The sequence below is a fragment of the Oncorhynchus tshawytscha genome, linkage group LG21, assembly GCF_018296145.1.
Source record: "Oncorhynchus tshawytscha isolate Ot180627B linkage group LG21, Otsh_v2.0, whole genome shotgun sequence".
In the NCBI taxonomy this organism is placed as follows: domain Eukaryota; kingdom Metazoa; phylum Chordata; class Actinopteri; order Salmoniformes; family Salmonidae; genus Oncorhynchus; species Oncorhynchus tshawytscha.
Genome location: NC_056449.1, coordinates 20,933,537 through 21,005,625, shown reverse-complemented (window position 1 = coordinate 21,005,625; position 72,089 = coordinate 20,933,537).

Below are 72,089 nucleotides of genomic sequence, written 5' to 3'. Positions count from 1 at the left end.
GTTCCCAATCAGAGACAGCTGTTTATCGTTGTCTCTGATTGGGGATCCTATTTAGGTTGCCATTTTCCCTTTTGGTTTTGTGGGTTATTGTCTATGAGTAGTTGTGTACTTCACGTTAGTTTTGTTATTTTGTTTGTTTAGTGTCCTTCGTTTAAATAAAAAAGAATGTATTCATCTCACGCTGCGCCTTGGTCTCTTCGTTATGACGAACGTGACAGAATAACCCACCAAACAAGGACCAAGCAGCGTGAAAAGGAGGAACAGCGCTTAATGGGGAGATGGACCTGGGAGGAAATATTAGATGGAGCAGGACCCTTGGCACAGCCGGGGGAGTATCGCCGTCCTAAGGAGGGGTTAGAGGCATCGAAAGCGGAAGGGCGATGCTACGAGGAGAAATACAGGAGAATAGAGGAAGAGCGAGAGGCAGCCCCAAGATTTTTTTTTGGGGGGGGTACACAAGGAGATTGGCTGAGTCAGGTAGGAGACCTGAGCCAACTCCTTGTGCTTACCGTGGGGAGCTTGTAACTGGTCAGGCACCGTGTTATGCAGAGATGTGCACGGTGTCTCCAGTGCGCTATTCTAGCCCGGTGCGCTCTATTCCAGCTCCTTGCATTTGCCGGGCTAGAATGGGCATCCAGCCAGGACGTATTGAGCCAGCTCTATGTTCTGGATCTCCAATGCGTCTCCACGATCCAGTGTATCCTGTGCCTCCTCCCCACACTCGCCCTGAGGTGCGTGTCACCAGCCCAGTACCACCAGTGCCAACACCACGCACCAGGCTTCCTGTGTGCCTTCAGAGCCCGGTACGCCCTGTTCCTCCTCCCCGCACTCGCCCTGAGGTGTGTGTCCCCAGCCCGGTACCACCAGTTCCGGCACCATGCACCAGGCCTACAGTGCGCCTTCAGGGTCCAGTACGCCCTGTTCCTGCTCCTCGCACTGAGGTGCGTGTCCCCAGCCTGGTACCACCAGTGCTGGCACCACGCACCAGGCCTACAGTGCGCTTCGGCAGTCCAGAGCGTCCCCGGCGACAGTACCCAGTCCAGAGCGAACCTCAGTCCAGAGCGAAGGTTCCAGAGGAACCTCCAACGACGGGCCACAGTCCGGGGCCTCCAACGACGGGCCACGGTCCGGGAACTCCAACGACAGTCCCCGGTCCGGTGTCTCCAGCGACGGTCCCCAGTCCAGTCCGGCAATGCTCCACACAGCGAGGGTCCCCAGCCTGGGGCCTACGGCGAGGATCCGCAGTCCAGAGCCTCTGACGATGATCCAAGGGTCAGTAATGCAAGAGCGGACTCAGTGTAAAGAAGGGGGGGCGGCGGTCCAGAACCAGAGCCGCCACCCAGGTTAGATGCCCACCCAGACCCTCCCTTATAGGCTTAGGTTTGCGGCTGGGAGTCCGCACCTTTGGGGTGGGGGGGTACTGTCACGCCCTGACCTTAGTTATCTTTGTTTTCTTTATTATTTTGGTTAGGTCAGGGTGTGACAAGGGTGGTTGGTTTCGTTTTTGTATTGTCTAGGTGTTTTTGACCTGTCTAGGGTTTTTTGTATATCTATGGGGTTTTAGTATGTCTAGGTATATGTAGGTCTATGGTGGCTGGAATTGGTTCCCAATCAGAGACAGCTGTTTATCGTTGTTTCTGATTGGGGATCCTATTTAGGTTGCCATTTTCCCTTTTGGTTTTGTGGGTTATTGTCTATGTGTAGTTGCATGTCAGCACTCGTGTTTATAGCTTCACGTTCGTTTTGTTATTTTGTTAGTTTGTTTAGTGTTCTTCGTTTAAATAAAGAAGAATGTATTAATCTCATGCTGCGCCTTGGTCTCCTCGTTATGATGAACGTGACAGTACATTAGGTCTACTTACCACTATATGTTTAGCTAACTGTACAAAGTTTCTACCGGTAGCTTGCAAGTAAACATTATCAGCTAACAGAAAATCGGCAAATGTGCCCTTCTGCTACTTGACAGGCAGAGCCCCCAAAAGATGGGAAATTTACCTAAACCACTCATACATGTCAGGTATAGTTCACTTTAATTTTATATCACTAAAAAATCAAATTAATGGTGGCCAATATTAAGAGATAGTGGCTATTCTCACGTTACAATTACATGAACAAGTGATGTTTACTGATCATGAAAAGCATGCAAATGCGTGTGTTTTTTTTGTAGCCTAATAGAGTTTACCCAGGATCGGATCCACTCTTTGCGTCAGTGGACTACACCTCTCAGTTCTTCGTGGCCTTTCTCCGCTGGAGATCTATTGGCGGATTGGATTGTCTGACTGACCGACTGACTACCACCTTTTTGTATACGGTATTTCATTTGTTTTGATGTGATGTATACTGTGATTTATGTAGTTAGTTGTAGTTGAGGACTTAGTAAGAGTTGATACGCTTTAAAGTTCTGTGGTAAAATAATTGTTATATTGATTGTAAGTTTAATACTGGGTTTACGCTACACGGAATGAACGGACAAACATTGCGTGACAAAAGTCACTTGAGTTCACTGAACTCCTTTACCGGGCTGGACTCTTTTTAGGCCCGAGGTACAGGACATTTCTGGAGGAACCAGAACTCATTGTGATATTATTATATATGTGTGTGTGTGTGTGTAATCATTGTTGTTGCTAATACAACCCACGCAAAAGAATATAGTTGTTTTTGAAGTTCTTTCCAATGTTTTAAGGGTTTATGAAAAGTTTATTTCCATCCTGACTTTTACATAAGTCCTTTGTATTGGTGTAGACTTGACGGACCAGATGGGACTCATTCCCACCCAAACTAAAAGGAGAAACCAATGTTTTCTCTGGTAGGCACAACCTACCTGGCACCCCTATAAATAATAACCTCAAGTCAAAACCGTTACATAAAAAATGGCACCCCAGATGGGACAGCTCAACATTGAGAACTAACCAAAGCAAATCTTTTGTGTGGAATTAAAACAATGGATTCACCCCAAGATAATGTGCTCATCCATGTCATACCTGTCAATGGGAATACACAGGGCCATTCTGACCATCAAGCTGACAATACAAATCTTAAGGTGAATGGAGATAATGGAGTTGATTTGGGCCAGAGCCCTGGGAATCTGAATGCTTGGTCTGGACCACCGGCCACAGGAGGTCTAACCAGTTACTCACTTATTGACATGGATCTGTGTGGAAGTACTGAGCTAGCCCTCCCTCTGACACCCAACCTTCCTCCATTGTCTGGTTTATCTCCAGAGGTTGTAGTCCTACAACTTCAAGGTGACATCCTTGATATTCGTCGGACTCAACAACATCTCCAAACTCTTATCCACCATAATTTCAAATGTCTGAGGGAAGAGCAACAACAGAGTGCCATGGAATTCAGAAACTCACTGAGCACTCTAACCCACACGCTGACAGAGCTCAGTGAGAGTGGAAGACGGGAAATTACTGGTGCCATGGACAGGCAGTTTGACTACCAACGAAACCAACTCACTGCCACTCTCCAATGGCGCCTGCAACATCACCACACTGAGGTCCTCAAGGACGTTAATTCTGTTTTTCTCCCATGGTTGACACTGTAGACCACTTGCAGACAGAACTCTCTAATTGTGTTAAAATGTTGGATGACGTGTCTGTGGACATGGCCTCCATTAGGCACAACTCCTTACACAGAGTTTCCCTGGTGTCCACTTCTGTTCAGACCACTGAGGGCCAAGCTGGCACCTCTGAACAGCCAAGACAAGGCCATGCTGCAGCCACCCCTTGCAGGATGCAATCTACCATGCATCCTGGTGTTCATTTTCATTGTCCGATAACACCCTCCCCCTCTACTTCCTCAATCCCTCCTAGCTCGTTTGTTCATGGTGATTTGAGTAGACGTCATGTGGGGGCGATGCCCATTAAATTGCAATTTCCCACCTTTGGGAAAAAAGATGACAGTCCTGATCCGCTAATGTATCTAGAAAGATGTTGTGACTTTCTTGCCCTCAATCCCCTGGCTGACGAAGAACTCCTTGCCACATTGAGGAATGTGTTGCATGGGACAGCTCGAGACTGGTGGGATGTTGCACGTCTCACCACTACCTCCTGGGCTGACTTTGAGGCCAAGTTTTCCTCTGCATTTCTGTCTGAGGACTACACAGATGAATTGGCAGACAGAGTCAGAAATCGAGTACAAAGAGAGAAAGAGAGTATCCGTGAGTTTGCATACGGTTACCCCTCCCTGTGCAGAAGGTGGAAACCTGGCATTGAGGAGGAAGAGGTCATTAAATTGATCTTGAAGAACATCAACCCACTACTAGCCAGTCAACTCCGAGAACGAGTCACCACTGTCGATGGACTGGTTCGCTTGGGACCGCAGTTTGAGAAGGACAGAGAATGCCAACAGCAATATGACCAGAGAAAGAAACATGCCATGACCCCTCTCATGTTCTGTTGGAGATGTAGCCAAAAGGGACATTCTTCAGCTACCTGTCCAAGACCGTATCAAGTAAACCCTTCCAGAAACCACAAATCACAACAGGCCAACACACCTAACTCTCTTCGCAGGAATGACCATCCTACTCTGGGTGCTTTAACCAGAGCGGAAACTCCAAGAGTCACTGCCTACGCCCCCCCATCGACATCCCCTTCCTTTCAGTTAATACCGCACCAACTGGTGTTACCCCTGTCCATAGGCCCATGGACAGGAAGAGCCATCTTGGATACCGGGTCATCCTACACACTGCTCAATGAGAAACTGTGGAAGGAGGTTAAAGGTCCACAATACAACTTGAAGCCGTGGACAGAAGGTCCACTCTATCTGGCTGATGGTGAGGCTAGACGACCACTTGGATGGAGTGAGGTAGAGTTACGCCTGTGTAACCGCTCCTATATGATTTCTTCTGTTATCCTGCAAACCAAGAACCTTGCTTTTCCTGTAGTGTTGGGAATTGATTTCATGTACTTCAGTGGTGTCCAGATTGATATCGCACACAATTGCTACTGGTTTCCATACAATCTGAGCAAGAAGCATTTCTTCCAATCAGAAGCTATGAAGTTACATGATTGGGGTTCAAATGTGGCACTCTTCTCTGCCGTTGCTCCGGTACCACTAACCCTTGATAATCCTTCTGACGATCTCCTTTTACAGGCTGTGAGAAGAGCTCAGCTGGAACAGCCAGAGGAGTTAAGGCTGTTGGAACAGCTGCAGAATAATGCTGATGTATGTACTTCAAAGCTAGGACGCACCGGGCTCCTGAAGCACAACATATTCCTTACACAGGAAATGCCGATCAAGCAAAAGCCATATCGTTTGTCCCCAGCGAAGCTAATCATCCAAAAGGGACCCATTAATGATATGTTAACACAAGATATAATAGAACGTTCCTCCTCTCCCTGGGCTGCTCCTGTTGTCCTCATCCCAAGAAAGACTGGTGGTCTTAGATTTTGTGTGGACTATAGGAAGACCAACAATGTTTCCCAGACTGATGCCTATCCTCTTCCTACCATCCACGAGATCCTGGAGTCATTGTCTGGCGCTGTTGTGTTCACTACCCTTGACCTCAATAGTGGTTATTGGCAGGTTGAGATGGACCAGGAAAGCAAGGACAAGACTGCTTTTGTCTGTGCTGAGGGCTTGTTTTCCTTTAAGGTGATGCCCTTTGGATTAAAGAATGCCCCTGCCACTTTCCAAAGACTCATGGAGATTGCGTTAGGTGAGCTCAAAGGGAAGATCTGTTTCGTCTACCTGGACGATATAATTATCTACTCTCAGAACAGAGAAAGACACTTTCAAGATCTTCAAGCAGTGTTGGACAAGCTAAGAGAAGCTGGTCTGACCTTGAATATGAAGAAGAGCAACTTCTGCCAAACCTCCCTGAAGTTTCTTGGCCATATTGTGTCTTTTGACGGCATTCATGTGGATCCTGAAAAGACGAAGGCTGTACAAGACTTCCCTGTGCCAACCACACTCAAGGCCCTTCAACGGTTCCTTGGTATGGCTGGATGGTACCATCGGTTTGTGTCGAACTTCTCCCAGGTGGCAGAACCCCTCAACGCGTTGAAGCGAAAAGGAGTGAAATTCCAATGGACGGCAGAGTGCCAGCCCTCCTTTGAAACCCTGAAACGACACCTCGTCACACCTCCCATTTTAGGTCATCCCAACTTTGATTGCCCTTTTGTTGTTTACACTGATGCAAGTGATGTTGGACTTGGTGCTGTCCTAGTCCAACAGACTGGACTTGGCACTGAAGAAGTGCTAGCGTTCGCCAGTCGGACATTGAATGGAGCAGAACGGAACTACTCCACAACCGAGCAAGAGTGCCTTGCAGTTGTCTGGGCTTTGGAAAAGTGGAGGTACTACCTGGAGGGAAGACACTTCACTGTGGTCACTGACCATTCCTCCCTTGTGTGGGTGTTCAAGACCAACAAACCAAGTACCAGACTCATAAGATGGGCTCTACGGTTGCAAGAGTTCACCTTTGCAGTAGAATACAGGAAAGGAAAATACAACACTGTTCCAGATGCCTTGTCCAGAGCTCCTGCTTGTGATAACGGTGGCCCTCATCGTACATGTGCTACTGTCCTGTCAAGCAGTCGAGACTCGCCCAAAACGGACTTTCCCATCTCTGATGAGGCCATATGGAAAGCCCAACAGGATGATCCAGAAGTACAGGCTTTGTACCAGACTATCCTGGAAGATGGAGAAAAGATGGTCAATCCTACCACAAAGCTGACCATCATTGAAGACAAAGTCTACCGTGTTGTACAACTACCTCACAGAACACTCTACCAAATGTACATACCTGAAACTCTACGCCTTCAACTGCTTCAACATTTCCATGAAGACCCATTAGCTGGTCATTTGGGCAGGTTCAAAACCTACAAGTGGTTGCAAGCGTTACTGTACTGGCCAAATCTGGGCATGGATGTGAAGTCGCACATCCGAAACTGTCAGGTTTGTCAAATGTACAAACCAGAAGGTAGAAAGCCTGCTGGCAAGTTGCAGCAAACGGTGGTTACCCGACCTTGGGAAATGTTAAGAGTGGATTTGATGGGTCCATTTCCTAGAAGCTCCAATCAGAATGTGTACATGCTTGTTTTTGTTGATTATTATTCAAAGTGGGTGGAGCTATTTTCCCTGCGTCAGGCCACAGCAAGGACCGTCTCTAACATCCTTACGAAAGAGATCCTGACTCGCTGGGGAGTGCCTGGTTACATCCTGTCTGATCGAGGTTCCCAATTTGTCTCTGATCTCTTTGAGGAGACCTGCCAAAGATGGAACCTGAGACAGAAGTTGACCACGGCCTATCACCCACAGACCAATCTCACTGAGAGAGTAAATCGAACCTTGAAGACGGTGATTGCTTCCTATGTAGGGACCCAGCACAAACACTGGGACAAGCACCTTCACGAGTTTCGATTTGCCCTGAATTCTGCTGTGCAAGAGTCCACTGGAGTCACACCTGCAGAGCTGAACCTAAGTCGTCCTCCGAGGATATGGTGCTACAGCCCCAGCAGCTTACTCCAGACGCTGCTTGCTATGACCAGGTAGTCCATCTCCATGACTTGAGAGCTCTTGTCTCAAAGAACACGATCCAGGCTCGACTCAAGCAGAAGAGAAATTATGATAAGAACAGACGAGACATGCAGTTCCAGCTTCGTGATCGGGTGTGGCTTCGCTCTCATCCTTACTCGAAAGCTGAACAATTCTTCTCTGCCAAGCTCGCTCCTAAATGGCAAGGACCATATAGGATTGTGAAGCAGATGGGCCCTTTGAACTACCGAGTGGTGAAAGAGGACACAGGTGAAGATATGCGCGTTGTCCATGTCTCACGCCTTAAGGCCTGTTACCCCTCGGCTGAGGAATTGGAGGCGATTGAGCGCCGCAAGGTCCTGGATATCTTTGAAGAGGAAAGTGAGGAGACTTTTCTTGGATTCCCAGACCCAGAAGTCTCACACCTTAAGGCCTGTGACCCCTCAGCTGAGGAGCGTGAGCTCCAAAAAGTCATGAATATTTTTGTAGAGGAAAGAGATGAGGAGACCTTTCTCGGTTTCCCCGACCAAGATGTGCCTTCCAGGGCAATGGTCGGCTTTTTCCAGGGGAGGGGGTGTGTGACGGCCCTGAATTATTCTGAACTGTCTCAGTGCAGCTCCTTCCAATAGGGCGCTTTCCCTTTAATTCCCAATTAAATAGCCAGTATCAGCTGCGCAAAAGTGGGGTTGTGATGGAGACGTGAATGAGGACGTGTTCAACCCTCAGTTCTGTAGCTTCTCTATTCCGTTTGTTTTGTTGCCGTTAAACGTGTGTTTTGTAGCCTAATAGAGTTTACCCAGGATCGGATCCACTCTTTGCGTCCGTGGACTACACCTCTCCGTTCTTCGTGGCCTTTCTCCGCTGGAGATCTATTGGCGGATTGGATTGTCTGACTGACCGACTGACTACCACCTTTTTGTATACGGTATTTCATTTGTTTTGATGTGATGTATAATGTGATTTATGTAGTTAGTTGTAGTTGAGGACTTAGTAAGAGTTGATACGCTTTAAAGTTCTGTGGTAAAATAATTGTTATATTGATTGTATGTTTAATACTGGGTTTACGCTACACGGAATGAACGGACAAACATTGCGTGACAAAAGTCACTTGAGTTCACTGAACTCCTTTACCAGGCTGGACTCTTTTTAGGCCCGAGGTACAGGACATTTCTGGAGGAACCAGAACTCATTGTGATATTATTATATATGTGTGTGTGTGTGTGTGTGTGTGTGTAATCATTGTTGTTGCTAATACAACCCACGCAAAAAGAATATAGTTGTTTTTGAAGTTCTTTCCAATGTTTTAAGGGTTTATGAAAAGTTTATTTCCATCCTGACTTTTACATAAGTCCTTTGTATTGGTGTAGACTTGACGGACCAGATGGGACTCATTCCCACCCAAACTAAAAGGAGAAACCAATGTTTTCTCTGGTAGGCACAACCTACCTGGCACCCCTATAAATAATAACCTCAAGTCAAAACCGTTACAATATTACCTCAAATACCTTAACTAACCGGTGCCCCGCACATTGATTCTGTATCGGTACTTCCTGTATAGTCACCCTATTGTTATTTTACTGCTGCTCTTTAATTATTTGTTACTTTAATCTCTCACTTTTTTAATGTATTTTCTTAAAACTGCATTGTTGGTTAAGGGCTTGTAAGTAAGCACTTCACTGTAAGGTTGTTGTATTCGGCGCATGTGACTAATACAATTTGATTTGATGATAGAGCTAAATATGTGCAATTGTTTTGCATGGAATAATTTGACATTTGTAGTTCTGACTATGCTTTAAATAGGTGATATTACAACCAAATAGTTCATATTTATTTATGCTGTTATAGCCACTGCATGTATGTTATAGCCACTGCACCAATGTTGTTATAGCCACTGCATGTATGCTGTTATAGCTACTGCATGTTTGTTGTTATAGCCACTGCATGTGAGGACAGACGATGAAGACAAGAAGCAAGGGAGTGAACATTTAATGAAACAGGAACAGAATACAGACAGCGTCTGGACAGGGGGAAACAAAAACGACATTAATGCTGACGCAGGGACCTAACCGAAGAACAGACAGATACAGGAAGGGCAATCAACAAGGCAATGGAGTCCATTGGAGTCCAACGAGCGCTGATGCGCGTAATGATGGTGACAGGTGTGCACAATGATGGAGAGCCAGGCGCTCGAGGAGGAGCAGGAGCAGGGTCTAGGGTGAGCCTGATGGGCCGGCCGAGGTATGGGCGCTGGACAAACAGGCTGAGGCATAGAAGCCCGACGAGCCAGCTGGCGTGGGAGCCTGACGAGCTGGCTGAGGCATGACGTGGGATGTGAGCCTGCTGATTTGCCAACTGAGGCGTGGGAGCCCGACAAGCCGGCTGAGGCATGACGTGGGATGAGTGCCTGCCGAGGAAACCAAGGCAAGGTAACCTCTCAAGCCAGCTAAGGCGTGGAAGCCCGGCGAGCCAGCTGAGGCACCCCCGGTTCCTATAGCACCCGGACCCGACGTTACCAACAAAACATGATGCTGATGATGCTTCAAATATTTGTGTCAGCATTCTGTGAGGACAGACGCTGGAGACAAGAAGCAAGTACAGGGAGTGAACATGTAATGAAACAAGGACAGGAACAGAATACAGACAGCATCTGGACAGGGGAAAACAAAACCGACAATAACGATGACACAGGGATCTAACTGAGGAACAGACAGATATAGGAGGTGCAATTAACAAGGTACCCGCAAAACACCAGTCTCAGCGTCAACAGTGAAGAGGCGACTACGGGATGCTAGCCTTCTAGGCAGAGTTGCAAAGAAAAAGCCATATCTCTGACTGGCCAACAACAATAAAAGATTAAAATGGGCGAAAGAACACAGACACTAGACAGAGGAACTTTGCCTAGAAGGCCAGCATCCCGGAGTCACCTCTTCATTGTTAACGTTGAGACTGGTGTTTTGCGGGTGCTATTTAATGAAGCTGCCAGTTGAGGACTTGTGGGGCGTCTGTTTCTCAAACTAGACACACTAGACACCAGGGCCTCCCACTCCTCTTTCTATTCTGGTTAGGGCCAGTTTGTGCTGTTCTGTGAAGGGAGTAGTACACAGCGGTGTACAAGATCTTCAGTTTCTTGGCAGTTTCTTGGCAATTCCTCGCATGGAATAGCCTTCATTTCTCGGGACAAGAATAGACTGATGAAAGTGCTTTGTTTCTGGCCATTTTGAGCCAGTAATCGAACCCACAGATGCTGATGCTCCGGATATTCAACTAGTCAAAAAAAGGCCAGTTTTATTGCTTCTTTAATCAGTACAGCAGTTTTCAGCTGTGCTAACATAATTGCAAAAGGGTTTTCTAATGATTAGCCTTCTAAAATTATAACTTGGATTAGCTAACACAATGTCTACACTGTATTTCTGATCCATTTGATGTTATTTTAATGGACAAAAAAACCTACATTTTTAAGTGACCCCAACATTTTGAATGGTAGTGTATGTTTTTCGCCAAGTGTGTTCGTAACCCCAGTACCAAAAACAAGAACAGTAGGCCTATACAGCTCAGTCAGTTGTGTGTGGTTAGTTACAGTTGAAGTCGAAAGTTTACATACACTTAAACGCATCTACTTTGTGCAGGACGCAAGTCATTTTTCCAACAATTGTTTACAGACAGATTATTTCACTTATAATTCACTGTATCACAATTCAAGTTGGTCAGAAGTTTACATACAATAAGATGACTGTGCCTTTTAAACAGCTTGGAAAATTCCAGAAAATGATGGCATGACTTTCAAAGCTTCTGATAGGCAAATGGACACCATTTGAGTCAATTGGAGGTGTTCCTGTGGATGTATTTCAAGGCCTACCTTCACACTCAGTGCCTCTTTGCCTGACATCATGGGAAATTCAAAAGAAATCAGCCATGACCTCAGAAAGAAAATTATAGACCTCCACAAGTCTGGTTCATACTTGGGAGCAATTTCCTAATGCCTGAAGGTATCACGTTCATCTGTATAAACAATAGTATGCAAGTATAAACACCATGGGACCACTTAGCCGTCATCAAGCTCAGGAAGGAGACGCGTTCTGTCTCCTAGAGATGAACGTACTTTGGTGTGAAATGTGCAAATCAATCCCAGAACAACAGTAATAGACTTTGTGAAGATGCTGATGGAAGCAGGTACAAAAGTATCTGTATCCACAGTAAAACAAGTCCTATATCGACATAACCTGAAAGGCCTTTCAGCAAGGAAGAAGCCACTGCTCCAAAACCTCCATTAAAAAAGCCAGAATACGGTTTGCAACTACACATGGGGACAAAGATCACATTTTTTGGAGAAATGTCCTCTGGTCTGATGAAACAAAAATAGAACTGTTTGGCCATAATGACCATTGTTATGTTTGAAGGAAAAAGGTTGCTATTATCAGCCAAAGAACACCATCCCAACCGTGAAGCATGGCGGTGGCAGCATCATGTTGTGGGGGTGCTTTTCTGCAGGAGGGACTGGTGCACTTCACAAAATAGATGGCATCATGAGGCAGGAGAATTATGTGGATGTATTGGAGCAACATCTCAAGACATCATTCTGGAAGTTAAAGCTTGGTCGCAAATGGACAATGACCCCAAGGATACTTCCAAAGTTGTGGCAAAATGGTTTAAGGACAACGAAGTCAAGGTATTGGAGTGGCTATCACAAAGCTCTGACCTCAATCCTATAGAAAATGTATGGGCAGAACTGAAAAAGTGTGTGCAAGCAAGGAGGCCTACAAACCTGACTTAGTTACACCAGCTCTGTCAGGAGGAATGGGCCAAAATTCACCCAACTTATTGTGGGAAACTTGTGGAAGACTCCCCGAAATGTTTGATCCAAGTGAAACAATTTAAAGGCAATGCTACCAAATACTAATTGAGTGTATGTAAACTTCTGACCCATTGGGAATGTGATGAAAGAAATAAAATCTGAAAGAAATAATTCTCTCTACTATTATTCTGACATTTCAAATTCTTAAAATAAAGGGGTAATCCTAACTGACCCAAGACAGGAAATATTTAATAGGATGAATTGTCAGGAATCGTGATGAACTGAGTTTAAATGTATTTGGCTAAGGTGTATGTAAACTTCCGACTTCAACTGTATATATTCAGACCATCGACAGTGAGAATCACTGAGAATAGCGTATTAGCATTGCATATGGGGGAACGCTAGCAAACAATATCATTATACATACTCAACACTTCCCTTCATCTCAAAGGCCATGATAGCTTATCAAACAGGCAAGGTGCAAGGGCAACTATATGCATTTGCCAGCACCCCACACACAAAGAGGCAAGCTCAGTGGATTATAAATAACACCAGAGGCGAATTTACGATGATCAAAGGTTTGGAGGAGCTTTTTTACTGAGCACAATTTCATTTCCTTCCAATCTGTCGGCAAGATTAAGTGCACACATCACAAATGAGTGTCATTCGTTTTGATGTCAGAGAGACTGCAGGTAAAATGGACGCTATAGTGCACATACAGTAGACACAGCTGTTCCCTATAGTCTGCCAAATGAAAATCACTAATCCCAATTATCCCATTCTGACTGATATTTATACGAATGAGGATTGGTCAAAACCATAGTCTACTCAATGGGGATTGGTCAAAGGCATACCCCACCTAATGATGGTTGGTCAAAGCAAGGCCCCCACCTGCTCCATATTATTAGAAAAATAATGATCATGCCTTATCACAGATACTGTATCAAGTTTAAATGTAAAATGATTAACTCAACAATAGAGGTTAACAGGAACCAACTGGCAACCTATGTTGATAGTCAGAGATATGTTGATATTATTAAAGTCTATTGATTCATGTTTTTCTACCAAATTCAAATGAGAATGTAGCGCCAATTGATCCATCAATCTCTCATTTCAAATCAAATCAAATGTTTATTTTCACTTGCACGTATTTAGCAGATGTTTTGTGGGTGTAGCGAAATGCTTGTCATTTGTTGTATACTAAGCAACAAATGCTGTAAGGATGCCTGCAATGGAAGCGAAGGGACACAGTGTCGCCAGGCAAAGCCCCAGCAAAGTCTTCTTGGCTTGCAGGGAGATGGAGTTGGAATCAGCCTCCATAGAGTGTTTGCCTGAGACTCAATGGCAAATGACTGTGTCAACATGGCTTTTAAAGGACTAGTGGGCACTGGGTCACTAGAACCCTCTGAGAAGTAGGCTTCTGTAGGTGTTCCACTGCTGAACCATGTCTGACTTGTGGCTTAGTGTAAGACCTTATAAAAGCTCATACATGCTTATCTCGGGCCGACTCTTTTCTCTGTATATATCAATGACGTTGCTCTTGCTGCGGGCGATTCCCTGATCCACCTCTACGCAGACGACACCATTCTATATACTTTCGGCCCGTCATTGGACACTGTGCTATCTAACCTCCAAACAAGCTTCAATGCCATACAACACTCCTTCCGTGGCCTCCAACTGCTCTTAAACGCTAGTAAAACCAAATGCATGCTTTTCAACCGATCGCTGCCTGCACCCGCATGCCCGACTAGCATCACCACCCTGGATGGTTCCGACCTTGAATATGTGGACATCTATAAGTACCTAGGTGTCTGGCTAGACTGCAAACTCTCCTTCCAGACTCATATCAAACATCTCCAATCGAAAATCAAATCAAGAGTCGGCTTTCTATTCCGCAACAAAGCCTCCTTCACTCACGCCGCCAAGCTTACCCTAGTAAAACTGACTATCCTTCCGATCCTCGACTTCGGCGATGTCATCTACAAAATGGCTTCCAACACTCTACTCAGCAAACTGGATGCAGTCTATCACAGTGCCATCCGTTTTGTCACTAAAGCACCTTATACCACCCACCACTGCGACCTGTATGCTCTGGTCGGCTGGCCCTCGTTACATATTCGTCGCCAGACCCACTGGCTCCAGGTCATCTACAAGTCCATGCTAGGTAAAGCTCCGCCTTATCTCAGCTCACTGGTCACGATGGCAACACCCATCCGTAGCACGCGCTCCAGCAGGTGCATCTCACTGATCATCCCTAAAGCCAACACCTCATTTGGCCGCCTTTCGTTCCAGTACTCTGCTGCCTGTGACTGGAACGAATTGCAAAAATCGCTGAAGTTGGAGACTTTTATCTCCCTCACCAACTTCATACATCAGCTATCTGAGCAGCTAACCGATCGCTGCTGCTGTACATAGTCTATTGGTAAATAGCCCACCCATTTTCACCTACCTCATCCCCATACTGTTTTTATTTATTTACTTGCTCTTTTGCACACCAATATCTCTACCTGTACATGACCATCTGATCATTTATCACTCCAGTGTTAATCTGTAAAATTGTAATTATTCGCCTACCTCCTCATGCCTTTTGCACACATTGTATATAGACTCCCCCCTTTGTTTTCTACTGTGTTATTGACTTGTTAATTGTTTATTCCATGTGTAACTCTGTGTTGTCTGCTCACACTGCTATGCTTTATCTTGGCCAGGTCGCAGTTGCAAATGAGAACTTGTTCTCAACTGGCCTACCTGGTTAAATAAAGGTGAAATAAAAATTTTTAAAAAAAAATGAGAATAACACGCTATACTGGCAGACTTTAAGTAAAGGAACACATTTTATTAACAAATGATCAGCAGCAGGCATCGCAGATTCATCTGAGATTACCTTCACGTTTTCTGTAGAAAGTATTTGTATCTTCTTTCTATAAACATGCACAGATATTTAGTATGAATTAGGATCCCCATTACCTGCTGCTAAGGCCAAACAGGGTTAAAACAGTTACAGCACAAAAAAAAACATAACAGCCTATTTCATAAATAACACAATACATCATACAATACATTATTACTCTAATATTACACATATAAAATATAAACTCCACTATCCCACTACATTACAATGAGTGTATATGTGTGTGGAGAGTGTGTGTGCCTATGTGTGTCACGGCCGTCGAATGAAGAGGACCAAAGCGCAGCGTGGTGAGCGTACATTTATCTTTATTATGGAATGACGCCAACAAAACAAGAAACAAATTAAACAACCGCTTACAGGGCTAAGTGCCACTAACAAACATAACTTCCCCCACTGAAAGGAGGGAAAAGGGCTACCTAAGTATGGTTCCCATTCAGAGACAACAATAGGCAGCTGTCCCTGATTGAGAACCATACCCGTCCAAAACATAGAAATAAAAAATCATAGAATGCCCACCCCAAATCACACCCTGACCAAACCAAATAGAGACATAAAAAGGCTCTCTAAGGTCAGGGCGTGACAATGTGTGTGTGTGTGTGTGTGTATTTGTGTTTGTATGTGTGTGTGTGTGTCTCTTCATAGTCTGCGTTGTGCTGTAAGGTGCTTCTACACCTGCATTGCCTGCTGTTTGGGGTTTTAGGCTGGGTTTCTGTACAGCACTTTGAGATATCAGCTGATGTAAGAAGGGCCATATAAATACCTTTGATTTGATTTGTTTTGTTTTATCTGTTTTTTAAAATCTGATTTTGCTGCTCGCTTGAGTTACTTGATGTGTTGTCATGGCTCTATGTAGTACTGTGTGTACTGTGTGAGTCTCTTCTGGACTTGTGGACTGACTATGAAGGCATGTCGCGTCTGGTATGTATGGGTGTCTGAGCTGTGTGCTAGCTCTTTGAAGTTTGGTGCTGGACAGATATGCTTCCACTTGTATCTAAGTAAGCCTGTTGAATAATGAATACATTGTTAAATAATGTTCATTCATTTTAACATTTTATTAGATTAAATCTCTATGGTCTGGATAATGGATACTTCCTTTCTAATAATATTGCAACAAATAAAATAACAAAAAATTGGAAAGGACATGAAAATGTAAAGCACATGTCATAACACTACATTGGTGTGATTCTAACTGGGCCTGAATCAAGGTCTGTTGGGCTATCTATCACATCAAGGATCTCAGTAAACACTCCCCCATGCTCCTCTCCACACACACACACACACCACACACATGGACGCACACACACACACATACACACACACACACACACTAACTTTGAACCATAGACAGGCTACCAGCTGGAGACGCACAGGGTGTTGTGTGACGGTCCAGACACTGAGCTGCCCCTCAGATCAAGCCATCACCATTTGAAAATCAACATGGCCCGCTAGAGCTCAACGCTCCCCCAGGGAGAGGGAGAGATGTATGAAAGCAGGTTGTGTGTGTGTGGGTGTCTATCTGTGTGTGTGCACATACGCACACTGGAGTGTCTCTGTGTGTGTATGTGAAGTTAGGGGGGTCCTGAAGAGAGAGAGTGTGATTAGCCTATTAAGCATGCATCAGAGTGCCTCCAAGCTGCCTCTGCATTGGTGGAGCGTCAAGATAAATAGCTTTAATATCCCAGCGCATTGCGACGCTAACATAGCAACAGTTGCTTTTCTCTCCTTAGCTGGGAGTGTGGGGGTGGTGACAGACGGAGACGCCGGCCTTTAGAAAGTAGTCTGACCCCCCCACCCCACCCAGTTCCCCCAAAAGCCACAACGAGTTAGGAGGCCCAGTGGGAGTGGGACGTTCAAACAATGGGAGAAAGGTGGGCTAATGCACTGTTTTCCCTTTCCAATTCCCGATGGTGACGGCGTGACCTTGTGGTCTTGGGTAAATAAAGAGTGAAATACCCCAACAGCTAGCCTGCTGACCTCTGAACCCCCCTTCCCCTCCCAATCCCACACACATCACCATCCCCGAACCCATCCCCCCTCAGACATGCACTTTGGAACCTTTGGAGATGCTTTCCTTTGTGTCTGTCACCCTTGGAGAAAGTTGGACAGAGGAGAGCAGTTGTTTGCTCGTGACAGTAAGATTGTACTTCAAGTTTTAAATTAGAACTACAAAGTGAATTAGTTTCTGCATTGAGATTGTGCTTGATTGGAAAGTCTTCTAATTATTCTTGTGTTCATAACAAGTTGAGTCTCTTTTTCATGCTCACGTTTACTCTCCATTGTAAAAATACATACTGTTGCAGTTGTGAAAGAGAGGTGAGCGAAATACCAAATGCAGCAATTACAGAACTAGTGTTGAGGCATGATGTTGATGATTAGAGTCCTTTATAGTGACGCAGTTTCCATTTAGCTACTAGACTGTCTAGAGCTTTACTGCAAGGATATATGTTTGTGAAATTGAAAAGCACAGAAAACAGCATAGTAATAATTGATGTCAGAAAACCACTTACAGCGAAATATTACAAATGAACTGTGTGCACAGATAGTGCCTAAAAGATATAATAGTATTTCAAGATTCACTCAACACTCCCTTTGTGTTGATGTTTGTGTGAAAATGTGATTGCTCTTCTAAGGGAAAGCGAAACATATAAAGAGTCCCATCTCCAGTTTCAATCTTCAGACAGAAATTGACACTTACAAAAAGGCACAAAGCAATCTGGAGTCATCATCCTCCCACTTTTTTTTATTCTATCGCTCTTTTCTTTCTTTCTTCCTCACCACAGACAGCGGTATAACTTGACTGATGGCCATCTTGGGAAATTAATATTTGCTGAAACGCTGTCCTTGAAAATGAATTTAGGAGAACACAGCAGGTTCGGTGTGAACTGTGAGGGGAAGCATTAAAGGGATTTACTGTGTAGTCTGACTTCTGTTGACCATCTTCCTTTTGCTCCTTTAACTTTGGACTGTCTTTCAAATGACTATGGAATGACTAAGGTATGACTACAGTATGATTATGATGTAAATGCGGTATGACTACAGTATGATTACGATGTAAATGCGGTATGACTACAGTATGATTATGATGTAAATGCGGTATGACTACAGTATGATTATGATGTAAATGCGGTATGACTACAGTATGATTATGATGTAAATGCGGTATGACTACAGTATGATTACGGTGTAAATGCGGTATGACTACAGTATGATTTGATTTGCGGTATGACTTTGATTATGATGTAAATGCACCTTTATTAACCAGCTGATGTAAATGCCATGACTTGAGAACAAGTTCTCATTTATGATTATGATGTAAATGCATGACTTATGATTATGATGTAAATGCGGTATGACTACTATGATTATGATGTAAATGCCTACAGATATTAATGTAAATGCATGATACAGTATGATTACGATGTAAATGCGGTATGACTACAGTATGATTATGTAAATGCGGTATGACTACAGTATGATTATGATGTAAATGCGGTATGACTACAGTATGATTATGATGTAAATGCGGTATGACTACAGTATGATTACGATGTAAATGCGGTATGACTACAGTATGATTATGACTACAGTATGATTATGATGTAAATGCGGTATGACTACAGTATGATTATGATGTAAATGCGGTATGACTACAGTATGATTACGATAAATGCGGTATGACTACAGTATGATTATGATGTATAACTACAGTATGATTACGATGTAAATGCGGTATGACTACAGTATGATTATGATGTAAATGACTATGACTAGTATGACTGATGTAAATGCAGTATGACTACAGTATGACTGCTGTATGACTACAGTATGACTACGGTGTAAATGCGGTATGACTACAGTATGATTATGATGTAAATGCGTATGACTACAGTATGATTATGATGTAAATGCGGTATGACTACAGTATGATTATGATGTAAATGCGGTATGACTACAGTATGATTACTGTAAATGTATGACTACAGTATGATTATGATGTAAATGGGTATGACTACAGTATGATTATGATGTAAATGCTATGACTACAGTATGATGTAAATGCGGTATGACTACAGTATGATTACGATGTAAATGCGGTATGACTACAGTATGACTACGGAGTATTTTTTTTATTTTCACCTTTATTAACCAGCTAGGCCAGTTGAGAACAAGTTCTCATTTACAATTGCGACCTGGCCAAGATAAAGTATGAATGCAATATGACTACGGTATGCCTACAGTATTAATGTTATGACTACAGTATGACTACATTATGTCTATGGTATGACTACAGTATGACTATGGTATAACTACAGGGTGACTACAGTATGACTACAGTATGACTACGGTATGACTGCTGTATGACTACAGTATGACTACGGTGTAACTGCAGTATGACTACAGTATGAATAAGGTATGACTACAGTGTAACTGCAGTATAACTACAGTATGACTACGGTATGAATATGTATTGACTAAGGTATGACTACAGTATGTCTACGGTATGACTACATTATGTCTATGGTATGACTACAGTATGACTATGGTATAAATACAGTGTGATTATAGTATGACTACGGTATGAATACGGTATGCTTACGGTATGACTACGGTATGACTACGGTATGACTACAGTATCACTATGGTATGATTACGGTATGACTATGGTTTGACTACGGTATGACTACTGTATAACTATGCAGTAAAGTAAACTAGCAGTAAAGGTTTGAAGTGTGATGATTTAGGTTAAAGCATTCCTTTTCTTGTGCTGTTTGACCACAAACTATTTCTGACAGGCTCTTAGCAACAAAAAATACCTAGAGAATTCAAAGGAATAAGTGTGCACATCATCTTTGACCATTTGACCCTTTCATACAAATGTTTTTGCAGATCAGTCAAATCCATTAGGCTCTGTGAGTCTGACTGAGGGATTTTGAAGGCATGGCATGGCATAGAAGATCAAAATTATGTGTTTTTCCAGCTACTGTAGATCTAGACCTTCAAGTGTTATTTTGACCAGTTTAATATGACCTTGATGTCCTGCTATTCTACGTTCCTTGATGTCCAGGTATTCCACATTCCTCTGCTGATGCTTTATTTCCAGGGACAGTCAGACACACTGTTAGGCTATGACATTGTGTCATCTGCACTGGATATTCACTTTGATCCAATTGCAGCGGTGTGAGGTGTTAAGCCAACCTGTGGCAATAATGAAATCATCCCGGCCTTAGCCCGCTCCCTTTCCTCCACAAAGCCAATATTATCTGTCTTTCGCCTTAGATTGTTATAGAACTGATGGAAAAAGTGTAAAAAGTGAGAGAAAGAAGTGAGAAGCTGCCTTGGTGAAGTCATGTGGACCAGTGACCTCATGTTAGGTCGACAATGGTTAATTTGGAGCCAACACAGAGGAAAATAATCGATATGGTTGTAAATAAAAATTACTTCACCCCTTTTTATAACACCCTCCACACCTGTCATTGTAACAAAGTGTGGTAAGGACCCACCGGTATGCAGACAATCAATGTCCCCAATAAGAATCACTTTCCTCTAAATGTGTTTATCTCAGGAGAATTGATGGGTAGACAGTCTGAGGATTGGATCTGGCTGCACTTTAATGATGTTTCACTTTCAAGACCTTAGACGTGTATTCGACTCTCCAGATGGCCAATTGCAGAACACAGATGGGAGTAATTGGCCAAAGGTGTCAATATTATGTCTCAACCACCACTCTGTTTACACATCTTCCCCCCTCTCAAGGAGCGATAGACGCTACAACCATGAAGTCTTCTCCACAGTAATTGCCAGACCTTAGGGCGAGGGCAATGCTCTCTTTGAGGCACATGGGCGACGGCGAGGCGACCGCTTTCTCTGCAGCTTGATGTGTGCTACATTTCTCCATTTGAAATTTCTACCTGGAAATGGCAGGAGCCTCCCCTCGCCTTGTGGGAAGCAGTCAGGGGGCAAAAGAGTAGCTCTGTCTGACCAGACATTACCTCTCCAACTTAACGGTAAATTGTCCCTATGGAACACACCTCCATAGGGAGATGGCTTGAGGACGACGGGGAGAATTACCTTAGTGAGTTTGAAGACCCACTGCCAAGGGACATACAGTATACTGTAAAGACACTACAGAGCCAAGTTCACTGCTAACATCCTAGAACAACCAGGCCATGGATTGAAGATGGATTGTAACACCTAATATATGGCTGGGAGGTGATATAGACCAAAGACCTATAGACTCAGCACCCTGAACCTATGATTAAACAGTTAACCATAGAAAGGACAGAAAACAATGAAAAAGTAGTAGCTTACCTGCACCTTTCAACTGAACATAATAGTCAGGCATCAAAGACTATAATATGATTAGGATCTCACAAATGCATCTCTTGGTCTTTGTCCATTGAATAAACCGAAGAGAAGCTCAATAGGTTAGGCATAGGTATCATTGATAGCATCGTGTCCACTGAGAGACACAGAGAGCTGTGTTGTTTTTGCTGTTACTGTAGCTATCCTATAGTTTATGTAATGGTCATTAAAATCCTTTAAGGGCTAATTAATGTGCAGACATTTTTACCCTTCCAATGTCTGGACCAAAACAGTGACTCACTTCCTATATCAGTGACTGATAAAATGTTGGAGCTGGGTTTTTTTTTTCACACTGTACACTACTCACCTTGAACATCATGTCAGCGGTGTCAGAATTAGAAATGTGAGTGAAATGCTGATGTATCCGCATCACGGTCCAGGGTAGCCCACTCTACTACACCAAGCGAGGTAATCACAATCTCACCTCAGCAGCACCTTTCATGCTATGTGTCTCTGATCAGACGTACTGTGCCCTGAATGCAAAGTATTATCCCGGCGAGGCCCAACACCCAGCCGTTCCCAGGTGGCACTACTTACTATGTAGTTAGGGCCCATTGCATGTGGCGGCTCTCATTTCTTGGAAAGCGCATTGGTTTAATTGTAGCATAATCCCTACTGATGGGAATGTCTGGTCTTAATGCTAGTCAGCTGAAAGAATTTGCTAATTTGTGCTGTAAATTTTAGCATATATCGATGAAACGGTTTGTATCTAACTTAAAGGTGTCATTAGAGTAAGATCTATATAAGGTCAGCCTGATCGCTAGGGAAAGTGCAATTAAACGAGACAGCAGATTTAAAAGTAGGATTTACAAAGGTTTAATTTTCCCTCCAGGTATTTTTTGAAGCAATGTGCATCAAAACATGCGAAGGCCCTATCGTAGTGCAATGTGTAAATGTGTTGTTTTGCAATTACCGCCATTCAACTCCTGTAGCTAACCTTTCCTCCAAAACTAATAAAGCACTTCACATGATAGTGAGCATAGATATGAACACGCAGAAATGAAAGTGAAGCGTCAGCGACACGTAGCTTGCCTTTCTCATTATACACGCACTACTCTTGTGATTAAAGCTCGCTCAACTCATTTGCTGGTCGGTTGGTCACTAAAGAGCTCAAGATAATCTATCAATAGGCTTATACATTTTTAAAATTATTTTATTGACCAAAGGGCCAAAGGATTCTGAATCAAACCCAATTCAATGAATACCATTGCTATGGTGTGTAGCCGTGCTCTATAAGGTCTAGTGACCCTGTGAGCTCTGAATGCAGTAAAGCACAGTGACTTGATTGAGTCAGGGAGGGAGGCCACTCGCACACACTGAGGGTAGGGAGCATTGACTAACATCCTTGTTGAGTAAGCCGCACTTGGTCGGCAAGCACCTGACAAGCCTCTCACTGGAGAGGATTTCATTACTCTAAGGTTCGTAAACACTTTCATCCGAGAGCTGCCCAGCCACCACAGACACTCTGGAGAATCATCTGTCTCTTTAAATTGTTTGAAGCTTTTAGTTCCCTGTCTACACATACTGGCACTCACTCACTCACTCACTCACTCACTCACTCACTCACTCACTCACTCACTCACTCACTCACTTCTACACCCACAAACTCTTTCACTGATTCCCCAGCAGCAACCCTTCCTAATCTCACTCTTCCTCAGCATGTGTTCATCTCATTTCACTCTTAATTTCATTTTCAAAACCTCTCATTTGAGAGATATTCAACCTCATATTCATATTGATAAACCTCTCGTTAGTTCATTAACATCTTTTTTTTCTATATAATCTAGTCTACAGATGGGCAACTTTGATGGGGGTGGGGTACACAAAACATCTGAACCCATCATGAGGGGCTGCAGTGGCTTGTGGGTATCCCCACACATGCAGTCAGACCCGGTCCTAGCCTTTTGGGGTCCATAAGCTCAATTTGGTTAGCAAATTGCAGCAATTCTACAAATTCTTCCATGTGGCAGAGAGAATAATTTACCATTTTATAACACATTTCCTGCAGTTCTACATATTTTGTCCTGATGTATGCCATGTTAATATATCTGAGTGAGAGTGAAAACAAAATCAATGGGGGCTCCTCGGTCGACAATTTGACCATGATTACTACAAGTTTAGGTAACTGGCTAGAATAGCTTACCAATGTAATGTTGATTGACTGTCAGTGACTGACGTAAAAAGAGAAACTGCTGCTCGCGGGCCTCCGGGTTGCCATCCCTAGTCTACTTAATGATTGGAATACTTTTTTCTCACTGTGACTGCAAAGTGTTAGAAATATACTGTAGTTCCATAATGTGTGAGTAGTTATCATATTTTGCTGGTAGTCTGTTGGATTGACAGTAGTAGGAAAGTTATTTTCAAATTCTAACACACACTACCAGTTCTGTCAGGTCTTTCCTTATTTAGCTCCTTGATACCTGGATCAGTGAAAGTGTGGTTCTGTGTGGGGCTTCTCAAAGTGCTGCAAGGTAACTCCGTCATTAGCATCTCCTTGGCACAACAAGTGACCTAGGATACTGTGCTTTGAACGGAGCACTTACTAATACATTCCCCTATTTGATTCTCGGCAGTAACCTTGGCAATCTGCTCAATCACAGACAATTAATTCCATTCAGGGCCCCGTTGTATCGGCTCATGCATTGCCCCTGATGCACCCTGAATACCAGCCAAGCTACAACCATTCCCAGGTCCTCAGAACCCCATCGGTAACTGCCTGCCTGCTCTCTCTCTCAAACTGGGCCACTCCTTTGTCTGCCCACTGGTTTTAGCTGCCAGATTACGAAACTACCAGACTCTTTATTTCCACCCATCCGCCGATCATGCCGAGAAAATCGGATGGGTGAGATTCCGAGATAGCACTGTCAGTCAGTCAGTCAGTTCCTTTGCATGAGGGTGTGATCATGCATACGCCCTAGTGATTGTGTATGCTTGTCTGTCTGCATGCATATATGCATGAGCGGGTGCACACTTGTGCGTCTGTGGCTCGCTGTCGAACGACCAATAACGGTCGACTCTGAGGGATCTCAGGGACAGGGTTCGATGGTCACTACCCCAGAGGCTCATTGTACATTCAGGCCACAGCGGGCCAACAAAGACGGCCCTCTCAGAGTTTATTGAATACAGCCTCATCACTAAGAGCAAGCCTCCCCATTCAAAGGCCCTGTTTTCAGGACCTTCAATAAAGTAGCTGCTTTAATGCCAGGCTGTGTCTTTGTAATGGACAATTAATGAGCTATCGCATACATCGGCCAGGCTAGGCATTCTGAATACTGCGGCTGCTTTTAGTAGTCCCGAGATGTCGGAGACAGAGGGATGGACTGGGTAGTGGTTGGATAGGGGGAGATGTGACTGTCCTTAAAGGAAAGGGTTATTCTTGTCTTCTTATCCAACTCTCTCTAATGGTCTCTCTCTAATCTAATGGTCCACTGGATTTTTGTACGTCCATAATAATATATTTTGATTGCTCTGCCTCCTACTCTAATTTTGGAGCACTGACATTTATTACCTGTGTTCTTCACTTTGTTGTCTGAGTGATTCATTTGGCTGTGTATCACCAGACATTGTACGATTTGAAGATAAGAAATTCTATTTACAGGAATATTCTCGGAAGGCAACACGGGGTAAGAAAAGGCCATGTCTTTCACATACATCTTTAAATACATTCTGACTGGTTAGTTAACTCACATTGCATGACACATGACTTACATGTTGTATTCCAAATGGCACAAGAGGAGCATGTGGAAAGTGGTTGATCTCTATCGTTTATCTCTATATTTGATCATTCTCCTGCAAGAATCCATGTGGAACATTATGAAGCCTTTGTGTCTCAGACATGACTCAGTCAGTCATTAAAACTGTAATTTTCTGTTGGTTTACGCGTCCCTTTCCTCAAGGTCTCCTGTCGTTGAGCTCCACATTGTCTGAGCTAGAACAGCAGGTGGCCCCCAACTTCATTCACAATTACCACAATACAACTGGATGGCGTCAGGCAAATTCCCCTCGGAAAACGGGCATGACATTCCACTGTTGTTATAAACTGTAGAGGCCATTCGCAGCAAAATACTGTTGTCCATCCAAGTGAAGGGCACTGCACTGGGCATTAAATTCACACATGGTATCATTTCAAATGCAAGTAAAGAGCACTAAAATGGGTGACACATTAGAAAAGTCCCTCTACTCCCTCCCATTTCATTGGGTTGTATTTAGAAAAAAATGCATTTGGACACTGCAGACTGGTTAATTTGCAACCTTTAGTGGCAATAAGCTGGCCCCCTTGAGGCTGATTGCTGATGCATTAGACACTCTCTTTAGGGATCTATCATTCCATGTTTAGTGTAGACCACTGATCCAACCTCTTTAGAAAGTAGCCCTGACCCGAACACGCCAGGTTTCTGTTAGCCAATTGATAGTGGCTGAAAATAAATGAGCCAGGCAATAAAAGAGAGACCTGGAATTGCATTGGTTAGTTGTGGTGGACAAACAGTTTGAAATTGCAGCACTCAAGGGGGGCAGGCAACTATAGCAATTTGTTGGGTGTACAGCCGACATGCATTAGCCTTCCCACTTCTGAGAGGGTCTATCTATGTCTATTACATAATGGTTATATTTGGATATATACACACACATGCATACAGCATGTTTAGAGTATAGATGTTTTCTTCAGGAAGTTATGTGTGGATACTGGTTGAGGAGGGATGCTGATTAGGATGGAAGCCACTCCTCAGTAAAAGACACATGACAGCCCGCTTGGAGTTTTCCAAAAGGCACCTGAAGGACTCTCAGACCATGAGAAACAAGATTCTCTGGTCTGATGAAACCAAGAGTGGCTTCGAGACAAGACTCTGAATGTCGTTGAGTGGCCCGCCCAGAGTCCGGACTTCAATCCAATTGAACATCTCTGGAGAGTCCTGAAAATAGCTGAACAGCGACAATCCCCATCCAACCTGACAGAGCTTGAGATGATCTGGAGAGAAGAATGGAAGAAACTCCACAAATCAAATCAAATGTTATTTGTCACATGTACAGAATACACCAGGTGTAGACCTTACCGTGAAATGCTTACTTACAAGCCCTTAACCAACAATGCAGTTCAAGGAATAGAGTTAATAAAATATTTACTAACTAAACTAAAGTTTAAAAAAATCTAATCAATCAAAAAGTAACACAAGAAATGTATATAACAATAACGAGGCTATGTACAGGGGGTACCGGTACCGAGTCAATGTGCGGGGGTACAGGTTAGTCGAGGTTTGTAAAGTGACTATACATAGATAATAAACATTAGTTTAGTTATTCAGCAGTCTTGTGGCTTGGGGGTAGAAGCTGTTAATGAGCCTTTTGGTCCCAGACTTCGTGCTCCGGTACTGCTTGCCGTGTGGTAGCAGAGAGAACAGTCAATGACTTGGGTGACTGGAGTCTTTGACAATTTTCTTGGCCTTCCTCTGACACCGCCTACTATATAGGTCCTGGATGTCAGGAAGCTTGGCCCCAGTGATGTACTGGGCGGTACGCACTACACTCTGTAGAGCCTTACGGTCAGATACCAAGCAGTTGCCATACCAGGCAGTGATGCAACTGGTCAGTATGCTCTCGATTGTGTAGCTGTAGAACTTTTTGTGGATCTGGGGACCCATGCCAAATCTTTTCAGTCTCCTTAAGGGGAAAAGGTGTTGTCATGCCCTCTTCACAACTGTCTTGGTGTGTTTGGACCATGGTAGTTTGTTGGTGATGTGGACGCCAAGGAACATGAAACTCTCGACCCACTCCACTTCAGTCCCATCGATGTTAATGGGGGCTTGTTCGACCCTAATTTTCCTATAGACCAAAATCAGCTCCTTTGTCTTGCTCACATCGAGGGAGAGGTTGTTGTCCTGGCACCATACTGCCAGGTCTCTGACCTCCTCCCTATAGGCTGTCTCATCGTTGTCGGTGATCAGCCTACCACTGTTGTGTCGTCAGCAAACTTAATGATGGTTTTGGAATCATGCTTAACTACGCAGTCGTGAGTGAACAGGGAGAACAGCAGGGGACTAAGCATGCACCCCTGAGGGGTCCCAGTGTTGAGGATCAGCGTGGCAGATGTGTTGTCGCCTACCCTTACCACCTGCAGAGGGAGGTGTTAGTCCCAGGGTCCTTAGCTTAGTGCTGAGCTTTGTGGGCACTATGGTGTATATACAGGTGTGCCAAGCTTGTCGAGTCATACCAAAGAAGACTTGAGGCTGTAATCACTGAGTAAAGTGTCTGAATACTTATGTAAATGTGATATTTCATTTTTAAAATTATTTTATGTCTACAAACTTGTTTTTGCTTTGTCATTATGGGGTACTGTGAGTATATTGATGAGGGGAAAAAAACGAATTCATTTTAAAAATAAGGCTGTATGTGGAATAATGTGGAAAAAGTAAAGGGGTCTGAATACTTTCAGAATAAACTGTATAAATGATTACAGTCCCACAGTCACACCAGACATGGGTCAAAGGGTATTTGAGTTTTCACTTTTGGGATTATTCTATTGGTTACCTTGGCTACGTAAGTGTAGCTCAATTATTTTACATAATTTGACCCAAGCCTACATGTGCCCTCCTGCTAGAGGGCACATCCTCATCACTCATTGTCTATCAGATCTGCACTAGGACCATACAAGGGAAAGGAACGGGAAAGGGGATACCTAGTACAACTGAATGCATTCAACCAAAATGTGTCTTCCTCATTTAACCCAACTCCTCTGAATCAGAGAAAGCTCAATCAGCAAGCTCTTTTCAGTAGCCATTATCATTACTCTAACTTTACTTTACTGGTTTTGTTGTCCCCGTAATGAAAATTAGTTTTACAAGGGCTTGCAAATCAGGCAAATCATTCCTCCATTATACTACATACTGTAATTTAGATTGGACTTCTTACAAACTTAAGTTTAATCAAGAACTTGCAATATCTACAATCCTCAGTCCCTTGGATAGAAGGAGTAGTTTTGATTAGTCTTGTACAGGATTATTATTTTAGTGCATGACTAAAATAATCCTGTACAAGATTTATCAAAACGACTTCTTCTATCCAAGGGACTGAGGATTGTAGATATTGCAAGTTCTTGATCAACATACAAGAAAAAGTCATTATAACTTTGGAAATATATGAATGTTTTCATAGAGCAAGGCATTGTTTTCTTTATCTTTCTGGGCAGTTAGAATGAAGTATACATAACTTTACATGAGGAGACAATAAGCAGAGTAATTCTATCTTTGACTGACTCATGCTTTATAAGACATTATAAACTGGGTGTTTTTTTTGCCCTGAATGCTAATTGGCTGAAAGCCGTGGTATACGATGGGTATGATAAAACATGTATTTTTACTGCTCTAATTACGTTGGTAAACAATTTATAATAGCAATAAGGCACCTCAGGGGTTTGTGATATATAGCCAACATCCAAGACTATGGGCTGTGTCCAGGAACTACGCGATGCATTGTGCATAAGAACAGCCCTTAGCCATGGTATATTGGCCATATACCACACATCCTCGTGCCTTATTGCTTAATTCTCTGTCTAGCAATTAATAATGAAAATCTTTAAATGTAATGTTGGATTTTTCTTTCTCCTGGATAATGGTGAAGAGGATTGAAACTATAATCAATATCAGAGTGCCCGAATACAATGCTGTCATGTTGATAATGAAGAATTTATGTGAGTAACCGTCAAGCTCAATTAAAGATTGTGGCGATAAATGTACATACAGTGAGTCAGAGCTTTCTGCCCATATCAGATATGTCTATGTCCTGGGAAATGTTCTTGTTACTTACAACCTCATGCTAATCACATTAGCCTACGTTAGCGCAACTGTCCCATGAGGGACAAACCACAAGACACTGTTCCTATTTCTGCATGTGTAAAAACAAACACATCTCCATTAATTTGTTACAGCATGTTAATACAATGTTATTACCAGGGTAATTAAAGTGTTACAAACATAAAGAGCCAAAGTGTTACTAAATGATTACTTACTGTAAATGATCCAGCCTTGACTTTTGACATTATTGTTTCCCATGGTAAACGCTACTCTACACTCTCTCCCCATCCCTGAAATTCCCCCCCAGTTAACTCCCTAAGTGGCTGGTAGAAACTCTATAAACAGCCACCACAATGGAGACCTGATGATGTCACCTTGGTTAATGGGACCTGACCCCAGATGTTTAAATTATTCAATCCCTTTTAAAGGAGAAACCCGACAAGCTATTTAATTGATACAAAACCCTGAGTGAAAGGGAGCTGTGGCTGCCTGGGCTTTGTGAGCCTTGGTGATGATGTTTGGGCACAATGCCCATTGTTCTCTTCCTGCAAATTGGAGCTTTTAATGAGCGACCACCATGACTCCCACTATTGCCTTCGTCATCTACAGCTGGACTGAAGGCCCTGAAATATGTTTTTTCGACTTAAATGAGATGAGCCGTTTTTCTTTACAGCCATTTTGGTCAAAAACAACACTTTGGAAACTGTCTTTAGTCTCTAACTCTTCTCCTGTCTTTAGTTGCTGTAACTCTTCTCCTCTTTAGTCGCTGGAACTCTTCTCCTGTCTTTAGTCGCTAGAACTCTTCTCCTGTCTTTAGTCGCTGTAACCCTTTTCCTGTCCTTAGTCGCTGTAACACTTCTCCTGTCTTTAGACGCTGTAACTCTTCTCCTGTCTTTAGACGCTGTAACTCTTCTCCTCTTTAGACGCTGTAACTCTTCTCCTGTCCTTAGACGCTGTAACTCTTCTCCTGTCTTTAGTCGCTGTAACTCTTCTCCTGTCCTTAGTCGCTGTAACTCTTCTCCTCTTTAGTCGCTGGAACTCTTCTCCTGTCCTTAGTCGCTGTAACCCTTTTCCTGTCCTTAGTCGCTGTAACCCTTTTCCTGTCCTTAGTCGCTGTAACACTTCTCCTGTCCTTAGTCGCTGTAACTCTTCTCCTGTCTTTAGATGCTGTAACTCTTCTCCTGTCTTTAGACGCTGTAACTCTTCTCCTGTCTTTAGTCGCTGTAACTCTTCTCCTGTCTTTAGACGCTGTTACTCTTCTCCTGCCTTTAGTTTCTGTAACTCTTTTCCTGTCTTTAGACGCTGTAACTCTTCTCCTGTCTTTAGACGCTGTAACTCTTCTCCTGTCTTTAGATGCTGTAACTCTTCTCCTGTCTTTAGACGCTGTAACTCTTCTCCTGTCTTTAGTCGCTGTAACTCTTCTCCTGTCTTTAGACGCTGTAACTCTTCTCCTGCCTTTAGTTTCTGTCACTCTTTCCCTGTCTTTAGACGCTGTAACTCTTCTCCTGTCTTTAGACGCTGTAACTCTTTCTCCTGTCTTTAGACGCTGTAACTCTTCTCCTGCCTTTAGTTTCTGTCACTCTTTCCTGTCTTTAGACGCTGTAACTCTTCTCCTGTCTTTAGACGCTGTAACTCTTCTCCTGCCTTTAGTTTCTGTCACTCTTTCCCTGTCTTTAGACGCTGTAACTCTTCTCCTGTCTTTAGACGCTGTAACTCTTCTCCTGTCTTTAGACGCTGTAACACTTTCTCTGCCTTTAAACGCTGTAACTCTTCTCCTGTCTTTAGACGCTGTAACTCTTCTCCTGTCTTTAGACGCTGTAACTCTTCTCCTGTCTTTAGACGCTGTAACTCTTCTCCTGTCCTTAGACGCTGTAACTCTTCTCCTGTCTTTAGATGCTGTAACTCTTCTCCTCTTTAGATGCTGTAACTCTTCTCCTGTCTTTAGATGCTGTAACTCTTCTCCTCTTTAGATGCTGTAACTCTTCTCCTGTCTTTAGACGCTGTAACTCTTTCTCTGCCTTTAAACGCTGTAACTCTTCTCCTGTCTTTAGACGCTGTAACTCTTCTCCTGTCTTTAGATGCTGTAACTCTTCTCCTGTCTTTAGACGCTGTAACTCTTCTCCTGTCTTTAGACGCTGTAACTCTTCTCCTGTCTTTAGACGCTGTAACTCTTCTCCTGTCTTTAGACGCTGTAACTCTTCTCCTGTCTTTAGACGCTGTAACTCTTCTCCTGTCTTTAGACGCTGTAACTCTTCTCCTGCCTTTAGACGCTGTAACTCTTCTCCTGCCTTTAGATGCTGTAACTCTTCTCCTGTCTTTAGACGCTGTAACTCTTCTCCTGTCTTTAGACGCTGTAACTCTTCTCCTGTCTTTAGACGCTGTAACTCTTCTCCTGTCTTTAGACGCTGTAACTCTTCTCCTGTCTTTAGACGCTGTAACTCTTCTCCTGTCTTTAGACGCTGTAACTCTTCTCCTGTCTTTAGACGCTGTAACTCTTCTCCTGCCTTTAGACGCTGTAACTCTTCTCCTGCCTTTAGACGCTGTAACTCTTCTCCTGTCTTTAGACGCTGTAACTCTTCTCCTGTCTTTAGACGCTGTAACTCTTCTCCTGTCTTTAGACGCTGTAACTCTTCTCCTGCCTTTAGATGCTGTAACTCTTCTCCTGTCTTTAGATGCTGTAACTCTTCTCCTGTCTTTAGGCTGTAACTCTTCTCCTGTCTTTAGACGCTGTAACTCTTCTCCTGTCTTTAGACGCTGTAACTCTTCTCCTGTCTTTAGACGCTGTAACTCTTCTCCTGCCTTTAGACGCTGTAACTCTTCTCCTGTCTTTAGACGCTGTAACTCTTCTCCTGTCTTTAGACGCTGTAACTCTTCTCCTGTCTTTAGATGCTGTAACTCTTCTCCTGTCTTTAGACGCTGTAACTCTTCTCCTGTCTTTAGACGCTGTAACTCTTCTCCTGCCTTTAGACGCTGTAACTCTTCTCCTGCCTTTAGACGCTGTAACTCTTCTCCTGCCTTTAGATGCTGTAACTCTTCTCCTGTCTTTAGATGCTGTAACTCTTCTCCTGTCTTGAGACGCTGTAACTCTTCTCCTGTCTTTAGACGCTTTAACCCTTCTTCCGTCTTTAGTTGCTGGAACTCTTCTCGTGTCTTCAGTCACTGGAACTTCTTCACCGGTTTCTTTTTTAATCATGCTGTGTTTCTTTTTTTTAACATTCTGTTCTTTTTTAGATCCTTTCGGTCTTTGTCTTTTTTGTTTAAAAACTCTGTATTTTTAATGTAACTACTACAATTGAGCCTGAGATCAATACTTTTTTGTGCATATTTTGGAGACATTTAGGGTCTGTATTTATTTCAGCAAGGACAGGCACATACAGGGCAGTTTCTCTGCTTGGGAAATTGGTACAATCATCAAGTCCACACTGCAGTAGCAACCTGAAAGCAATGAGGGACATTTTTTTTATCCAGAAGATATTAATTTAGTTTTCCTCAAACTTGATACTATTAATTAAACTCCCCCTCTCCCTCAGGGGCTTTGGAGGTATCTGATCTTTTCACGTGGAGGACTATTTTTTGTTCCAGTGATGTTGCACTGTGAAGAGGGGCACACCACGATCTGAGTACAACGTAATTGATCAACTCCATGGTGCATTTGAAACAACATAATAGCATCATTGCAAAAATCTTTATTGGCCCAATTGCTATGATACCATACCTCAAAACACAGCATAGACTGAAAGGTTTGTAAATTGATTTGGTTGTCACAGCATGGACTGAAAGGTGTATAAATTGACTTGGTTGTCACAGCATGGACTGAAAGGTTTGTAAATTGAGTTGGCTGTCAGGTCTTCTGAATTGTTTTGCTGGTTCGATGGGGAGAAGATTCAAGCAGAGGCGTAAAACCTACATCCAATGTTTATGTTAGCAGTAGCTGTAGGTAGATATTAGAAAATCCTGGAGAAAACCCTATTGGTTATAACATAATGTCTATCAACACTTATGAAGACTGATCCTCAATGTGGTAGCCCATGGGGTTAGAACATTTTAAAGGAATTTAAAGAGCTTTAGCACTTACACATTTGTAACATATCTTCCAAATGGAATTACAGGATTTTTTGTTTTTAAAAAATTGGTAGACGTAACATATCATACAAAATGGATGACATTGTACACAATTTTGCACACGTTTGGGGAACTGGTTTTAGCTCATGAGTGCTACTTTCAAAACGACTTGTTGCAATTATACAAAACATGTATAATGCATCTTTAATAACACACTTGTTCTACTTATAAAGTTGGATGAAGGCCTCACGGGCCCAAAGCCTGGGCAGCGCAATTGACGACTTTCACCGTTTTAAAGTAGTCAGCTGGGTGGGACTTTGGATGCTAGTACATCTCAATGGTTCTACTAGTATGTTCTGATTTGTGCATAGCAGATATGTTCAAGAGTACAGTACTTTGTTACTGCAGTCTGATTGGCTATGTTAATTATGAATGCTACAGTATGTAATCACTCTGACAGACATAATTCACGGATAAGTCAACATCTAAACCCCAGAGGTTATATCAAGTCATTACATCTCTTTCATGTTCCTTTATCTCAATAATCTGTTCTAAAAGTAGGCATGGTCATAAACCAATGGTAATGCTATTTTTATGTGAAGTGTGTGGTACTTTGTAATAGTGCAGTTATAGTAGGAACAAGGCAGTTAACCCACTGTTCCTAAGCCGTCATTGAAAATAAGAATTTGTTTTTAAAAACTTCTTCTGGCTGCAGGGGCAGTATTGAGTAGCTTGGATGAAAAGGTGCCAAGAAGTGATAAGAGTAAACTACCTGCTCCTCAGTCCCAGTTGAGAATATATGCATATTATTATTAGTATTGGATAGAAAACACTCTGAAGTTTCTTAAACGGTTTGAATGATGTCAGTGAGTATAATATGGCAGGCAAAAACCTGAGAAGAAATCCAAACAGGAAGTGGGAAATCTGAGGTTGGTCGATTTTCAACCCGGCCCCTATTGAATACACAGTGGGATATTGGTTATGTTGCACTTCCTAAGGCTTCCACTAGATGTCAACCGTCTTTAGAAACGTGTATGAGGATTCTACTGTGAAGTGGGACCGAATGAGAGAGGAATGAGTCAGAGGTCTGGCAGATTGCCACAGGCGGTCACGCGCCTCAGAGTATCTATTGCTTTTCTACAGACATAGGAATTTTCCGGTTGGGATATTATTGAAGTTTTATGTTAAAAACATCCTAAAGATTGATTGCGTACATCGTTTCACATGTTTCTACGGACAGTAACGGAACTTTTTGACATTTTGTCTGCAACTAGGGAACGCGCTTCATGACTTTGGATTTGTTTACCAAAAGTGCTAACAAAAGTAGCTCTTTGGACATAAATGATGGACATTATCGAACAAATCAAACATTTAATGTGGAACTGGGATTCCTGGGAGTGCATTCTTTAGAAGATCATCAAAGGTAAGTGAATATTTATAATGTTATTTGTGATTTCTGTTGACTCCAACATGGCGAATATGAGCGCCTTTCTCAGATTATTGCATGGTTTGCTTTTTCCGTAAAGCTTTTTTGAAATCTGACACAGCGGTTGCATTAAGGCGAAGTGTATCTATATTTCCATGTCTAACACTTGTATTTTCATCTACATTTATAATGAGTATTTCTGTAAAATGATGTGGCTCTCTGCAATATCACCAGATGTTTTTGGAACTAGTGAACATAATGCGCCAAGTATACTGAGATTTTTTTATATAAATATGCACCTTATCGAACAAAACATACATGTATTGTGTAACATGAAGTACTATGAGTGTCATCTGATCATCAAAGGTTAGTGATTAATTTTATCTCTATTTGTGCTTTTTGTGACTCCTCTCTTTGGCTGGAAAAATGGCAAATTTTTCTGTGACTTGGCGGTGACCTAACATAATCGTTTGCGGTGCTTTCGCTGTAAAGCCTATTTGAAATCGGACACTTTGGTGGGATTAACAACAAGATTACCTTTTAAAATGGTATAAAATACATGTATGTTTGAGGAATTTTAATTATGAGATTTCTGTTTGAATTTGGCGCTCTGCACTTTCACTGGCTGTTGTCATATTAATCCCGTTAACGGGATTGCAGCCCTAAGAAGTTTTAACTTATTTACCTAGTTAAATAAAGGTAAAATAAAAATATATATAAAAAACTTCAAGGTTTAGGTATGAAAAGAAGGGAAACGTATTTTGACCCTGAGTAAAGTCACAGTGAACTAATCAAGATCAAACCAGCAGTGTTTATGAATACCGATGGAGAGTCTTTCGCCCGGCACGAACACAAAAGACCTGACATCCTCCACAGAGCCAAATACTTTCACGCTATGAATGTGGCGGTGATAAACTGAAGCTATCAGAAAACTTTGATCAAATCTGGCCGCTGACCTGTGTGCCACCAATGAAAGCACCCTGCTCTGAATGGCATTATTAATCTCCAGAGTCCTGCAGGAGCTCTGCTGTCTGAGAAAAAATGGACGTCGCAAACATTAATTTAGGCTGAATTGTAAATTTGCACCTATTCATTCATAAAAAATGTGAATACAAATATTGTGTGCGCGTGCGATCGGTCAATAAAGCCCTCAAAATAGATAACATAACATAGCTTTGATTGACAAGATGGTGATTGTGTAATGTTTTTAAACACAGGGTTCAGTATAATGAAACTGATCTGGTTGAATAGGAGAGAGGTGTGAGTCACACACATCAAATAAAGGAAATGTCAAAGATGATACCCTGCACAAATGAAATGTCAAGGACAATACCTCAGTCTGTGGCCCCTCTCACTGTGGCCCCTCTCACCTGTCCTCATCATCCCCAGCCAGTCATATTTTTTGTTAGGCAATGTGAGGGTACAGCAATAGGTGCTCTCCCAGGCACAGAAATTGGTATCCAATTGACCCGTTAGGACCCCATTATTTGAACTGCTGAATGGAAAGTGCCAGGGCCTGCTCCAATCTCCAACCCACCAGAGAGAGTTAAGGTCACAAAGTACATTTCCCCAACACTTTTCTCCATCCCTCGCCCCCAGGCACTTCTCCACTCTGTTTCTGCCTTCTTGTCCCTGTCTGGGACTCTGCCTCAGTTTCTCCCATTGCAGGCAACCTATCCTCCCCTTCACCAACTCTGACTAACGAAACAACAGTCGTTAGGCACATTTGCTTTGGTGCAGGATTACGTTAATTATGATGGAATTATCACTTCATTAAAGCGGGTAGAGAAATAATTTGAGCGGTTACTCGACGAAGGAAATAAAAAAAGAACTCCTCATCTCGTTCCCAAAGAGCAGGCCCAAACCCTAAGAGACATTGTGGCACAATGCGACATGAGAGAGCAAACGTGTTTAAACCACCCATGCTCGAACACGACTCATGAGGCACAAGCTTCTTCCGGGGATTTCTTTACAGAGCACGGCGGGTAACTTTTTTCCTATTGCGTGTTGCATGTATCCATTAATCACACCAAATACCAACTATAATGAAGGCTCGCATCCGCCTGGTGAAGCTCCTCTTTGTTTGCCTAACAAAGTATGGAGCTCTGCGGCAAGACTGGTGAGTGTAATTTGGTGGATTGATGCCTCTATAATAATAATTATAATAATGACCATTATTATTATTGTTGGGATTATCACTGTGACAGCCTTTGTTCTAGTTTCTTTTCAGTGTAACACAATTACGCTGAGTTGAATGTCAAATATGGTACATTATGAGAATGTACCGTCGTAGTGTGAGGGAAGGTTTGTTATGGAGGAAGCCAGGGCTGTCTTATCTAAATGTGTATCGTATTTGTCACCCGGGTGATACACAGCATGGTGACCAGAGGGATGCAGTGTACTGGCTGATCTACCGTTATTAAAGGGGTCATATTACTATGTCAACTTCTGCAGGACTCCTGTCTCCCCGTTGCTCGGTGATAGAGTGACTTAGGGAGTGAGTCAGGCATCAGACAGCAACCAGGCAGAGGATAGGAGGGATCACTGAAGCCGTGGCAGCCTGGTCTCTCTATCTGCAAATCCAAAGAGGCATGGGTAGGATCCACGATGTATAGACACGAATAGTCCTGTTTTCACTTCTTAATACTTCAGAATCTATTGACTAAATACGGTCCAAAGTTTGATGTGTTTTTTTGGATGCTATTTATAATCCAATCAGCGGAATACACATTCATAGAGAAGTGCTGTACAGATATTGAATAGACAGGGCAGGGTATGGTTGTGTGGTTCAGCGGTTACAAAAGCTTGTGAATAAAAGTGTCCTTGGTCTTGTTCCATGCGTTACAAAGATTCAGCTGATGTTCTGCAGTTTCGATGAATACAACGGATTTAAATTAGCATAATATTTGCCTTGCAGAGTTAGTGAGTAGGTTTAGGTAGACTTATTCAGACCACAGCCCACACCAGATCTATCATTTCTAAAATTATATTACACTGTACAAGAAGGAGCCCAACAAAAGTATTATTTTTTGTTGCTTACTCATTCCCCAAGTTCCCAGTCTCCTCTCTCTCTGGGATAGTACCTTGGCATCATTTATCTGTGTTTGAGGTGACTTGAATGAACACTTTTCATGCATGTGACCAAGCATCAGTAACACAGCATTCACCTTATTTATAAAAAGTACCAGGGTTATTTTAAGTCTAACCTCAGTAGGTGGAATAACTAAAGGTAAAGGCTGCTTGATCTTATATTCCTTTCACATTCCTTTCTGCATTTGTTTAGACTTTTTTGTGTGTGTAGATTTACATACTTTTCTATTGTCAGAGGTGGCACAATAGGTTAAAAAGTGGTGTGGCAAAATGTGTATGTGTCTTTTTCTGGGGAACTTTTTTTTCGGATCTCATGACCTTGTCAGGTAAAACTCTGGTTCCTCTTCGTAGGCAATGTCAAAATATTGTTATTATAGATAACTTATCTTTTCATCTGTCGTATGACTATAGGGCTGAGGGTTTTCTTGTCGGGTTATGTGAATTGGAAACACTCCTAGCCTAAGGTGGATAAAACCCTTTCAAACTACCACAAACCTTGTTATTATTCATTCTGAGTCTGATATCAAAAGAGCCAGAGACAACAACTTCCATGGACACCACACTGTAGTTTAGTGAACAACTATAGCATGGCTGAGCGTTATGTGAATGGTTACAATGCCTTTAAATATTCATGTCACTCTTTACACACAATGCTAAGCAAAGACAGACAGGTTTCAATTTAGAAAAGTATTTTAATTTGATGTCATAAAACCTAGTAGTATTAATATTATTATCACCTGATAACAGTGCTATTCTGCAATTATTCATTATGTTAGCTTTATTTAAGTGTTCCATTCACCACTATACACAGTAGACTTTGTAACAATGTTTTTTTATGTGTCATAAAACCTATTTTAAACTGGGTGGTTTGAGCCCTAAATGCTGATTGGCTGACAGTCGTGGTATATCAGACCGCGTAACGTCGTTTGTAAGAATAGCCCTTAGCCATGGTATATTGGCCATATACCACACCCCCTCAGGCCTTATTGCTTAATTATACCACAGCATTGTTGAATGATCGTTTCTGATTTTCTACAAGGGCTTTCTAGAATGGACATTAAAACCAGATAACGGGACAGTTGGAACATACAGTGGGGAGAACAAGCATTTGATACACTGCCGATTTTGCAGCTTTTCCTACTTACAAAGCATGTAGAGGTCTGTAATTTTAATCATAGGTACACTTCAACTGTGAGAGATGGAATCTAAAACAAAAATCCAGAAAATCACATTGTATGATTTTTAAGTAATTAATTTGCATTTTATTGCATGACATAAGTATTTGATACATCAGAAAAGCAGAACTTAATATTTGGTACAGAAAACTTTGTTTGCAATTACAGTTCTCCCCACTGTATATATTTACGCTCAGTGTGACGTCTTGATCACTGTTGAAAAGTTAGTTTCTGTTGGAGAGTTTCGTCTCTCTCTCTCTCTCTCTGTTTTGGTTAACGGGGATAGTTCAGAGTGACATTCATTCATTTGTTATAGAAAGAATTTTGGCAGTTGTCGTTCTTCGCGTTCAATGATGACGAATTCCTAGCTGCATACTAGTAATTAATATCAAAGACTTGTTCTTATTTTGTCGGTATCGATAGTCTAAGAGTTTAACCACATGGTATGGTTAAAAGATTCAGCAATGGTCTGCAACCTTCGTCCCCTCCTAATTGAGAAAAACATGGTCTGGAGATAATTTCTCAAAGTTGGGTTTTATTTGGAATTGCAGAAAAGGGCTGTCCCAGGATGCCTGACTCTAACTGGGCTCAGGGGCGGTCCTCTGATTTAGTTAAACTCAAAAGGGAATTGGAGTTTCCTTCATTAAACAGTCCAAAATCACATCACACAATTTTACACACAGTATCATACTCACTCATTCATCTTATACAACAATTAGATGTAACCTCATATCTGAGGCTGTTAAATAAACAGCGTTATGGCAATGTGGCCACACCGTCTCCCATGAGCTTCCCCAAAATGTAACAAACGGACCAGTTTGTAGCTGGATTCTTCACCGATCTTTTATACCTTGTCCGGAACATGACATTTGTTCGGACCTCAAGTTCTGTGAGGTGGAAGAAATTCCTTTGTTCTCTATGAAAATTCACTCTGTCTCTTATACTGTGTGGCCATGAGGCAGGGTATTACCTTGCCTATTACTCTCTGACCACAGCAGCCTAGTTGAAGGAGGCAGGGGGAGGCAGGGAGAGGGGGATGGGCTTGCTGTACCCAAAGAGGGCAACGTCATGACACAGGCAAAATCAGGCATTATCAGCTCATTGTTATGGATGTATCCAAATGAATGTCAATAAAAACATCTACTTTGTTGTTATTCTGGCTGCAGAGGTCGTGACTGTGTTAGTCGTAGCTAGCTGGCTAGCTAACAAGCAAGGGATAAGAACATTGCCAGCAAGCATGACAACAGAACATAAAGAACGAATGACTGGGTCGCGTCCATAAATATCGAACTAATCGAATGAACACATTTCTAGCAAATGTCTCTTGCAACCGAAAGATGAGAAATTATGTATTTTCCAATATAAATTAAACTATTTAATTTCTACTGGTAAATGTGTGTTTATAGTATTGTTTTCTTTAGTATAAGTGGGTATAAATTGGTTCTATAAGTGGGATAAATGGTGGTATAAGTGGGATAAACAGCTTAAACAAAGGTAACAAAATAAACATATCTGTTATTCTGGCTGCAGGATAAACGCCTCAGTTCTGTACATTACCTTGGAAAAATTTACTCCGAAAAGGAACACGACTCCTCGTCTGTGTTTTCCCTGACATTTTTCATCATCTAATCAGTGTTCTTCTGTAATTATCCATTATTTTAAGTCCTACTCCAGTCTCCTTTTCACCTCAATTATTTACTTAACAAAAGGCACACATCTCAATAGGTCCAGGCATCCTCATGACATGGCACATGTGGGGGGAGGGGCTTTCCTCTTGTGTCCACTATTACTCCTCTATGGTTGAATTTGAGGGTTTTTTACCACAAATATTTGTGAATAATCACCAGCAATGGAAATAAAATAATATGCCCACTTTAACAAATGAATAAACTGGCTGACTAACCTTTTCATAAACTTCAGTATCCTGTGGCCTTCAGTAGCAAAAGCAGATCATTTCATCTTCTTTATGCCAAATGCATTTATTTAGTGAGTCTAAATTATTATCGTTAGCTGCTGGCTGAATGATGGAATGATCCTAGCTTGCTAGCTATCTAGCTAAGCTAATAAATATAACATTAGTAGATTGGATCATTCTAGAGCCTTTGCTTTTGTTAACACATACCTTTTTTTCAATGAAAATGTGTGTTTTCTCGTGATGCAGGCAACCAGGTAGGCAGGAGAGGAGGTTTGTCACTAGTTACCACAGCCACAAAGTCAAAATTGGCAGTATTAAAAAAATGAGGCTATGTAGGGTGTTGGCTAGGAGACCACTGTGACTGACAAGTGAATCTACCTGTTGCAGCGAGCGTGTGGTTACTCCGTGAAATCCCAGGGAAAGGGCTGTATTCACTATACAAATCAGAGGCAAACGGGCTAAAATTGGGGGTGGTACTATGTCAACTTGTCCAGTAAGAAACTTTTCTGTTGCAAAATCATACTTCACGAGGCCATATCAAACAATGGTGCTCATCAACAGGATTTTTCTATGTCAGTTCCAACTAGTACTTCCAACAGTAGCTGTATTGCTAGGCTCAGGCACATATCTGCAGTAGGCCTATAGATTGGGTGCTATAACCCTAAAAGCACTAACAGGTGTCAATTTTAACACCATGTCACGTTCATCGTATAGAGGAGACCAAAGCGCAGCGTGCTTAGAATACATTATTCTTTTAATGAACGAAGAACACATTTAACAAACTATACAAAAACAACAAAACAAACGTGAAGCTATATACAACGAGTGCTGAAACAGGCAACTACACATAGAATATAACCCACAGATAAACCAAGGAATATGGCTTCCTAAATATGGTTCCCAATCAGAGACAACGATAAATTGAGATTGAGAACCAATCTAGGAAACCATAGACATATAAACCCTAGACTAGAAAAAAACCCTAGACAGAAACCCCCCCGAAAAAAAACAAAGATAACTAAGGTCAGGGCGTGACACACCAAGTGGTAAAACATTTCATAATTTAGATTTTTTTATCCTTCAGAAATTTTACGGCTTTGTCAAGCAACTAGTCACGACAAAAAAAAATCAATTTATCATAATTTCTATGTTAATATGGAGGAATAAAAAAGCCTAAGCTGAAAATTAAGACTAAAAAGCAACAACAACAAAAAGTTTCCATACATTTTCACTATTCATGAATGTATAGATATAGACCTACCCCAGATTTTCCAAATTACCCTTGTTGGTGCTTTTAGGGTTAGAAAGGAAACTAAAATGAAATCCTCAGAGATACAGTCCCACGTTTGTATACATTCACAATACACCAGACCTAGCCTTTTGGACTTTCAATGTTTGTTTGGTTTTAGATGACTTTTTCATGTCTTTTTCCGTTGTGGGGAAATCTGTCTTTGGCAATCTCCAAAAAAGTTAGGCTCAGGAGAAACCAAATCCAATTTCCTCCACCTGGTGCACTGAATGCTTTACACACCTGTCCTCAAAGCTCCTGGCAAGCTCTCCCTGGCTTTTGTTGGGATATTTAATTAACATCACAGAGACAAAGGTAGTGTAGAAGCACACACAAGCACACACACACACACACACAAACACACACACACACACACACAGTGTGTTTCAAAAATACCATTAGCAGCAACTACAACAACAATAATGAGAATAACAATACATTAAAGCAAAGCAATAGTAGTAGAACAGTCTCAACATGGCTGAGAAGACACATGACATGGTATGAAAGCCCAAACGAAACCAAAATGGAAATATTATTGACATAAAATTGTACTTTTCAGTGGCTGTCCCTTAGGTTGTGACAGGACACATTTAGGCTTTTCACCCAATAAATATCGAATTTTTTCTAACTCTTTTATAGTTAAAATTCTTTATACTGAATGGTAATTTGTGAAAAAAAGATTCTCTTAGGCCTGAGTATTTGTCACAGTGTAATAGGAAAGGCAGCTCTGTCTCTCTCCTGGAGCAGAGTGGAGCAGAGTGAGCACAGCCTGTCCTCTCTGGGCAGCCAGATTTGCCTGTGACTACCGGTCTCTATAGCCAGACTGTGCTCACTGAGTCTGTACCTAGTCAGTGTTTTCCTCAGTTTTCTATCAGTGACAGTAGTCAGATAGTCTGCCACCATGTACTGTCTGTTTAGAACCAAATAGCATTGAAGTTTACTTGGATTTTTTTGTGGTGTCTTTCCAATAGGTGATATATTTTTATTTTAGCTTTGTGATGATTTGGTCAGCTGTCCTGAGACTCTATGGGGTTGGTTTGGGTTGGTGAACTGAGCCTCAGAACCAGCTGACTGTGGGGACTCTTCTCTTGTTTAATCTCTTGACATTGTAGGCCTGTGTGATGAAATGTTTTGGGGTCCCTTGTTTTTAGATGGTTGTCAAATTTGATGGCTCTTTTTTATATTTGAATAAGGAGGGGGTATTGGCCCTATTCTGCTCTACATGTGTTATTTTTAGTTTTTCTTTGCACTTGCAATGCAGTCTTGAAAAGCTCTGCATGCAGTATTTCGAATAGATGTTTGGTAAATTCATTATTAGAGAGTGGACCACATACTTCGCTGCCATATAGAGCAATTGGTTCTATAACTGATTGGACAATTTTGAGCCAGATTCTAATTGGATTTTCAATTTTAATGTTATTTTTAATGGCATAGAATGCTCTTCTTGCGTTGTCTCTCAGCTCGTTCACAGTCATGCGAAAGCTACCTGCGTTGCTGATATTTAGTCCTAGATATGTGTAGTTTTTGGTGTGTTCTATTAGAACTGTGTCCAAATAGAATTTATATTTGTGATCCTGATTTCCGGACCTCTTTTGGAATTTCATTTTATTTGTTTTCCTTACAGTACCAGTCAAAAGTTTGGACGCACCTACTCGTTCCAGGATGTGTCTTTATTTTTTACTATTTTCTACATTGTAGAATATTAGTTAAGACATCAAACTATGAAATAACACACATGGAATCATGTCGTAACCAAAAAAGTGTTAAACAAATAAAAATATATTTGAGATTTGAGATTATTCAAAGTAGCCACCTTTTGCCTTGATGACAGCTTTGTACACTCTTGGCATACTCTCAAGCAGCTTCATGAGGTATTCACCTGGAATGCATTTCAATTAAATGTTAATTTGTGGAATTTCTTTCCTTCTTAATGTGTTTGAGCCAATCAGTTATGTTGTGACAAGGTAGGAGTGGTATACAGAAGATAGCCCTATTTGGTAAAAGTCCAAGAACAGCTCAAATAAGCAAAGAGAAAAGACAGTCAATCAACACTTTAAGACATGAAGGTCAGTCAATCTTTTCTAGTTCTTCCGGTTTTGACCATTCTGCTGCCCTGACCCTGAGCCTGCCTGCGATTCTGTACTTTACTGATTCTGCCCTGGATTACTGACCTCTGCCTACCCTTGACCTATCGTTTGACTTCCCCCTGTTTTGTAAATAAACATCTGTGATTCAAACTGTCTGTATCTGGGTCTTATACTGAGTCGTGATGGTACGAACTGGCCATGACTGACCCAGCTGACTTGGACCAGCTCCTCTACAACGTCTCTTCCCAAGGAGCCACCATTGGGAGACACGAAGAGTTACTTCGAGGTCTTATGGAAGGATTCCAGTCCTTTGTGGAACGCCATGACCATGCCTTGAATACACTGCTGTAGCAATTCCACGGATTGTCTGTTAGGCTGCCAGCCATGACAGTAACCTCCCAGCCCATCAGTAACCCTGCTGTCAGCAGCGCGTCTCTCCATGCCACACCAGCTTCCCGAGAACCCCGCTTACCTCCTCTGGGACGCTTCGCTGGAGAGTCAGGAACCTGTGGGGCATTTCTCTCCCAGTGCTTCCTCATCTTCGAGCTGCAGCCCTTGTCCTTTCCCTCAGACCACTCGAAGATAGCATACCTCATAACGCTGATGTCCGGGAGGGCTCTCGCCTGACCAACGGTGGTGTGGGAACAACAATCTGCCGTGCTTCAGTCTGGAGGAGTTCGTGCCAGAGGTGAAAAAAGTTTTGGATTCTCCATTGTCCGGGAGATCAGCTGCCAGGATGTTACTCCATGTTCGCCAAGACTCCCGCAGTGTGGCAGACTACGCAGTTGATTTCCTCATGTTGGCTGCCGGAAGTGCCTGGAACCTGGAATCCCTGTTTGACGCATTCCTTCACGGATTATCGGAGGAAGTTAAAGACGAGCTCGCAGCCCGGGAGCTGCCTACGGATATCGACTCGCTCATCGCCTTGACCAACCGGATCGATGGACAGCTACAGGAACGTAGGAGGGCGAGGAAGTCTGATTCTGGTCCCACTTGCTCGCCCAAGGATACCACCTTGCCTCCAAGGAATCCCGGAAGTCCCTGACATCTACGTTTCTGAGAGAATCCAAGGTTACCCGAGTTCCCCCAAGAGTCTCAGAGGTCTGCCGACTCATGCAGAGCTAGGTTGTCTCCAGCCGAACGTTGATACAGACTTAACACCAAGAGATGGCTGTATTGTGGAAATACCCGTCATTACGTGTCTACCTGTCCATTAACTTCTTGGATATAGGGGGCGCTATTTTAATTTTTGGATGAAAAACGTTCCCGTTTTAAACAAGATATTTTTTCACGAAAAGATGCTCGACTATGCATATAATTGACAGCTTTAGAAAGAAAACACTCGGACGTTTCCAAAACTGCAAAGATATTGTCTGTGAGTGCCACAGAACTGATGTTACAGAAAAAACCCAGATAAAAAAAATCCAATCAGGAAGTGCCGCATTTTTTGAAGGTTTGCCACAAGGTTCCTCTACATCAACCCTACCACTGCGTGATCGACCTTCTCCCGGGCACTACACCACCCCGGGGACAGCTGTATTCACTGTCAGGTCCGGAGACCAAGGCTATGGAAACATACTATGAGGATGGCTGCAGGGTGTATCCGTCCTTCTGCCTCCCCTGACGGTGCAGGGTTCTTCTTTGTGGAGAAGAGGGACAAAACCCTTCACCCATGAATCGACTACCGGGGCCTTAATGACATCACGGTTAAATACCGATATCCGCTACCACTCATCGCCTCGGCTTTCGAGCCGCTCCAGGCGTCCACCATTTTCTCTAAGTTGTTCCTGCAGAACGCCTACCATCTGGTGCGGATACGGGAAGGTGACGAGAGGAAGACAACCTTCAACATGGCTAGCGGACAATATGAATACCTGGTGATGCCATTCGGTCTTACCAGTGCTCCTGCTATGGTCCAGGCCTGGGTAACGACGTTCTCCGTGACATGTTGAAATGGTTCGTGTTTGACTACCTTGACAACATCCTTGTCTTTTCCCGCTCAGCTCAAGAACACATTCTCCACGTCCGACAAGTCCTCCAGCGTCTCCTGGAAAACCAGCTTTTTTTAAAGCAGAGAAGTGCGAATTCCATCGCGCCACCATCTCCTTCCTGGGATACATCATCACAGCTGGACCTCGGAAAGGTTGCAGCTGCAACGCTTCCTGGGATTTGCCCATTTCTATCGCCTTTTCATCCAGAGTTACAGCACCCTGGCTTCCCCCCTTTCAGCACTCACCTCTCCCAAGGTCCCGTTCACGTGGTCCTCAGCTACTGAATGGGCGTTCCTGGACTTTAAGCTTCGCTTCACCACAGCTCCCATATTAATCCATCCCGCCAGTACGTGGTGGAGGTCGACGCTTCAGACTTTGGAGTGGGGATTGTTCTGTCCCAGTGTTCTGCCCTGGAACTTAAGCTGCATCCCTGTGCCTTATTCTCCCATCGTCTTAATGCCACGGAGAGGAATTATGATGTGGGAAATGTAGAACTACTTGCGGTGAAGATGGTGTACTGTCCTCCGTATGTGTTAAGGTGCATATTCTGACAGCAAGATGAATGCCTTCACATCAATAATCCTCAAACCATGATCTCGGTGTTCACAAAACTTACTGAGTAGAAACAGAGTGAAACTGAAGCACAAACACAAAGACAATAATGTCTGCATAAACCAATGTAATCTGTCCTAAAATACAAACTAGATATGAACGTAACCTGATATTTCCTTACACTGACAACTAGCAAAATCTAGGCTAACATTCTGTAGCAATTACGCTTGTGCTGTCCATCTATTCCACAAAGTAAACATACATATCCAAATTCTAAAAAACAATGCTCTGAAACGAAAGACATATGCAAAAGAAATGAAAAAACTCACTGACAAAGCTTCCTAAGGCACACAACATAAAGGATGGATGAAGACTGTAAGCAGACAGCTGAAAGAGCACTCTGAGCTCTAATTGATGCCTACAATGACCAACTTCCTCCTAACAGGTCACATAACGGGTCATTTTTTAGCTAAAGGAAAATACTCCAGATCAACATTTGGGGAGACAAATTCAAGGTAAGTAATATAGGTAAGTATTACAACTAAAATAGAACAGATGGCATTGGAGTGGAGGCACTGGTTAGAGTTGGTGGAACAGCCATTCATTGTATGGGCAGATCACAAGAACCTAGAATATCTCCACACCGCCAAGCGTCTCAACTCCAGGCAAGCTCGATGGGCCCTGCTTTTCACTCGGTGGCAACACCACTATCCTTACGGTGGTGGACAGGTGTACCAAAGCCATCCATTTCATTCCCCTCCCCAAGCTACCCTCAGCCAAGGAGATGGCCCAGCTCATGGTACAGCCCATCTTCCAGATCCATGGACTTCCGGCGGACATGGTCCTCAGTACTCGTCTTGGTTCTGAAAGGTGTTCTACACACTCATTGGGTCGTCGGCCAGTCGGAGCGGGCCAATCAGAACCTGGAGATGACTCTTCTTTGCCTTGTCTCCAACAACCCCACCACCTGGAGCCTGCAACTTGTGTGGGTGGACCCTCCCCTGCTCAGCCACTGGTCTCTCGCCTTTCTAATTTTCAATGGGTTATCAGCCCCCGCTCTTCCCTGAGTAACAGGAAGAGGTCAGCATACCCTTGGCCCAGATGTTCGTCGGCTGCTGTCGCCGCACCCGGAAGAGAGCCCGGTCTGCTCTTCTCAAGACCTCCTCCAGGTATCGATGACAGGCGGACCACCACCGAACCCAGGCTCCCCGTTACCGTCTTCGGCAGAGGGTATGGCTGTCCACTCAGGATCTGCCCCTCCGGGTGGAGTCCGGCAAACTTTCCCCCAATTTTATTGTCCTTTTCCCTATCTCTAAGATTCTTAGCCCCTCTGCTGTTCATCTTCTGTTGCACCGCACCCTCCGTATGTATCAAAGAATAAACCTCTGTCTCTCAGTCCTATGTCTCATCTTTCCATTCTGCCTAATATGACCCTGACCCTGCTTGCTGTCCGGTACCTTTCTGACACTACCCTGGATTACTGACCTCTGGCTGCCCTGACCCTGCCTACCATTCTGTATCTTATTGACTCTGCCTTGGATTACTGACCTCTGCCTGCCCTTGACCTGTTGTTTGCCTGCCCCCTGTTTTGTAAATTAACATCTGTGATTCGAACTGTCTGCATCTTGGTCTTATCCTGAGTCGTCATAACTAAAGGACACCAATAAGAAGAAGAGACTTGCTTGAGGCAAGGAACACGAGCAATGGACATTAGACCGGTGGAAATCTGTTTTTGGTCTGATGAGCACAAATTTAAGATTTTTGGTTCCAACCGCTGTGTCTTTGTGAGACGCAGAGTAGGTGAACGGATGATCTCAGCATGTGTGGTTCCCACCTTGAAGCATGGATGAGGTGTGATGGTGTGGGGGTGCTTTGCTGGTGACACTGTCTGTGAATTATTTAGAATTCAAGGCACACTTAACCAGCATGGCTACCAGAGCATTCTGCAGCGATACGCCATCCCATCTGGTTTGCACTTAGTGGGACTATAATTTGTTTTTCAACAGGACAGTGACCCAACACACCTCCAGGCTGTGTAAGGGCTATTTGACCAAGAAGGAGAGTGATGGAGTGCTGTATCAGATGACCTGGCCTCAACAATCACCCGACCTCAACCCAATTGAGATGGTTTGGGATGAGTTGGACCGCAGAGTGAAGGAAAAGCAGCCAACAAATGCTCAGCAGATGTGGGAACTCCTTCAAGACTGTTGGAAAAGCATTCCAGATGAAGCTGGTTGAGAGAATGCCAAGAGTGGGTGTGTCCAAACCTTTGACTGGTACTGTAGGTTAACCGTCAGAGCCCGGGTCTTACAAAACCTGTGCAGATGATCTAGATGCTGCTGTAATCCAGCCATGTGTCATGTTCACATTAATCCTCACTTCAGCATTCACATCCACAAAAATTTTACAGAATTAGCAATAGAGATAACTTTCACCTGTAGTCCCTTATGAAGCTAGATGTGCATGGACATCCATCTACTTTGTTTAACTCTTCTGAAGGAGGGTCAAAACAATGCCCATGGTTCCAAATTGACCCCTCTACACAACAATGACTCTCTGTCACTGTGAGTAAGCTCATTAATGTCTATCTGGCAGATGTAGCAGCAGCATCCCCTCTCCACTCCCCATCCACATCTGCAGCCCCTTTGTCAGCCTTTCAATTGATTGGAAAGCCTTAATTACTTGCTTGCTTGAGGGAGAAAACAAAATGGTGTGTGATTGGGATTTGACTAGTGATTGGATCACTCAGATTGGCTTGAATAGGGTGACCGAATGGAAATTGCCAGGTGTGTCGTCATTTTTAATGGTGTTCTGTTGTGTTTTATGGTACAACTGCACAATGCATGCACATGTAACCAGTCTTAGAGTAAGTATGCTATAGCTGGAGTGGTGTGTTGTCAATCATATTTGTTCCATAGAGGTGCAAGCTTGCTTGTTATGAGATGAGACCTTGTATTCACTCATCATCTCCAGTTATGAGACCAGACTTTGTATTCAATCATTATATTTAGTTAAGAGACCAGAACTTGTATTCACTCATCATCTCTAGTTAAGAGACCAGACCTTGTGTTCACTGATCATCTCTAGTTATGAGATCAGACCTTGTGTTCACTGATCATCTCTAGTTATGAGATCAGACCTTGCATTCACTCATCATCTCTAGTTGTTATAAAACAGCTGCCTAGATGATTAACAACTGCAAATTACACACGATAATCACTTTGTCATATTTTGCCCTGAATCATAGCACAATGTACCTAGGTATCATGATAGTAAAGCATTATGTAATATCTCGAGAGCTCTCTCATTTATAGTTAAAACACAACACACTCCTCTGTTCACACCTTGGTATTGTGACTCAGTCACCTACCTGCACATCTTCAGGGAGGGAATTTAACATAGACCACTGTCATCTTCAGGGAGAGAACTTAGCATAGATCACTGTCATCGTTTCAAGTTCCTTGGCATTAGCCGTGTTTGTTAGCGAGGCAAAAGGAGAACGTCTTTACACCAAAGAGAACTGATTTTCATGAATAAAAAAACAAACATTGCTTTGGACAACACACAAAAGGCATATCCTAGATTAAAAAGCAGAGCTGTCATCACGGTGATGGCAGGATTAAACAGGTCGAAACAGAGGAGTTTTGTTCCTCTAGCCATGTGTCATCTTCCCACTGGTTTAACGCTTTCTCTGTGTAAAATATGTATCGCTATAGCTTCCTACACCTCTCATACAAATTGATTTTCTTTTTTTGAGATGCCTTTACTTTATCGGAACTGGTTTGGAAATGGGAAAACGGGCGGTTGCAATGTTTAGGGAACCACTGCACTGCACTTATCGATAAGACTTCAAAGTGGCATTAGGGTTGGGGAAGGAAAGTAACCCGCGCTCGCCTTAGGGGTGAACAAGTTCATGGAAGGAGAAAGCTGTAAATGTGTGTATTGTTTATATAAGGGTCTTTCTATAAATAATGGGACTAATGTGTAACTTTGATCAACATTCCAAAATCGTTTGAAACAAAAAAAAGCAACAAAAAAATTATGCAGTTTCACATGTGTACATAGAGGAATTAAAGTGAATATATGCAAATTGGCCCATAACTCAACCTATGCAACAACAAATGCCTAGAACTATACATCCATTGGCAAGTCAAATTCTAGGTCTTTCGGGGACTTTTTCAAGCATTAAATTGCCATTTTCAAGGACCTCAATGTTATAAAAAAAAGAATATTGTGCATAATGCGCCTAATTTAGAACACCCCCCGCTAAAAAAAGAGTAGGCCATTACCATATTTAATTTTTTTAGGCCTTACTATTGATATTACAATTATTATTACATTGTAAAATATGTGAGAATAATGTGGACATTTCCTGACTAAATAGACTGTATGCATGGCGATGTTTCTGGAGCCTATGTGGCCAACGCAGGCACACATAATAAATGGCGGTAGCATTAATCTCACCATCGTTGTTTTTATAATGGGAAAGTGACCAAAAATCAGGTTCCTTTTTTAATGGAAGGATTTGTATGGAAAGCCAAGTTGAAGCCAACATTAGATCGTCCTCAAAACACACATGGTTTTACCGCAACAGAGTAGCGCAACACAGTTCAATTAAAGCGTCAGGAAACAAACAAAAATGGCCACATCTCTCACAAAAAAATGGATCAAAATGAAATTACGGATAATTTTAATGGAGCAGTAGAATTGAATAATTACAAGGACTTTTCAAGCACCAAATTGAGGAAATTTCTGATTTTCAAGGTAGGCCTATACCAACACTTGAATTTCTGATGTCCAAATTCAAGTTCAAGTAGGCTGCTACATTATTTCCTGGATCAGATGATATGTTAAAATATCACCCGTAACTAATCAGCTGGACACCAACTGCGCATCCAACACGCATAATTATTGAAGAACCACGTTAATGACTAGAGATCGTTCAATAGGTGACTCTTTCGGTTAGAAGCATTCGATTTTGCAATCTCATTTATTATTTTGGATTTGTGTGCACATGAAAACTGTTTTCACCCCGTAACATAAGGAGACATGAAATGTTATGTAGTTACACTGCATTTCTGAGCTCTCTATACAAAAAAAATGTCAGACAGCTAGATTCACGATGTTCAATGTCATGTTTCATGTTCAATGTCTAATTTAACTGATTAATGCTTAATATATGATATGACAACTTACACTTCCATAAATGCAAGGACAGAAAAGTAATGTTTTATGTCACACAATTTTGTACAAATCTATTGTCACACCCTGACCATAGTCTGCTTTGTATGTTTCTATGTTTTGTTTGGTCAGGGTGTGATCTGAGTGGGCATTCTATGTTGTGTGTCTAGTTTGTCTATTTCTATGTTTGGCCTGATATGGTTCTCAATCAGAGGCAGGTGTTAGTCATTGTCTCTGATTGGGAACCATATTTAGGTAGCCTGTTTTGTGTTGGGTTTTCTGGGTGGTTGTTCCTGTCTCTGTGTTTTGCACCAGTTAGGACTGTTTTTGGGTTTCCACGGTTTCTTATTTTGTATTATACATTGTTCAAGTTATCATCTTTATTATTATCAACCTATTTTGCTAGCTGACAACTTTACGGTTTTTACTTTTTAATAACCGTTTATATTATTATTTTTTCCCCCTCAACTTTTTCACTCCGGACGCTTTATCTGGACACGATTCGTCAGGACCTCCAACAGCCGAAGCTAAGTAGTAACATTAACGTGATGCCTTCTAATTGCAGTCGCTGTACTCGCCTTACGGCGAGGATAGCTGTGCTGCAAGACCAGCTTCAGACGCAATCGTTAGGCAAGGGTAATTTCAGTGTAGAAAAGGATGAAACCGCGTCTGTGCCACCAGTAAGTACAGATAGTAGAATAAATCCCCTGGCACAGTCCCCGCAGCCGGACAACTTTCTCACGGTTTCTGGAAGGAAATGCTGTAGGAACGCTCAACCGGTGTCGCTCATTCAGCCGACAGAAACTTTCAACCGGTTTTCCCCATTAAGCAGCGAGTCGGAGTCAGAGGCCGAGTCTTCTCTGGTCTCTACTCCTCTCGTTACGGGGTCTGAGACGCCGAAGCTTCCCACCATTAGCTCTGACAAATTGAAACCTCTAGTCATTGGCGACTCCATTACCCGCAGTATTAGACTTAAAACGAATCATCCAGCGATCATACACTGTTTACCGGGGGGCAGGGCTACCGACGTTAAGGCTAATCTGAAGATGGTGCTGGCTAAAGCTAAAACTGGCGAGTGTAGAGTATAGAGATATTGTTATCCACGTCGGCACCAACGATGTTAGGATGAAAGTCAGAGATCACCAAGCGCAACATAGCTTCTGCGTGTAAATCAGCTAGAAAGATGTGTCGGCATCGAGTAATTGTCTCTGGTCCCCTCCTAGTTAGGGGGAGTGATGAGCTCTACAGCAGAGTCTCTCAACTCAATCGCTGGTTGAAAACTGTTTTCTGCCCCTCCCAAAAGATAGAATTTGTAGATAATTGCCCTCTTTCTGGGACTCACCCACAAACAGGACCAAGCCTGACCTGCTGAGGAGTGACGGACTCCATCCTAGCTGGAGGGGTGCTCTCATCTTATCTACCAACATAGACAGGGCTCTAACTCCTCTAGCGCCACAATGAAATAGGGTGCAGGCCAGGCAGCAGGCTGTTAGCCAGCCTGCCAGCATAGCGGAGTCTGCCACTAGCATAGTCAGTGTAGTCAGCTCAGCTATCACCATTGAGACCGTGTCTGTGCCTCGACCTGGGTTGGGCAAAACTAAACATGGCGGTGTTCGCCTTAGCAATCTCACTAGGATAAAGACCACCTCCATTCCTGTCAGTATTGAAAGAGATCATGATACCTCACATCTCAAAATAGGGCTACTTAATGTTAGATCCCTTACTTCAAAGGCAATTATAGTCAATGAACTAATCACTGATCATAATCTTGATGTGATTGGTGATTGACCTGACTGAAACATGGCTTAAGCCTGATGAATTTACTGTGTTAAATGAGGCCTCACCTCCTGGCTACACTAGTGACCATATCCCCCGTGCATCCCGCAAAGGCGGAGGTGTTGCTAACATTTACGATAGCAAATTTCAATTTACAAAAAAAAAAAAAATATGAAGTTTTCGTCTTTTGAGCTTCTAGTCATGAAATCTATGCAGCCTACTCAATCACTTTTTATAGCTACTGTTTACAGGCCTCCTGGGCCATATACAGCGTTCCTCACTGAGTTCCCTGAATTCCTATCGGACCTTGTAGTCATAGCAGATAATATTCTAATCTTTGGTGACTTTAATATTCACATGGAAAAGTCCACAGACCCACTCCAAAAGGCTTTCGGAGCCATCATCGACTCAGTGGGTTTTGTCCAACATGTCTCTGGACCTACTCACTGTCACAGTCATACTCTGGACCTAGTTTTGTCCCATGGAATAAATGTTGTGGATCTTAATGTTTTTCCTCATAATCCTGGACTATCGGACCACCATTTTATTACGTTTGCAATTGCAACAAATAATCTGCTCAGACCCCAACCAAGGAACATCAAAAGTCATCCTATAAATTCACAGACTACACAAAGATTCCTTGATGTCCTTCCAGATTCCCTCTGTCTACCCAAGGACGCCAGAGGACAAAAATCAGTTAACCACCTAACTGAGGAACTCAATTTAACCTTGCGCAATACCCTAGATGCAGTTGCACCCCTAAAAACTAAAAACATTTCTCATAAGAAACTAGCTCCCTGGTACACTGAAAATACCCGAGCTCTGAAGCAAGCTTCCAGAAAATTGGAACGGAAATGGCGCCACACCAAACTGGAAGTCTTCCGACTAGCTTGGAAAGGCAGTACCGAAGAGCCCTTACTGCTGCTCGATCATCCTATTTTTCTAACTTAATTGAGGAAAATAAGACCAATCCGAAATTCCTTTTTGATACTGTCGCAAAGCTAACTAAAAAGCAGCATTCCCCAAGAGAGGATGACTTTCACTTTAGCAGTGATAAATTCATGAACTTTGAGGAAAAGATTATGATTATTAGAAGGCAAATTACGGACTCTTTAAATCTGCGTATTCCTTCGAAGCTCGGTTGTCCTGAGTCTGCACAACTCTCACAGGACCTAGGATCAAGAGATGCTCAAGTGTTTTAGTAATATCTCTTGACACAATGAAAATAATCATGGCCTCTAAACCTTCAAGCTGCATACTGGACCCTATTCCAACTAAACTACTGAAAGAGCTGCTTCCTGTGCTTGGCCCTCCTATGTTGAACATAATAAACGGCTCTCTATCCACCGGATGTGTACCAAACTCACTAAAAGTGGCAGTAATAAAGCCTCTCTTGAAAAAGCCAAACCTTGATCCAGAAAATATAAAAAACTATCGGCCTATATCGAATCTTCCATTCCTCTCAAATTTTAGAAAAGGCTGTTGCGCAGCAACTTACTACCTTAAGACCAACAATGTATACGAAATGCTTCAGTCTGGTTTTAGACCCCATCATAGCGCTGAGACGGCACATGTGAAGGTGGTAAATGACATTTTAATGGCATCGGACAGAGGCTCTGCATCTGTCTTCGTGCTCCTAGACCTTAGTGCTGCTTTTGATACCATCAAATCACCACATTCTTTTGGAGAGATTGGAAACCCAAATTGGTCTACACGGACAAGTTCTGGCCTGGTTTAGATCTTATCTGTCGGAAAGATATCAGTTTGTCTCTGTGAATGGTTTGTCCTCTGACAAACCAACTGTAAATTTCGGTGTTCCGTTTTAGGACCACTATTGTTTTCACTATATATTTTACCTCTTGGATGTTATTCGAAAACATAATGTTAACTTTCACTGCTATGCGGATGACACACAGCTGTACATTTCAATGAAACATGGTGAAGCCCCAAAATTGCCCTTGCTAGAAGCATGTTTTTCAGACATAAGGAAGTGGATGGCTGCAAACTTCCTACTTTTAAACTCGGACAAAACAGATGCTTGTTCTAGGTCCCAAGAAACAAAGATATCTTCTGTTGAATCTGACAATTAATCTTAATGGTTGTACAGTCGTCTCAAATAAAACTGTGAAGGACCTCGGCATTACTCTGGACCCTGATCTCTCTTTTGAAGAACATATCAAGACCATTTCAAGGACAGCTTTTTTCCATCTACGTAACATTGCAAAAATCAGAAACTTTCTGTCCAAAAATGATGCAGAGAAATTAATCCATGCTTTTGTCACTTCTAGGTTAGACTACTGCAATGCTCTACTTTCCGGCTACCCGGATAAAGCACTAAATAAACTTCAGTTGGTGCTAACTAAATACAGCTGCTGGAATCCTGACTAGAACCAAAAAATGTGATCATATTACTCCAGTGCTAGCCTCTCCACACTGGCTTCCTGTCAAAGCAAGGGCTGATTTCAAGGTTTTACTGCTAACCTACAAAGCATTACATGGGCTTGCTCCTACCTATCTCTCTGATTTGGTCCTGCCGTGTACATACCTACACGTACGCTACGGTCACAAGACGCAGGCCTCCTAATTGTCCCTAGAATTTCAAAGCAAACAGCTGGAGGCAGGGCTTTCTCCTATAGAGCTCTATTTTTATGGAACGGTCTGCCTACCCATGTCAGAGACGCAAACTCGGTCTCAACCTTTAAGTCTTTCCTGAAGACTCATCTCTTCAGTGGGTCATATGATTGAGTGTAGTCTGGCCCAGGAGTGGGAAGGTGAACGGAAAGGCTCTGGAGCAACGAACCGCCCTTGCTGTCTCTGCCTGGCTGGTTCCCCTCTTTCCACTGGGATTCTCTGCCTCTAACCCTATTACAGGGGCTGAGTCACTTGCTTACTGGGGCTCTCTCATGCCGTCCCTGGAAGGGGTGCGTCACCTGAGTGGGTTGATTCACTGATGTGGTCATCCTGTCTGGGTTGGCGCCCCCCCCTTGGGTTGTGCCATGGCGGAGATCTTTGTGGGCTATACTCGGCCCTGTCTCAGGATGGCAAGTTGGTGGTTGAAGATATCCCTCTAGTGGTGTGGGGGCTGTGCTTTGGCAAAGTGGGTGGGGTTATATCCTTCCTGTTTGGCCCTGTCCGGGGGTGTCCTCGGATGGGTCCACAGTGTCTCCTGACCCCTCCTGTCTCAGCCTCCAGTATTTATGCTGCAGTAGTTTGTGTCGGGGGGCTAGGGTCAGTTTTTTTATATCTGGAGTACTTCTCCTGTCCTATTCGGTGTCCTGTGTGAATCTAAGTGCGTTCTCTAATTCTCTCCTTCTCTCTCTCGGAGGACCTGAGCCCTAGGACCATGCCCCAGGATTACCTGACATGATGACTCCTTGCTGTCTTCAGTCCACCTGGCCGTGCTGCTGCTCCAGTTTCAACTGTTCTGCCTTCTTATTATTCGAACATGCTGATCATTTATGAACATTTGAACATCTTGGCCATGTTCTGTTATAATCTCCACCCGGCACAGCCAGAAGAGGACTGGCCACCCCACAGCCTGGTTCCTCTCTAGGTTTCTTCCTAGGTTTTGGCCGTTCTTGGGAGTTTTTCCTAGCCACCGTGCTTCTACACCTGCATTGCTTGCTGTTTGGGGTTTTAGGCTGGGTTTCTGTTCAGCACTTTGAGATATCAGCTGATGTACGAAGGGCTATATAAATAAATTTGATTTGATTAAAGATGTTTATAAATAACCACACTGCGTTTTGGTCCGCCTCTCTTTCACCAGAAGAAAACCGTTAAATCTGTGAAGACACCAACCATGATAAAGGGTTAAACAGCTTTTAAATCAACTCGTGAATTTTATTGAATATAGTTATGATCCCTCCCTTATATCTTATTGTAATGACCATGAAAATATTTTGCTGATTGTTATCAATGACATATCAACAGCTGTTTCAAGTTGTCCAGTGTAGGAAATCCCCAATAATACCCTAGTTTATAGAAAGACCCACATATTTATTTCTAATACAATCTGTTTTTAGATTGCTTTTAAGGCAGCAAAATGTGAATACTTTGCAAGGGGTGTGTAGACTTTAACTAGGCACTGTACATACAGCAAAAACATTCACACATTAACAACAGTAAGTACAGAAACAAAGTTTGCTGTCGTAGGCCCCGATCCAGACGTTTTTGGAAGGTAGTAGCGGCTTTCACGCCGACACCCTTGTGTTCGATTTATATTCCAACTGATCACAGAGTAAGACTACTTTTTCTACACACCTCCACGCTTACGTCTCCACCTCCTCGCTCAGAAATAAAGTATGACAGCTGTTATTCAACATAAGTGCTACTCTGCCTTCATTCGCATGTGTCCAGCTCTCACTAAAGTGCTCATGCATCTGGGCAAAACCATTGTCCACTTATCAACTCTCAACGCTTGGGTGACCTTCGCTGCTTTCCTACACACGAGAACAATACCTTCAGCTCGACCTCACCTAGAGCATGTTGGTTCTAGGCCCTTGGCCCCCTGGTAAAGATTATGATAATGGCTCTAATTTATCAGGGTGAATTATGTTTGCACTGTTGCATGCATTATGTACTGTGATAAAGCACACAGCTTAATATAAAGATGGAGCTCCCTCCTAAAATGCATGAATGGAGGACAGTGCTATCTATAACACCCTGTTATGGATAGCACTCCATGTCCTCATTACATAAGTCATGTGAGTCACTTTGTTTTGAGAAATAGCCCCAATATAGGTATTCACACCAGAACAGATTATCACAATTAATTGCCTGTGGGGCCAATGTCTTTCACTCTTTTTGATTATATATATAGCTAAGAGTTGATTGACAGTGATAACTGTGACTCCAACCTGAGTGAGTCACAAGATTAAAATCAAAATGTCTTGTATCACCACTGGAATAAAGACAGTGAAATGAAAGAATATTCCAGGAAGAAAGTTGTGGAAGATATTGCATATTTCATAAAATTCTATTCCCTTGTCTCGGAGCATACCTCAGTTACCATGGGAACTGACATTTAAAGTGATATGCTCCTGTGATTTTAGCTATCCACAGCACATTTTTGGTATTTGGACTGTGGTCCAGCTGAATTACTATAGCTCCGGAACAATTGATCTGATCATTTTAAGTCCATAGTAAATTCCACTAAAAGGCTTTGCACCATTTTACATTTTAGTAATTTCTCAGACACACTTATCCAGAGCAATTAGGGTTAAGCACTTTGCTCAAGGGCACAACAGACTTTTCACCTAGTCTGCTTTGGGATTCGAATCAGCCACCTTTCGGTTACTGGTCCAGCGCACTTAATCACTAGGCTACCTGCCACCCCACCAGAGAGGAAGATAGAGACACATTTGAGTTAGATTCAAAGACAGATTAAAAAAGTGGATCTCATAAAGTAGTCCTTTGTTGAAGGAAATACTTTTGATTGTATCATACTTCAACTCCTACCACAGTTTGACAGACAACCTAACAGATTGGCAACCTTCCTTACAACGCCGGGCAAACTTTGGCCTTCTCTTGTCACTCTTCTTAAACCTCTATTAGGATCAGAGAGGTCAGGTAGCTTACCTCTGCAAGGGTAAAATAAATCACTTGCGGGCAGGGAGTTTAGGTCAACTAATCAGCCCTGCCATAATGCACGTCCATGGAGAGGCCCGGGGAGATTCACTGCCCTGCTAGCGCTGACAATAATGGAGGCTTTAAAAGGCCAGACTCTTTAATTACTAGTCCCGGCTATCAGCGCTTTTATCCTCCAGAGAGAGGAGGGGAGGTCAACGGCGTCTGTTCCCCAGCCACAGAGGCTCGTTTTGGGGCTTTGAGAGCTGAGAGAGGTGCCCATGGGTCAGTGTCTGATTGCTGCTGGAGATGGCAGGTTGACGGCATGGGGGCTCTTCTCCAGACAGAGGATCCTCAGAGAGCCCTGTTTCCAGGTCAGCATTATCAGGACATCTCCAATGGTTATGATATCATCTGTCTAGCATCAATGACATTTACGGGGGGGGGGGTTTGGTCTCCGGTTCTTGTCTCATTGGGGCTGCAGCAACGCACCATGAATGCAAAGCATTGTTTGTCCCCTTAATTTCAGCAGGGCGATCAAAGTTCCGTTGTGCGCACCACAAAAGGAAATTGCCGGGTCTACTGGACATGTGATGGTGGAGGGAGATGGAGAGGGGAATGAGTGTTCTCACAATTTAACTGATAGTAATGACCAGTGATAGCAATGACCAGTGACCACTGGCTTCATCAAAAAGTGTATTGATGATGTCGTCTTCACAGTGACTGTAGGTACATACCCCAACCAGAAGCCATGGATTACAGGCAACATTCGCACTGAGCTAAATGGTAGAGCTGCCGCTTCCAAGGAGTGTGACTCTAACACAGAAGCATATAAGAAATACTGCTATGCCCTCTGACGAACCATCAAACAGGCAAAGCATCAATACAAGATTAAGATCGAATCGTACTACACCGGCTCCGATGCTCGTCGGATGTGGCAGGGCTTGCAAACTATTACAGACTACAAAGGGAAGCACAGGCGAGAGCTGCCAAGTGACACAAGCCTACCAGGAAAGCTAAATAACTTCTATGCTGGCTTCAAGGCAAGTAACACTGAAACATGCATGATAGCATCAGCTCTTCTGGACAACAGTGTGATCACGCTCTCCAAGGCCGATGTGAATAAGACCTTTAAACAGGTCAACATTCACGGCCGCAGGGCTAGATTGATTACCAGGATGTGTACTCCGAGCATGCGCTGACCAACTGTTAAATGTCTTCACTGACATTTTCAACCTCTCCCTGTCTGAGTCTGTAATACCAACATGTTTCAAGCAGACCACAATAGTTCCTTTGCCCAAGAACACAAAGGCAACCTGCCTAAATGACTACAGACCCGTAGCACTCACGTCTGTAGCCATGAAATGCTTTGAACGGTTGGTAATGGCTCACATCAACACCATTATCCCAGAATCCCTAGACACACTCCAATTTGCATACCGCCCAAACAGATCCACAGATGATGCAATCTCAGTTGCACTCCACACTACCCTTTCCCACCTGGACAAAAAGAACACTTATGTGAGAATGCTATTCATTGACTACAGCTCAGCGTTCAACACCATAGTACCCTCAAAGCTCATCACTAAGCTAAGAATCCTAGGACTAAACACCTCCCTCTGCAACTGGATCCGGACTTCCTGATGGGCCGCTCCCAGGTGGTGAGGGTAGGTAGGAACACATCTGCCACGCTGATCCTCAACACTGGAGCTTCCCAGGGGTGCGTGCTCAGTCCCCTCCTGTACTCCATGTTCACCCACGACTGCATGGCCAGGCACGACTCCAACACCCTCATTAAGTTTGCAGAAGACACAACAGTGGTAGGCCTGATCACCGACAACGACGAGACAACCTATAGGGAGGAGGTCAGAGACCTGACAGGGTGGTGCCAGAATAACAACCTATCCCTCAATGTAACCAAGACTAATGAGATGATTTTGGACTACAGAAAAAGGAGGTCTGAGCACTCCCCCATTCTCATCGATGGGGCTGTAGTGGAGCAGGTTGAGAGCTTCAAGTTCCAACAAACTAGAATGGTCCAAATACACCAAGACAGTCGTGAAGAGGGCACAACAAAGCCTATTCCCCCTCAGGAAACTAAAAAGATTTGGCATGAGTCCTCAGATCCTCAAAAGGTTTTACAGCTGCACAATCGAGAGTGACTGGTTGCATCACTGCCTGTTATGGCAACTGCTCGGCCTCCGACTGCAAGGCACTACAGAGAGTAGTGTGTACTAGAGGTCGACCGATTAATCGGAATGGCCTATTAATTAGGGCCGATTTCAAGTTTTCATAACAATCGGAAATCAGTATTTTGGGGCGCCGATTTCCATTTTTTTTATACCTTTATTTAACTAGGCAAGTCAGTTAAGAACACATTCTTATTTTCAATTACGGCCTAGGAACGGTGGGTTAACTGCCTTGTTCAGGGGCAGAACGACAGATTTTCACTTTGTCAGCTCAGGGGATCCAATCTTGCAACCGTACAGTTAACTAGTACAACGCTCTAACCATTGCACTAAACGAGGAGCCTGCCTGTTACCCGAATGCAGTAGAAGCCAAGGTAAATTTCCAGCTAGCATTAAACTTATCTTATAAAAAACAATCAATCATAATCACTAGTTATAACTACTAATCCAGTTTAGCAGGCAATATTAACCAGGTGAAATTGTGTAATTTCTCTTGCGTTCATTGTACGCAGAGTCAGGGTATATGCAACAGTTTGGGCTGTCTGGCTCATTGCGAACTAATTTGCCAGAATTTTACGTAATTATGACATAACATTGAAGGTTGTGCAATGTAACAAGAATATTTAGATTTAGGGATACCACCCGTTAGATAAAATACCAAACGGTTCCGTATTTCACTGAAATAATAAATGTTTTGTTTTCGAAATGATAGTTTCCGGATTTTGACCATATTAATGACCAAAGGCTTGTATTTCTGTGTGTTATTATGTTATAATTAAGTCTGATTTGATAGAGCAGTCTGACTGAGCAGCAGCAGGCCCATAATCATTCAAACAGCACTTTAGTGCGTTTTGCCAGCAGCTCTTCACAAGCACAGCGCTGTTTATGACTTCAAGCCTAATGGCTGGTGTAACCAATGTGAAATGGCTAGCTAGTTAGCTGGGTGTGCGCTAATACCGTTTAAAACATCACTCGCTTTTAGATTTGGAGTAGTTATTCCCCTTGCGCTGCAAGGGCCGCAGCTTTTGTGGAGCGATGGGTAACGCTGCTTCGAGTGTGGCTGTTGTCGATGTGTTCCTGGTTCGAGCCCAGGTAGGGGCGAGGAGAGGGACGGAAGCAATACTATAGTGGCAATTTTTAATTTTTTTTAATTTTTATTTCACCTTTATTTAACCAGGTAGGCTAGTTGAGAACAAGTTCTCATTTACAACTGCGACCTGGCCAAGATAAAGCATAGCAGTGTGAACAGACAGCAACACAGAGTGCCTATACTATATAGTGCCTATAAGAACATCCAATAGTCAAAGGTATATGAAATACACATGGTATAGAGAGAAATAGTCCTATAAATACTATATTAACTACAACCTAAAACCTCTTACCTTGGAATATTGAAGTCTCATGTTAAAAGGAACCACCAACTTTCATATGTTCTCATGTTCTGAGCAAGGAACTTAAACTTTAGCTTTTTTACATGGCACATATTTTACATGGCACACATTTTTACATGACACATACATGGCACATATTACATTATTCTCCAACACTTTGGTTTTGCATTATTTAAACCAAATTGAACATGTTTCATTATTTATTTGAGGCTAAATAGATTTTATTGATGTATTATATTAAGTTAAAATAAGTGTGAATTCAGTATTGTTGTCATTGTTGTAATTGTCAAAAAAAAATGGCCGATTAATCGGTATCGGCGTTCTGGTCCTCCAATAATCGGTATCGGAGTTGAAAAATCATAATTGGTCGACCTCTAGTGTGTACGGCCCAGTACATCACCGGGGCCAAACTTCCTGCTCTCCAGGATCTCTTCCAGGCAGTGTCAGAGGAAGGCCCTAAAAATAGTTGAAAACTCTAGGTCCAAGAGGCTTCTAAACAGCTTCTACTCCCAAGTCATAAGCTCCTGAACATCTAATCAAATGGCTACCCAGATTATTTGCATTGCCCTCCCCCTTTTACGCCACTGCTACTCTCTGTTATTATCTATGCATCGTCACTTTAATAACTATACCTCAATTCCCTCGACACCAGTGGCCCCGCACATTGACTCAGTACCGGTACACCCTGTATATAGCCTCACTATTGTTATTTTACTGCTGCTCTTTAATTATTTGTTATTTTTATCTCTTGCTTTTTTAATGTATTTTCTTAAAACTGCATTGTTGGTTAAGAGCTTGCAAGTAAGCATTTTACTGTTGTATTCGGCACATGTGACAACTAACATTTGATTTGATTTTGACCTCTTTGATGCATGACAAGCAAAATGCACACCCCTTTTCTTTGACATTGCTAATCTCCAAAAGTATGGGTTCAAATCTTAACCTTTTAGTGGCAGAAAGGCATAGTAACCTCATGAGACAAAAGTGTCTCAAAGGCTCTGACTGATTCCCAGTCTTATTCTTGAGTGAAATCAGTGTCTCTTGTCAGATAATGTGTTATTCTTGGGGCTCATCACCTCCAAATGACTGTGACCTTAAAACACGTTGTGGGAGATGCTTTATCCACTACTCCTGTGTGCTGCTTCCCAGCTCCACAGTCCTCATCCAAGCCCCATCCAGGGACTACTCTGAGCCCCATGCAGATGGGCTGTGTGTGGGCTGCATGCAGGGCGGCAGGGCCCCGGCGCTGGGTCGATCCGATTACTCTCCTGCCGTGAGGATAATAGTTTCTCCTAAAGGTGTGGATCTTCAGACCAAGACCATTATCTGCCTGACACCCCCCACCTCTTCCTCCCTGTACCTTTCCAACCTCAATCTAACGTCCTTAGGTCCTGACCTCCCACCCCTTCCTCCTGACACCCTCCTCCCTTCCTCCTGTACCCCCAACATTCCTCCTGACACCCCCCCACACACCTTCCTCCTGACACCGCACCCCTTCCTCCTGACCCTTCTACCCCTTCCTCAGAGCCCACTTGGATCAGCGCATAGGTTTTATTGATTGCTACACTAAGGGATAGACTAAGTATACATACCCCTTGATCCATATTTTGTTGTGTTACAGCCTAAATTTGGCCACCCATCTACACACAATACTCCATATTGACAAAGTACTTTAAAAAAAAATGTTTTGTAATGTATTGAAAATTAAATACAAAAATATCTGATCTACATAAGCATTCACACACCTCGGTCAATATTTTGTGGATTACAGCTGTGTCTTTCTGGGTAAATCTGTAAGAGCTTTCCACACCTGGATTGTGCAACATTTGCCCATTATTATTTTCAAAATTCTTCAAGCTCTGTCAAATTTGTTGTTGATCATTGCTAGAAATCATTTTCAGGTCTTGCCATAGACTTTCAAGTAGATTTAAGTTAAAACTATAATTTGGCCACTCAGGAACATTTCCTTCCTCTCTGGCAACTGAGTTAAGAAGGACACCTGTATCTTTGTAGTGACTGCGTGTATTGATACACCATCCAAAGTGCAATTTATAACTTCACCACACTCAAAGGGATATTCAATGTATGCTTTTTTAAATGTATTATTATATACCAATAGCTGAATATCTTTGTGAGGCATTGGAAAGCCTCCCTGGTCTTTGTGGTTGAATTTGTGTTTGAAATTCACTGCTCAACTGAGTGACCTTACAGATAATTGTATGTGTGGGGTTACAGAGATGAGGTAGTCATTCAAAAATCATACAGAGATGAGGTAGTCATTCAAAAATCATGTTCAAAACTGTTATTCCACACAGAGTGAATCCATGCAAGTTATTTTTATCTTGAATTTATTTAGGCTTGCCAAAACAAAGGGGTTGAATACTTATTGATTCAAGACATTTCAGCTTTTAATTTTTTATTAATTTGTAAAACATATGAAAAACATCATTGTACTTTGACATTATGAACATTTGTGTAGGCCAGTGACAAAATAAATCTAAATGTATTCCATTTTAAATTCAGGCTGTAACACAACAACATTTGGAAAAAGTCAAGCGGTGTGAATACGTTCTGAAGGCACTGTAACATGGCTAGTGTTAGCTAGATAGCTGGCTCTATATTTTTTTATTTTACCTTTATTTAACTAGGCAAGTCAGTTAAGAAGAAATTATTATTTTCAATGATGGCCTAGGAACAGTGGGTTAACTGCCGTGTTCAGGGGCAGAACGACAGATGTTTACCTTGTCAGCTCAGGGATTTGATCTTGCAACCATTTACGGTTACAAGCCCAATGCTCTAACCACTAGGCTACCCGCCACCCCAATGCTGGTTGTTAGCATTGCATAACTGATATGTGTATAATTGTAAGGGACAAATGTTTTATGGATCATATTTACATTTAAAGAGTGGGTGAGCTCCATTCCTGACAGGCTAATCAGATTCAATTTCAGCCTCAGAGTTTGATCAGAGGATTCTACTTATCCTAGGCTGTTGCAAAGGTAAAGCTCCTTGCAGGCAGATTAGCAGTCAGTGTATTATATAATAATCAAGACTGGGTGGGCTCTATTCCTTGCAGGCTGATCACATTCAATAGCCTCAGGATGCTGCCCAGTAGCAGTAGTGTAAATTACTTAAGTACAAATACTTTAAAGTACTACTTTAGTTGTTTTGCAGAGTATCTGTACTTTACTTTACTATTTATATTTTTGACAACTTTAACATTTTCTACATGCAAAATAAAATAACATACTTTTTACTACACACATTTTCCCTGACACCTGAAAGTACTTGTTACATTTTGAATGCTTAGCAGGACAGGACAATTGTCAAATTCACATCAAGAGAACATCCTTGGTCATCCCTACTGCCTCTAATCTGGTGGACTCACTAATCACAAATGCTTCATTTGTAAACATGTCTGGCTTTCCGTAAATTAAAAAAACAAGAAAATGGTGCCATCTGGTTTGCTTAATATAAGGAATTTTAATTGATACTTAAGTATATTTTTGAAATTACATTTACTTTTGATACATAAGTATTTTTTTAAAACAAACACTTTTAGACTTTTACTCAAGTAGTGAATGAATACATTTAAAAAAAAGTTTCCGTCAAATCGCCAATTGGCAACTCATCCCTTATGGGATTAATTGACACGTAACAATATTTCACCTTGGTAATTAAATAATAATTCTTCTTCCGGTGTTCTCTGCATTGCGCATCACATAAATAGTGAAAAAATAAAAAGTACATAAAAAATAAAATAAAATAAAAATAAATAAATAAAAAAATAAATAAAAAAATAAAAAAATTAAAAAAAATACATAATAGTAAATAAGGTTATCCAAACAATAATTACATCCCTAAAGCAGTAAAATAATATACAGTATATATACATACATACAGTGGCTTGCGAAAGTATTCACCTCCTAGGCATTTTTCCTATTTTGTTGCCTTACAACCTGGAATTAAAATAGATTTTTTGGGGGGGTTGTATCATTTGATTTACACAACATGATTGTGTGAAACAAACAAGAAATAAGACAGAAAAACAGAAAACTTGAACGTGCCTAACTATTCACCCCCCCCAAAGTCAATACTTTGTGGAGCCACCTTTTGCAGAAATTACAGCTGTAAGGGAACACCCCCCTGAAATGGACAAAAAATGAATGGGAAGTCATTGGCACTGGACAAACCATATACACGGTGTCCAATACCACTCAATTCGACGTCGTTTCGTTCAAAGTTGATTGCAAATGCCATATGGCAAATGCCAGGTGTAACACTTTGAAAATCCAACAGGTGGCGGGCGCGCTCCACCGTGGTTTTTCATATTGCAAATGCAACACAAGTCAACATCCAAAAGCAAAATTTTGAAAAAGTGAAAAAAAAAAAAAAAACTAGCAACCCCTTAAAAAGTGCTTTCTGGACCGTTTCTCAAAATTCTTTCAATTTTTTTGTCAATTACACATGTGTAAGAACTGTATGAATAGACTTTTGTCCAATTTTATTATCATATTTTTTATTTATTTAATTTAACTTGTGCATAAGGCATTTTTTTTAACCTTTATTTTACTAGGCAAGTCAGTTAAGAACAAATTCTTATTTTCAATGACGGCCTAGGAACAGTGGGTTAACTGCCTGTTCAGGGGCAGAACGACAGATTTGTACCTTGTCAGCTCGAGGGTTTGAACTTGCAACCTTGCGGTTACTAGTCCAACACTCTAACCACGGCTACGCTGTCGCATATGTTTTGTCCATTTGCAATATGATTTCATAGGAAGTCAAAAGTCAAAAATAGCAGAAATTTAGAAAAAACTTCACACACCCGTAAAAAAGTGCTTTCGGGGGACAAAATGGCGCCGTAGAGAGAACACGGTGTTTCAGCGAGCTCTCGTGGCATTCGTAAATTTATATTCTTACATTAATCTCCTAGCTTGAAAAGTGGTAGAATTGGCTAAATAAGTTACCATATAATGAGTCTTGACGACTATTCCGCAAAAATCTCCGACAACATGCCCAATAGAACTACTAAGAAGTCGACCAAATCCACCACCCCTGTGGATGTGCATGAGGAGCTAGCTAACGTTAGCGAAGCTAACACCATTGCGGATCCAGGCACAATGGACCTGATGATTCAAAAGATGACTGATAACATTACTAAAGTGATCGATGCTAAGATAAGAACGGTCTAGGAAGCAATAGCAGGCCATTCAGCTGAAATACAGAGCGTTGTGAAACGTGTTGTTGAGGCGGAAGGAAGAATTGCTGCAGTGGAAACTTCAACTACATCTATGGACGCTAAGATAAAAGCACTTGAGAAACAGGTGCGCGAAATGGCGGAGCACATTGACGACTTGGATAATCGAGGACGCAGATGCAATATTCATGTTGTGGGACTCGCGGAAAATTCTGAAGGGACACGTTCAGTAAAATTATTTGAGGAATGGATCCCTGGCTACCTACAAATGGACACTAAGGCTGGTCGTGTGAAGCTGGACAGAGCCCATCGCTCTCAAGCACCGATACCCGGTCCCAATCAGCGCCCACGGCTGGTGGTTATAAAGTTCCACAACTTCACCGACAAGCAGCGCGTCATGGATGCGGCTAGAAACATCGGCTCTGATGGTAGTCAACATAAAGGTCCAAAGGTCTCATTCTTCAATGATTATTCCACAGCGGTTGTACGAAGACGCAAAGCGTTTGATGAGGCGAAGGCTCGACTCAGGAGAATGAAGATGGACTACGCACTGTTGTACCCGGCCACATTGAAGATTATGGTCAACGGATCACCTAAAAAGCTCTACACACCTGAAGAGGCTGCTGCGTTTATTGACTCTCTCGGATAAATAACTTTAAGCTGCACCTCCACAGCATTGAATAACTTTGTTTATTTTTGGTTGAATCTGATCATGAAACAGTGGTGTGAGTCCTCACGTACTCCGGCTCAGTAATATTCGTATCTTTATTGTTTTTCTTGCTAAAGTAATAGCCGCTATAGCTCAGGCTGAGATATTTGTGAATCCATATTGGTGCCCAGGCTTGGTTTTAGGTGGAAGAGCCTCAATCTTCTTCTATTGATTTTCTTTTCCATATATATAAAGGATGAGGCTATTGAGCGGCAATGCGGACTTAAGAGTCTACATTGGAGAGTTGAAATCCCCTGCATGTTAGCTAGTGGGAAAACCCCCTTTTGGATTTTTCCATGTTTAATTTTTGAGTTTAGTATAGTTCGAGTTCAGGGTTCATATTTTTTGTTTATGCTCAGTGAGATAGAGGAGAGTTCAACACATGGAAAAAGGTACCACCCCACTTTTACAGTAGGATCCAGTCTGGATATTGAATGGTCCAGATACAATGGCAGATAACAGACTGCGTGTATGTACGTGGAACATTAGAGGGAGCCATAACACCATTAAAAGGAAGAAAGTACTGTCTTTTTTGAAAAAATAAAATATTGATATTGCCCTGTTGCAAGAAACTCATTTGGATGATAAGGAGCACCTGAAATTACAACAAGGAGGGTTTGGTCAAGTGTTTTTCTCATCATTTACATCCAGAAGTAGAGGTGTAGCAATTCTGGTGAAAAAGAACTTACCACTTAAGGTCTTGAATTGTGTGAAAGATAAATTTGGTCGCTTTGTTATAATTAATGGTACTTTACAAGGGCAGAACATTTCCATAATGAATATTTACTTCCCCCCTGCTCACCCCCCTGATTTCCTCACTAAGGCATTTCTAGACTTTTCAGAATTAAACTCAGACACTGCAGTGGTTGGAGGAGATTTTAACTGCTTGTTGAACCCCCTTATTGATAGGTTTCCCAGTGGTATAGCTTCACTCTCTCCTCAAGCTAAGTCACTTAAAGTTATTTGTGATGATCTGGGGTATGCGGATGTCTGGAGAGCTTTCCATCCCTCCAACAGAGAGTTCACTTTTTTCTCTGCACCTCATGGATGTCAGACTAGAATAGATTATTTTTTTATGCCCAAGACATCTTTGCAGTCTGTTTTATCTGCTAGGATAGGAAGCATAGTCATATCTGATCATGCTGAGGTGATCCTGGACATAAAACTCAACGGGGCATTCAATCGGTCAAGACATTGGAGGTTGAACACAACCATTCTTAAAGACCATACATTCACATCATATTTTATAACAGAGTTTAAAGCATTTTTCTCTATTAACTCTCAATCAACAGATAACCCCTCGCTCCTTTGGGAGACCTGTAAAGCGTATGCCAGGGGTCTGATTATGTCATACACAGCTACTAAGAGACAGAAAAAGCGGGAAAAGCAAAAAATGTTAGAGGGTGAATTAGGAACTAAAGAGAAGGACTACATTAAAACGCCCACTCCTGCCCTATTAAAGGAAATATCAGTCATTAGATCAACGTTAGACTCTCTCCTAACACAGGACGCTGAAAAGAAAATGAGATTTGTCAGGCAAAAGCTATATGAACATGGCGGTAAACCAGGAAAGTACTTGGCATACCTAGCTAAAAAGAGGGCTGACTCTCAGTCAATTGCTACTATTACTAATTCTGATGGTAATCATTTATATGAAAATAAATTGATAAGTGACTCATTTAAGAAATTTTATACAAACCTTTATGCCTCAGAACTGCCTAAGGATGCACCCAAATTAATGGAGAACTTCTTTTGTAAGATTGAGCTCCCTACTATCTCTGAAGAGCAGAGGTCCCTCCTTAATGCCCCTATTACCAAGGAAGAGATAATGTTCGCAATTAAGAATCTGCAAAATGGTAAGGCCCCAGGACCAGAGGGGTTTTGTAGTGAGTTCTATAAAGAGTTCCATGGCCTGATCCTTGAGCCATTGCGTGATATGTTTAACCACTCATTTTCAAATGACCAACTCCCTCAAACGCTGAGAGAAGCCAACATTTCACTTATTCTCAAAAAGGGAAAATGTCCAGAGTCTTGTTCCTCGTACAGACCAATTTCCCTTCTGAATGTGGATAGAAAATTGCTTTCTAAAATTCTAGCCACAAGATTAGAGGACTCACTGCCACTAATTGTGAAAGGAGACCAAACTGGCTTCATTAGGGGCCGTAAGTCATGCAACAACGTCAGGCGGTTCAAGCCTACCAACAAAGTGCTGTGGATGGTCTTGTGCTCTCCCTAGATGCTGAGAAAGCATTTGATCGTGTGGAGTGGTCTTACCTATTATTTGCTCTAAATAAATTTGGTCTGGGGGACAACTTTATAAAATGGGTGAAAGTTTTATATGATGATCCTCAGGCTGCTGTCCTTACTAATGGGCAACGGTCAAATAGCTTCTCTATACACAGAGGTACCAGACAGGGCTGTCCTTTATCCCCCCTCCTCTTTGCACCTGTTATGGAACCACTGGCCGAGGCCATCAGGGTAATGCCTGCTATACAGGGGCTGCTCATTGGTGATGTTCACCATAAAATAAGCTTGTATGCTGATGATGTCCTGATATTCATCTCTAGTCCCGAGACTTCAATTACATCTGTTATTAATATTATTGAATTATTCAGCGAATTCTCAGGCTACAAGATTAACCTTAGAGGCTATGCCACTTGGTAGCCTACACTCTGTACCTAATACTTCTCCCCCCTTCCCCCCTTCCCTTTTAAATGGTCTCCCTCAGGTTTCATGTATCTGGGTATATTTGTAACTCCTAAATTCCAGCTAATGTACAAAGCCAATTTCGTTCCCTTGTTTGATACAATAAGACAGGTTCTGGAGCGCTGGAACTCTCTCCCGATTTCTTGGTTGGGTAGAATATCCCTCTTGAAAATGAACATTTTACATAGACTACTTTACCCAATCCAAATGATCCCAGTATTACTCTCCAATAAGGTAATAAAGGTTGTAAATGGATGGCTAAGTTCCTTTATATGGAGTAAACGCAAGCCAAGACTTAAGATGGCAATATTGCAGCTGCCAAGTTCTATGGGCGGCTTGGACCTGCCCAATATCAGGTTCTATCAATGGTGTGCCCACCTTTGTTATATTTCTGACTGGATCACAAATGATGACTCCTCTATTTGGTTAGACATTGAGACTTCTCTTTCAAAAT